This window comes from Physella acuta, unplaced genomic scaffold (genome assembly GCF_028476545.2).
Source record: "Physella acuta isolate Inbredline_101_S28 unplaced genomic scaffold, ASM2847654v3 ptg000355l, whole genome shotgun sequence".
NCBI lineage: Eukaryota > Metazoa > Mollusca > Gastropoda > Physidae > Physella > Physella acuta.
The window spans coordinates 33,550-105,638 of record NW_026731874.1 but is presented as its reverse complement, the minus strand read 5'-3'; the positions used below and the strand labels follow the sequence as shown (position 1 = coordinate 105,638).

Here is a 72,089-nt window from a genome sequence, read left to right as displayed (position 1 = left end):
GTGGGTGGACTGGGTGGGGCGGTGGGTGGACTGGGTGGGGCGGTGGGTGGACTGGGTGGGGCGGTGGGTGGACTGGGTGGGGCGGTGGGTGGACTGGGTGGGGCGGCGTCTAGACTGGGCGGGGCGATGGATGGACTGGGTGGGGCGGTGGGTGGACTGGGTGGGGCGGTGGGTGGACTGGGTGGGGCGGTGGGTGGACTGGGTGGGGCGGCGTCTAGACTGGGCGGGGCGATGGATGGACTGGGTGGGGCGGTGGGTGGACTGGGTGGGGCGGTGGGTGGACTGGGTGGGGCGGTGGGTGGACTGGGTGGGGCGGTGGGTGGACTGGGTGGGGCGGTGGGTGGACTGGGTGGGGCGGTGGGTGGACTGGGTGGGGCGGTGGGTGGACTGGGTGGGGCGGTGGGTGGACTGGGTGGGGCGGCGTCTAGACTGGGCGGGGCGATGGATGGACTGGGTGGGGTGGTGGGTGGACTGGGTGGGGTGGTGTCTATGGCCGACACCTCAAGGCGTTCTGTCGAAGATGTGATGAACAGTGCAGACTGTGACGTGCGTGTCGCGTCAGTCAGAAGCTGACCTTTGACCCCGTCAGTCAGAAGCTGACCCTTGACCCCAGAGATAGAAAACTCGGGTGATGGAAGGTGTCCATGATAAATATCCGTACTTTGTTCTTTTGCTTGTGGTGTGACGTCATCACTGGCCTCAGTGTGGCCATTAAGTAGACTGGCCTGACTCGAACTTTGAACTGGTATCAAATCCAAGCTACCGTCTGTTGGGCGCCCCGATACCAGGGACCAGCCGGACACGTGGTCAGTCTGAGAACTGGTCAAGTTCTGTGCAGCCGGGTGCCAGCTGACGGTTAGACCAATCAGGTAAAAGTAGGTCACACTAAGACCAATCAGGTACAAGATGTCGATCAGGTAACACAATGAATTATTTTGGGCCATCTAATGACACAGAATGTTAAGGTTTAGGCCAACTATTCCAAAATCGTAAATTTCATACGGCAACGCTGTCTTTAAAAACTCTTAACTTTGATTTTGAGCTCATCGGTAGTGACACAAGAGGTTTAAGTAGTGGTGACACATGATTCAATAGTGGTGACACATAATTCTTTAGTGGTGACACATGACTCAATAGCGTTGACACATGATTCAATAATGGTGACACATTCTGTAGTGGTGACACATGATTCTGTAGTGGTGACACATGATTCTGTAGTGGTGACACATGATTCATTAGTAATTTACATTTGTCTGACACTGAAAACCAAGCTATGATGACCAGCGCTTGTATGACAGAGGAGAATCACTTGTATGACAGAGGAGAATCCCTTGTATGACAGACGAGAATCCCTTGTATGACAGACGAGAATCCCTTGTATGACAGACGAGAATCCCTTGTATGACAGACGAGCACGTTTGCTACTGTGTGTTGCTCCCCTTGACACAGACGCCATCGAGTGATGAAAAGATAGACCTACATCACTCGCGGCAAATCAGATCATTTACCTGTCAACTGGACGGGGGGGGGGGGGGGGGGCTTCTACCTGTCAATAAAGGTAATTCGTCAGCTATGTCTGGGGTGGGGCTGTGAGGGGGGGGGGGACACAGGAAGCAATAATCCGAGATTTTTTTCATTGTTTGAAATAAATATGGCCGCCAGGCTGGGATTAATAAATATCCCAAGAAGTCACGGTCATTTAAGCCTCTCTCTCTCTCTCTCTCTCTCTCTCTCTCTATCTATCTATCTATCTATCTATCTATCTATCTATCTATCTATCTATCTATCTATCTATCTATCTATCTATCTATCTATCTATCTATCTATCTATCTATCTATCTATCTATCTATCTATCTATCTATCTATCTATCTATCTATCTATCTATCTATCTATCTATCTATCTATCTATCTCTATCTCTCTCCCTATCTATTTCACCATTTAGCGAAAAATTGCAAAATACATAGCATAGAAATAATTCAAGTTCAATTAATGATCCCGACAATGTGTGTGAGGGGGTGGGCAGGGGGACTGGCGACACCATGACCTAGGTTAGCTAACTATAAAGAAAACAATGCTACATCCAGCTAAGTTAGTAATCTACGATAGATAAAAGTTACTATTAAAGCTATCACCCGAGGGAAGGAGGTGACACCAATCTAGAGAGGAAGACATTTGTGTTCAGTATTTTCAATAACAGATCCATCAATCAACGGCCAAAGTGGTGATAACACCACATTTAATAACGAAATATGAAGACTTTATTTTCTTGTTTTTCGCTTGAATTATTAGGTCGATTAAATATCATGTGTGCATTCATTAACGCCGCTAGACAAATGGGAGGGGATGACACAAAATACAACTTTCACTGAACAAATAATGTACTGATCAGAAAGAAATACAGTTATTTAAATAGTAGTCTATAATTTATTTTCTCCTTTTTAGTGCATTATTACCTAAAAGCTTGTTATTAAAACGTTTTTTGTGACATTTTTTACAAACTTGTATTAAACTCACTTCCTCGTCAGTCTGCCGCGAGTCAATCTGACTAGATCAAAACGCCCGAGCAAAAATTCGGGCACTTCATAATGATAGATTTGGCTCATAGTTGGCACACGGGGTCAAGAGATGAAGCCAATGCAACATGACATTGAAGTTGACTTATTTGGATGCCTAGATAATTTTGTATGAATTAAAATGTGTCCAAATTAGTAGGCTGTTTCATCAAACTATTCAGCACTATTAGACACGCGTAATAACGTTCATTAGGAGCGCAATGGTTTTTAGTCATGCAAATTTATTGCATTAAAAATTTAAAGTAAGGAATTTTTTTCATAAAATTGTTATAATAACAAGCTTTTATATACTAATGCACTAAAAAGTAGAAAATAAATGATTATCTTAAAATATATAGTAATACACTACTATTTAAATAACTATAAAGAAAAGCGTGGGTCTCGTAAATATTAGTAAAGGTATCAAATAGATAATAAAGTGACCCATGCTGTTCTTTATAGTTATTTAAATAGTAGAGTATTACTATATATTTAAAGAAACTCATTTATTTTCTACTTTTTAGTGCGTTAGTACAAAAAAAAGCTTTTATTAAAACGTTTTGTGTGATTTTTTTTTTTTTCTCTCTCTAAGAACATTGAAACTGTTACATTGGAATTTTTATATTTGTTTTATTTAAATAATTTTTAAAAATGGAAATCCAGCTGCTTTTTTATTATAGAAATAATCAAAATTTTCAAAAAGGCCCCCAGCCCTTTCTTACTGTACAGGCAGTGGCATTCAGTTGGGGTGGTAGGGGTGGAGTTTGAACAGTCCTTGTTTTCTAACTAGATCTAGATAATTTTATCTAGATCTAGATAATTTCAAACCTTCATTAGTTTATATAAATATTGTTTGGCTAATTAAAGATAAAATTTAATTTGAAAGTTACTACTACTAGATCTAGACTTAGATCTAGATCAATGCGCGTAAATCAAGTTGCATAAGGAGACTCAAAGTATTAAATTAGGATAAAAAGTTAATAGCTAAGTTGTTAGTGTACTCGGCTTGCATGCGGGTGGCACAGGTTCTAGACCACTAAGTCAATGATAATTTTTTTTCAATTTTTAATTTATTTTTTAGTGGGGGGGGGGTGGGGGGGGCATATGTCCCCGGGCGCCGACCTTAGGGGGCGCCAAAATGGGTTGGAAAAATAAATTGAATGGTTGAGGGGGGTGCAAATCGATAGTTTGAGGGGGTTGTGCAATTCGAAATCTTGAGATGGGGAGGGAGTGTACATCAAAAGTTTGAAAGGGGGGGTTGCAAATCGAAATCTTGCGGGGGGGGGGGGGGGTTCAAATCGAAAAGTTTGTCCTCGGGCACCGGGAAGGGTCGCTACGCCTCTGAGTGACAGACGTGATGTTTTTTATGGATGTCCCCCGAAACCCACAGTTATCCAACGGATGACGGATAGTCTAGTAATGCACTAAAAAGGAGAAAATAAATTATACACTACTATTTAAATAACTATAAAGAAAAGCGTGGGTCTCTTCCTAAATATTAGTAAAGGTATCCAATAGATACTAAAGTGACCCACTAGTAGTGTATTATTTATTTTCTCTTTTTTTAGTGCATTATTACATAAAAGCTTGTTATTAAAACGTTTTTTGTGAATTTTTTTTTAACTTTACATGTTTTGTTTTTTTTAAAACTACGGCGTTGTAGGCCTACATAATAATATAGTATAAATACACAATCAGGACGGATAAAATACAAAATGTACAGAATACTTATATTATTTGAAACCCTCCATTGTAAATAGCAGTTTATTTCTTCGCTGCCCTTAAATGTTAAACTTCGTTGTAGCCTAACGGCTGACAAAAGGGCCCACTGATAATTTTTACATTGGGGCCCGAAAAACCTAGCTACGCCACCGGCGATCACCCTAACAGTCTGGTGAGCTTTGGTTCAAGGGGATATTTACAATCGTAGAGCCGGTCGATTTAGTTGAGGCTATTATGGTATTAGGGGCAGATCATAAAGTTTTTAAACTGTTTCAAACTTAAGGGAGGTAAAAAGATTAAGAACATGCTGTAGTCTGTAAAATATAGTCATGGACGGCAGATTTCACGGGGCAGATAAACGTTTTTTTTTTCAGATATCGCGAGCTACCGATGGTGTTTTAAGGCAAATAGTTTAGTCGTGTCGTCTTCATAAATCAGGAATTACTAAAAAGTAGAAAATAAAATAAATATTTTTTTTTAAGTGTATAGCAATAAGCTTTTAAATGCAATGAAAATAAGGAAATAAAACTAATTTCCTTTTTTTTCATAAAGCTTTGATCGCTGAAATATGTAAAAGATCTCATAAACGACCAAAGCTTTTATGAAAGAAAGAAAATTAGTTGTATTTCCTTATTTTCGATTATTTTAAAAGCTTCTTGCTATAAAAGTTTTTTTTTTTTTGTATTAGTTGCCTACAAAAGGGAGTTAAATGTAAACATAATTACTAAACGTTTTAATTGGATTATCGAACTTTTGACCTGCTTAATTAAACTTGTAAATGTTTATAGTAAAAAGCAGAACCGGCGTTAGGGGTTGGCAAACGGGGCGGTCGCCCCAGGCCCCGCGCTTAAAGGGGCCCCGCGCTTCAGCACCGCCATTGTTGTCTGAATTAGTTTGTTAACATGGACTGCCACAGATCGTTATTCTAAAGAAAGACATTAGTGTCACACATCGCTGGCACTTGTCCTGAGGTGACTGGAGATGGCGGTCGACCTGACATGGGAGGTAAAATAGGGAAAACGCGGCCCGTTGAAGACGTTTTTTTTTAGTGAGCAGGCGGGGGTGCCTGTAGTAAACAGTCAGTGACCTGATGATGGCTTGCAGAGGAGGGGGGGGGGAGAGCGGATGGTGACATGCCCCGGACATCCAGAGTATGTATCCCTAAAATCATAATTTATACACTGTATGGGCATCTTTTGTGTAATTATGCTTATTCACCACGATACGTTTGATAGGCATCCAAACAGAAATTATGTTCATATTCATTTTATATATTGTCAGGTCATCTTTAAATACATTATACTTGTATTTATTTTTTATATTTTTGAAGGGCATTTATACAGTAATTATGTCCATATTCATTTTGGTAAACTTTAACAGTGATTAAGCACATGTTTATTTTAATTAATTGTAGGGATATTCAGTATAATCGTTAAGGCCATAGTGATTCTTGTTTTAAAATAGTGTAGGCATACTAAACAAATTATAAAGTCTATACTGTTTGATACATCGGGCCGAGACTGTTTTATGGTAAAGTTCTCCTGATTTCTCAAACGTCTAAATTATCGGCAGTCCGAGCATGCCGTCGCGAAACTCATAAATAAGGTGAAGCTGGCTGTCACATGGTTCACTTTATAATTATAGATATTTACCTTCTCTTGTGAGAACGCGGTCTTAACCTGTAATGTAATACGCTCTATAAACACGCAATTTCTCTTGAATGGCTGCGATCAGAGATCCAGTAACGTAGTACCCGAACTGATTTTTTTTAGGCTTTGGCATCCCATAGATTTAAATGTACAGTTATCCTTTACCTCACCCCACCAACTGTCACCCACCCCAATGTTCCACCCTACTGAGCGTCCGTGATTACATTTGAGAGTCATTTCATTTGGATATCTATAGCAGTAAACAGTGTTTTTCACGATTCGAGCTTATTCCGAAATCTATCAATGTTTTGCTATTTTCCCCGGCATCCACACACTTTGAATGCAACTGTTAACACTCGATAAATTGAGAAAATATCGATACTATCGCCCGCCACTGTGGACCGATTTAACGTTGCTACAAAGTGATTTCACCATTTTTCCTCAACACCATGGCTACAAGAGACAGAGATAGATTTCACAAGTATAAATCAGGTGCATCAAAAGCGAGGAAACGCAATTTAAGAGAATTTGATAAAGCACAAGCAGGCGCTTTGGACAAGTACATACACTATCCAAAAAAAGTCGTTAAACAACAAAAACTTTTTGATTTGGTTGTGGATTCCAATGTCGCAAATGAAGAACGTAACAAGTAGGAATACAATGAGTACTAACATTTGTGGTGGTGACGGTAATAATGAATCATCGAGTCATTTATTGTCAGCTGCAAACCCCACGAACTTCGACAGTAGGGACAAATCAAGCGGCCATTCTGAAAATGATTCTGACGAAAATAGTTCATTCCCATTTATCGTAAACGATATATACGATCCGGGAAATGTGGAACATGTATCAACGATGTCCCAAGACATGCTCTGCGGCCTGTCGATTCTGTCGATAGAAAAAGGCATTGCCTCCAATTAGGACTATGATGCTATAATCAAAGAATTTTTCTCACGAAATGCAAGAAAAGTAGATCTTCGTTTGTGTCGGCCAGTGGCGTTGGCAAGATGTGGAGTTGGAGATAATACCCTCCCCTCCTCACCCCGCCCTGATGCCTCTGTTAAAATGTTTTTACTGTCATAACACAACTGTAACTTACTAAAATATATTTCTGAATCAGTACATATGTATATTTATGTCTAGATATTATTACAGCCATCTAAAAACTGACGCCATGTTCACACTGAGCCCCCCCCCCCTACACACACACACACATACACACACACACCGTACTGACCTGTGAATTAAATTAAGGAAGAAGTACCGAGAAGCCTAAAGACAGAACCATTAGTTTCTGAGATTAGGTTCAAACGGTTGGGAGAGGGCAAGATGGAACAGTGTAGATGAGACAGAAAACAGTGTCGATGAGACGGTAGTATAGTAGCTCAGTGATCCGCCCTTCCTTTAACCCCTGGATCTTGGGACATCATAGTCAATTTTCTGATTATTTTCTGCCCTCTTTCTCGGTCTTCTGCTCGGTCTTCTGCTCGGTCGTCTGCTGCTTGAAGTAATTCTACAACGGGAAGCCCAATTCACGCCTAGGTGTCATCCAGTCCACAGCTCGGTGTCTTCCATTTTGTCTTTACGTGTCTTCTGCCTTCTGGCACCGTGTCCCGCATTCAAGTTTTTGATTTACCCTTGGCTTGTGTGGCACGCCCTTACCATCTCGGTTGTTTTGTTTTTACTCAAACAAGTATCAAATGGACCATACCCATTGTTGATCAAGAACCTCTTCATGTGTCATGTGACCTCTGTATTGTATATCTTGCAGTCTGTGTAAACATCAGATTTTCAGGGCGCCTACATGGAGGGTCCGTGCCTCACATCCATACAGGAAGACATGACCAGCAACCACACAAGTTTTGTGCCAAGAGAGATCTTTTTGCCACGCCAAAATGCTCATTAACTTACTGAATGCTGCGGTTGTTTGGGCAGTTCTTGCAAGTACTTCTTGCTTTGTTCCCTGATAGGATGGCGACACGGTACTTGAAGGTGTAAATCTCCTCCAAACTTTTGCAATTTACCCTTATGTCCGCACTGTACCATATAGGTTGTTGGTAATGAACTCCGTCTTCTCTGCATTAACTTCCATGTCATAAGTTGTCGATGTACTCTCTGTCTACTAGTTCTATCAACTCGCTTGCACTGCATGCTATGGCATGTGTACTATTAGCGATGTGTAGCTTGGTAAATAACAGTCCGCTGATGCTCACCGAGACTTTAGGTTGAAATTCACGGAAACACACATATCCTGACCTAGTATCCCCTCCCCCCCCCCCCCCCCAAACCAAATGGTTGTCTCACCTTACCTTTATATTGCCCCTCTATGATTACATTTCAGACGTTTCTTTGGAATGGCATAGCTGTGAAGTGTGTTCACAACTCCAACATTTGATTTTGTATTTGGTGTGTAATTGAAACGTATCTTTTCTTGTCGGACTATTAACACAGTGCAATCTATGTGTATACATTCAAAGTATGTTTATTTGTGGGTTTGTCCTTTATGCATTACTAAACCTTTCATCCGATCGCCATTAAACTTTCGGGAGCTAATGAAAATATACCAGGGCAGGTTTCTGCGAAAACAAACAATTCAATTTCGGAAGGGCCAATTAAAGGCAAAAACTCTTGCAGCTGTCAACACTGAATATCAGTATGTTATTTGTTATGGCATATCCAGCCCCCCCCCCCCCCCCCTTACCCCCAAGAGATGCCAAGAAAATAAAAACACAATCCCTCTAATAAGTATAAAACTATTGGCTTTAAATTTTATTTGTCGTACAGCACACATTAAAAAACCTTGAAAGTGTAACAAATTATATCTTATTTGTAGTTTTCTTTCAACTTGAAGCAATTTTCGTTAAATCTGAAGTGGTACTTATTCTATTTCCGATTTCTCAAAAACCTTCAGAATTGGATAATTTTTTTCATCATATTCTCATGAAGCGTGTTATTTTTTCCTCGAAAAAAAAAATAGCGGTTTTGTCAGAAACTTGAACACTTCTATTCCCGGATTGCACCTTTATTGTTGTTTAAAATTATACGAGAAAGTTAAGTGGAACCCATTATATATATATATATATATATATATATATATATATATATATATATATATATATATATATATATATATATATATATATATATATATATATATAATTAAATTATTATTAACGTCTCATGACTTGTGACTTGGCCTATTTTTCCTGACTTGTGACTTGATATTTCAAGTTGATGCTCCTATTAAACAACTCAACTTGTCGCTTCCGGAAACACTTACACTTACATCTGACTAATTGGTCACTACTTGACCTCAACACTTACTAATGACAAGTACCCGTCATATGCCAAATCTTTGTTTTCTTCTCGGCGCAAATCTCAATACAAATATTGCCGGCACAAATCTCAATACAAATATTGCCGGCACAAATCTCAATACAAATATTGCCGGCACAAATCTCAATACAAATATTGCCGGCACAAATCCCCAAGGCTTGTCCTCACCGGCACAAATCCCAATGAGTAATGTAGCTGGCACAAACAGGATGTGACGTCAGCTCTGCTCAGCCGGAGATTACAAGTTGTAAACAGGATGTGACGTCGCTTGTTAAAGAGCTGGAAATTTTGGGGGATTTATAGTCGGGAACTCCCAGTTAAGAATGTCATTAAGGCAATGTGACGTGAAGAGGCCTAAGTCGGGAGCTGAGTGCAGATGTTCCGCCCAAGTTTTGTGAGCTAACAGCTCAGTTTGACCAACGCCTCTGTGTTTAGTCAAAAGTATCTAACTTAAACTTGAACAAAAAAAAGCAAACTAGAAAATCGAAGTCAGTGTTTTTAAAAAAGCTTGTACTTTAAAACTAAACACCCACAATCGGGCACACACTTAAAACCACACAATCACACACAGACACTTAAACACACTTAAACACAAACACACACTTAAACCCTACAATCACACACAGGTAGACATACGCCCAGACCCCCATAGACAATACCCCCCCCCCCCATAGACACACACCCTGACACCTAGATTGGCTCCAGACATCTCCGAATGCTCTGCTTCTGCTCGTAGTTCAAGGGTCTGTTGACGTCATCAAGTATAACGATCTTGGTGTCGTCCAGCACGTCCAACAGAAAACTTGGGACCTTTGGGATCTGGGACCGTTCCAGCAGGACAAAGACACGCCCCTGGTTCACAACACTCACCGAGAGGCTCGCGTACTGGAACATTCGACACGAGAGATAAAATGGTAGCGGACAAGAGAAATACAATGGTAGCGTACTGAAACATTTGACATGAGAAATACAATGGTAGCGTACTGAAACATTTGACATGAGAAATACAATGGTAGCGTACTGGAACATTCGACACGAGAGATAAAATGGTAGCGTACTGGAACATTCGACACGAGAGATAAAATGGTAGCGTACTGGAACATTCGACACGAGAGATAAAATGGTAGCGTACTGGAACATTCGACACGAGAGATAAAATGGTAGCGTACTGGAACATTCGACACGAGAGATAAAATGGTAGCGTACTGGAACATTCGACACGAGAGATAAAATGGTAGCGGACAAGAGAAATACAATGGTAGCGTACTGAAACATTTGACATGAGAAATACAATGGTAGCGTACTGAAACATTTGACATGAGAAATACAATGGTAGCGTACTGGAACATTCGACACGAGAGATAAAATGGTAGCGTACTGGAACATTCGACACGAGAGATAAAATGGTAGCGTACTGGAACATTCGACACGAGAGATAAAATGGTAGCGGACAAGAGAAATACAATGGTAGCGTACTGAAACATTTGACATGAGAAATACAATGGTAGCGTACTGAAACATTTGACATGAGAAATACAATGGTAGCGAACTGAAACATTGGACATGAGAAATACAATGGTAGCGACACGAGAAATACAATGGTAGCGTACATTTGACATGAGAAATACAATGGTAGCGTACTGAAACATTGGACATGAGAAATACAATGGTAGCGACACGAGAAATACAATGGTAGCGTACATTTGACATGAGAAATACAATGGTAGCGTACTGGAACATTTGACATGAGAAATACAATGGTAGCGAACTGAAACATTGGACATGAGAAATACAATGGTAGCGACACGAGAAATACAATGGTAGCGTACATTTGACATGAGAAATACAATGGTAGCGTACTGAAACATTGGACATGAGAAATACAATGGTAGCGTACTGAAACATTGGACATGAGAAATACAATGGTAGCGACACGAGAAATACAATGGTAGCGTACTGAAGCATTCGACACGAGAAATACAATGGTAGCGACATGAGAAATACAATGGTAGCGACAAGAGAAATACAATGGTAGCGTACTGAAGCATTCGACAAGAGTGATACAATGCTAGCGTCACGAGAAATACAATGGTAGGGTACTGAAGCATTCGACACGAGAAATACAATGGTAGCGTACTGAAGCATTCGACAAGAGAAATACAATGGTAGCGAACTGAAACATTGGACATGAGAGATACAATGGTAGCGACACGAGAAATACAATGGTAGCGTACTGAAGCATTCGACACGAGAAATACAATGGTAGCGTACTGAAGCATTCGACACGAGAAATACAATGGTAGCGTACTGAAGCATTCGACACGAGAAATACAATGGTAGCGAACTGAAACATTGGACATGAGAAATACAATGGTAGCGTACTCCCATGCTCCTGGCCCCTCATTGGCCTGACCCAGTTTGATCAAACCCCATCAGAAATTGGCCTGACCCAATTTGATCTAACCCCATCAGAAATTGACCTGACCCAATTTGATCTAACCCCATCAGAAATTGGCCTGACCCATTTTGATCTAACCCCATCAGAAATTGGCCTGACCCAATTTGATCTAACCCCATCAGAAATTGGCCTGACCCAATTTGATCTAACCCCATCAGAAATTGGCCTGATCCAATTTGATCTAACCCCATCAGAAATTGGCCTGACCCAATTTGATCTAACCCCATCAGAAATTGGCCTGACCCAATTTGATCTAACCCCATCAGAAATTGGCCTGACCCAATTTGATCTAACCCAATCAGAAGTTAAACTCAATAATTTGACTCCCACTGACCTGTTTCCATTGACCTGAACCACCACCACCCCCATTAACATGACCCTTACTCACTTAACTTGATCCCCACTAAATTAAACCCCACTGCCCTGACCCCACTAACTTAACCCCACTAACTTGACCCAATTGACTTAAGCCCACTGACCTGACCCCCGCTAACTTGACCCCACTGACCTGACCCCCACTAACTTGACCCCACTGACCTGACCCCACTGACCTGATCCCACTAACCTGACCCCCACTAACCTGACCCCACTAACCTGACCCCACTGACCTGATCCCACTGACATGACCCCCACTAACCTGACCCTCCCACTGACCTGACCCCACTGACCTGATCCCATTAACCTGACCCCACTTACCTGACCCCACTGACATGACCCCCACTGACCTGACCCTCCTACTGACCTGATCCCCACTAACTTGACCCCACTGACCCTCCCACTGACCAGACCCTCCCACTGACCTGACCCCACTGATCTGACCCCACTGATCTGACCCCACTGACCTGACCCCACTGACCTGACCCCACTGACCTGACCCCACTGACCTGACCCCACTGACCTGACCCCACTGATCTGACCCCACTGACCTGACCCCACTGACCAGACCCTCCCACTGACCTGACCCCACTGACCAGACCCTCCCACTGACCTGACCCCACTGACCAGACCCTCCCACTGACCTGACCCCACTGACCAGACCCTCCCACTGACCTGACCCCACTGAACTGACCCTCCCACTGACCTGACCCTCCCACTGACCTGACCCCACTGACCTGACCCCACTGACCTGACCCTCCCACTGACCTGACCCCACTGATCTGACCCCACTGACCTGACCCCACTGATCTGACCCCACTGACCTGACCCCACTGACCTGACCCCACTGACCTGACCCTCCCACTGACCTGACCCCACTGATCTGACCCCACTGACCTGACCCCACTGATCTGACCCCACTGACCTGACCCCACTGACCTGACCCCACTGACCTGACCCTCCCACTGACCTGACCCCACTGACCTGACCCTACTGACCTGACCCCACTGACCTGACCCCACTGACCTGACCCTCCCACTGACCTGACCCCACTGACCAGACCCTCCCACTGACCTGACCCCACTGACCTGACCCCACTGACCTGACCCCACTGACCTGACCCTCCCACTGACCTGACCCCACTGACCAGACCCTCCCACTGACCTGACCCCACTGACCAGACCCTCCCACTGACCTGACCCCACTGACCAGACCCTCCCACTGACCTGACCCCACTGACCTGACCCCGCTGATCTGACCCCACTGAACTGACCCTCCTACTGACCTGACCCTCCCACTGACCTGACCCCACTGATCTGACCCCACTGACCTGACCCCACTGACCTGACCCCACTGATCTGACCCCACTGACCTGACCCCACTGATCTGACCCCACTGACCTGACCCCACTGACCTGACCCCACTGACCTGACCCTCCCACTGACCTGACCCCACTGACCTGACCCCACTGACCAGACCCTCCCACTGACCTGACCCCACTGACCAGACCCTCCCACTGACCTGACCCCACTGACCTGACCCCACTGACCTGACCCCACTGACCAGACCCTCCCACTGACCTGACCCCACTGACCAGACCCTCCCACTGACCTGACCCCACTGACCTGACCCCGCTGATCTGACCCCACTGAACTGACCCTCCTACTGACCTGACCCTCCCACTGACCTGACCCCACTGATCTGACCCCACTGACCTGACCCCACTGACCTGACCCCACTGATCTGACCCCACTGACCTGACCCCACTGATCTGACCCCACTGACCTGACCCCACTGATCTGACCCCACTGACCTGACCCCACTGACCTGACCCCACTGACCTGACCCCACTGACCTGACCCCACTGACCTGACCCCACTGACCTGACCCTCCCACTGACCTGACCCTCCCACTGACCAGACCCTCCTACTGACCTACCTTCATCAAGATATTGGCCATATCGTATCTCCGGAGAAATGTATCGGTCAGGACAAGCAAAACTCGCCAGCTCGCCTGAATGGCGTCGTAGAACAACTGGTCAGCGTAGCCAATGCCAAGGTCACGTTGGTGGAGGAACGTCTTCACCTGCATATCATCCTCCAGAAACCTGCGGAATGACGTCACATCCTCACAGTGTGCCCAACTTAATTTTATCTGGCCAGTTTGCCAAAACTTAATCTTACCTGGCCAGTGTGTCACAACTTAATCTTACCTGGCCAGTGTGTCCAAACTTAATCTTACCTGGCTAGTGTGTCCCAACTTAATCTTACCTGGCCAGTGTGTCCCAACTTAATCTTACCTGGCCAGTGTGTCCCAACTTAATCTTACCTGGCCAGTGTGTCCCAACTTAATCTTACCTGGCTAGTGTGTCCCAACTTAATCTTACCTGGCCAGTGTGTCCCAACTTAATCTTACCTGACTAGTGTGTCCCAACTTAATCTTACCTGGCCAGTGTGTCAAAACTTAATCTTACCTGGCCAGTGTGTCAAAACTTAATCTTACCTGGCTAGTGTGTCCCAACTTAATCTTACCTGGCCAGTGTGTCCCAACTTAATCTTACCTGGCCAGTGTGTCCCAACTTAATCTTACCTGGCTAGTGTGTCCCAACTTAATCTTACCTGGCCAGTGTGTCCCAACTTAATCTTACCTGGCTAGTGTGTCCCAACTTAATCTTACCTGGCCAGTGTGTCCCAATTTAATCTTACCTGGCCAGTGTGTCCCAACTTAATCTTACCTGGCTAGTGTGTCCCAACTTAATCTTACCTGGCCAGTGTGTCCCAATTTAATCTTACCTGGCCAGTGTGTCCCAACTTAATCTTACCTGGCTAGTGTGTCCCAACTTAATCTTACCTGGCCAGTGTGTCCCAATTTAATCTTACCTGGCTAGTGTGTCCCAACTTAATCTTACCTGGCCAGTGTGTTCCAACTTAATCTTACCTGGCTAGTGTGTCCCAACTTAATCTAACCTGGCCAGTGTGTCCCAACCTAATCTTACCTGGCTAGTGTGTCCCAACTTAATCTTACCTGGCCAGTGTGTCCCAACTTAATCTTACCTGGCTAGTGTGTCCTTGACAAAGTTAAAGTCATCGTCAGCGTAGCCTACAAAGACCTGGTACTCGTAGTCTCCAGGCCTCATCTGTCTAAACTGAGGCGCCACCAGTTGCAGAAAGTAGGCCATCAAAGAGGTTTTAAACCTCCAGCCCAGGTACATCGATAAGAAGGTCAAAGCCACGGTGGATGCGAGGCCTATGGCTGTTGTTAGTGATAAGCTGTAAAACAAAATTGAAAGCTAAAATTAGACCAAAATTCCTCGTCAGCAACCACCGCTCCTCCATCAAACACTGACAGTTACAGCCTCTTGTTCACCAGCACTGACAATTACAGCCCCTGTTGACTAACTCTAACAGTCGTCTCTTTCCCCCCCCCCCTTTATTGACCACATTTATGGCCCAGTGTCAGACACGCTGTATAAAAATTACGTCTGGCATGTACAAATGCTGATAGACAATTTTAAGAGATGCAGCCGAACATGTCCTATACCATACGCCCCCAACCCTCCTCACCCGTCTCTAATTAAAAATATTAATCTAATATATAAAATTGTATGTCTTCTTTTAGTTTGGTGCAGGTGTCTATAAAAGAGCTTTCTGGTGCGACCGACCAAAACGAATTCCCCTTCGTGCGCAAAAAAAAAAGGCAGACAAAAACGAATGCGCAAAGAAAAGCACAAATAATAACCTGCGGGAATTCCCGTTCCCGAATAAAGATGTTTTTTTTACGTCAAATGTCTTTGATTGAAACAATAATTAGTAAACAGTACGTTCAGTGTATGAAATAAATAAAAATGCAGAATTAAAAATACCTACCATATGCGTTTGATTAATCCGTGCTAATTATGTAATTCTTTTTTTTTTCCCAACGCCAAAACAAAGTAATAAAAAGTAAATTCTTTTCCACCCGATTTAATGCCTTTAAAGGGAAGTAATTGTGTTTTCCTAATTTATCAAAGGGAAGTAAGTGCTACAGGACTAAATATAAATAATTTTCAGACATAATTAGAATTTTTGTAAAAGATGTTTTTTTTTTAATGTTGCTTTATGAGCATGCCGACAATTATTACTATCAGTTTGAAAAATGAAAATTATTTCACAACACCATGCATTCAGACCATGAGTACTTTAATTATCTAACTTTTGAATCCATGGACCTATCGTATTTTCTTATATTCCTTTGTAATCCACAACAAACATAATTACATACATACAGAATTTTCAACTTTATATATTAGATTATTCTAGTCCAACGCTTTTATTTATAGTGATATAAATAGTGCATTAATATATTTAAAGAAAGTAAACTTTTTTTTATATTTAAAGTAACCGCAGATTTAATATATTTTTAAAAGTTATTTTATATTTCATACAAATTGTATTATTTTCTTCTTTTTAGTGCATTTATAAAAGCTTGTAATTATAAATGTTTTTATGTATTTATTATTAATTTGTTGTTATGTAGTTGTGACAGCTGTCATTGTTAGGGTTCAAAGTTTGCTACCTGCCCACACACGGCCTCCATAGGGCCATGACGTCATGCATCTCGGCCACCGCCTTGATCTTCCCGCTCTGTGATGTGCAGGTGTAGTTCCCACCCCTGTCCAGCCGGACATTGGTCAGCTGCAACCAGGCTGGCGATAGAAAGGTCAAGGGCGAGTCAGATGGAACATGGTGTACGTGTGTTGATCTGCTGGTCGTTGCTAATGTACCTACAGACGCGTTCAACGGTTTGTGTGATGATGGTTTGGTGTTTGCTGATGTTGAAGTTGTGATGTTTGCTGATGTTGAAGTTGTGATGTTTGCTGATGTTGAAGTTGTGATGTTTGCTGATGTTGAAGTTGTGATGTTTGCTGATGTTGAAGTTGTGATGTTTGCTGATGTTGAAGTTGTGATGTTTGCTGATGTTGAAGTTGTGATGTTTGCTGATGTTGAAGTTGTGATGTTTGCTGATGTTGAAGTTGTGATGTTTGCTGATGTTGAAGTTGTGATGTTTGCTGATGTTGAAGTTGTGATGTTTGCTGATGTTGAAGTTGTGATGTTTCCTGATGTTGAAGTTGTGATGTTTGCTGATGTTGAAGTTGTTATGTTTGCTGATGTTGAAGTTGTGATGTTTGCTGATGTTGAAGTTGTGATGTTTGCTGATGTTGAAGTTGTGATGTTTGCTGATGTTGAGGTTGTGATGTTTGCTGATGTTGAAGTTGTGATGTTTGCTGATGTTGAAGTTGTGATGTTTGCTGATGTTGAGGTTGTGATGTTTGCTGATGTTGAAGTTGTGATGTTTGCTGATGTTGAAGTTGTGATGTTTGCTGATGTTGAAGTTGTGATGTTTGCTGATGTTGAAGTTGTGATGTTTGCTGATGTTGAAGTTGTGATGTTTGCTGATGTTGAAGTTGTGATGTTTGCTGAAGTACCTACCGACAAATTTGATGGTTGAACACAAGCAGACGATGCCGTTGCCCGACAGCCTGAGTGTAAACTGCCCGACACGGTCCAACTGCCGCTCCAGGACCCACATCTCCCGCTCCGTCAGATGCAAGATGGCGTTGTCGGACAGGTCCAGCAGGGTGAGGTGAGGTGAGTCCTGGACATCAAATGGAATGGACGAGAAGCGATTTTTGCTCAGGATCAGGTACCTGAGCTCCGCGTTAGCTCGGAAGGCGTGTCTGGGTATGGAGTTGAGCTGGTTGTTCGAGAGGTCAAGGTAACGCAGCTTGCTCATGTTCCGTAGCAGTCGCTCAAGCGGAACCACGGTGTTGAAGTAGTCAACTGGCAGGATAGCGCTCATCACCAAAACTTCAATGCCTGGAAAATCGTCGTAAAAATATTCCTCGACGTCCATCATCGAGCCTGTGACGTCAAAGATCTGCAGGTTCTCCAGGCCCAGCAGACGGCCCCGGCTGTAGAGGAAGAAGGGGATGTTGACGGCGTAAATGGCTCGCACGTGGCCAGCGTCCACCAGACGCCATGTGCACCGGAACTGGATGAAGGACTGCACCGTCAGGTAAGAGATGCGGACGTAGCGCACCTTTGGTGGGAAGCGGATCCAAGCGATGGGGCGAGGTGATGGAGTGGCTGTCTCGGGTGATATGACACCGTTAGCAATCGAGTTGATCTGCTCGCTTGTTTCATTGGTTATAGAAGAAAAATCGTGATGCACCATGTCGTAGGTCGATGGTGGGGAGGTCAAGGTTATGTCTTCCATGGAGCTCAAGAGATGCAGCTGAAAGAGGATGGCGCGCCAGGAGGACAGGCCCAGCTGGTTGCCCGACAGGTCAAGAGTCTGTAGGCAGCGCTCCCACGTCTCGCTGATGAAAGCCTCGGGCTCGATGGCGAAGATCTTGTTGTTGGACAGCGCAACTGTGTGCAGGCAGATGTTAACCAGCGCCTCCGTGGCCCGCCTGGTCAGGATGCCGTCCTTTAGCGTGACGGCGGGGGACTCACTGTAGCGCGAATATTTCGTATCGTTCAGTTTGAGGACTCGAAGCGTACCGTTAACAAATGGCCAGAGAGTTTTCAGTGTGTTGTGGTTACCCACCTGACACTTGTTGATGACCAGCTCCTCTAGTGACTGGACGGGCTGGAAGATGTTTTCTGGCAGGAAGGAGAAGATGATGTTGGAGAACTGGACCAGCTCTAGGCGCCTGAGGCTAACTTTCTGCAGACCGACGAGGCTGGAGTTGAAAGCCTGCTCCACTGAGGCGCAGTAAAGCGTGAGATTCGTCAGGGCGGGAAGCTTGGCGAACTCCGCGCCCAGACACAGCTGTGGGAGGGAGTCCAGCGAGAGGGCCTCCAGTCTAGGGGTCGCCTCGAAGATGTCCAGATACTCAGGGTACTGTGATGACGTCTCGTTGCAGTACTCCATCGTCTTGACGTCAGTGCAAGTTTTCTCCCAGTCGCCATATTTGTTTCTCGTGTTGAAGGCAATGTACAGTCGTCTGAGACTAGGGGTGTTGCGGAACAGGTCGCGAGGGAATGCGCACTGGTGCAAGGGAAGAGAGTTCCCCTCCAAGTCCAGGTGCTCAAGCTGGCTGAGTCCAAAGAGGAAATCTACCTGTCAACATATATGTGAAAACCCAGGTCAACATACACAAGCTAAGACATAGACAGCTGTTCAACTTGCAGGGTCAAGTATCAGGATCACGCATCAGGTGACAGGATCACGCATCAGGTGACAGGCACCAGCATCAGGTGAAAGGATCCCACATCAGGTGACAGGATCACGCATCAGGTGACAGGATCACGCATCAGGTGACAGGATCACGCATCAGGTGACAGGATCACGCATCAGGTGACAGGATCACGCATCAGGTGACAGGCACCAGCATCAGGTGAAAGGATCCCACATCAGGTGACAGGATCCCGCATCAGGTGACAGGATCACGCATCAGGTGACAGGATCCCGCATCAGGTGACAGGATCACGCATCAGGTGACAGGATCACGCATCAGGTGACAGGATCCCGCATCAGGTGACAGGATCACGCATCAGGTGACAGGATCACGCATCAGGTGACAGGATCACGCATCAGGTGACAGGATCACACATCAGGTGACAGGATCCCGCATCAGGTGACAGGATCACGCATCAGGTGACAGGATCCCGCATCAGGTGACAGGATCCCACATCAGGTGACAGGATCCCACATCAGGTGACAGGATCCCACATCAGGTGACAGGATCCCACATCTGGTGACAGGATCACGCATCTGGTGACAGGATCCCACATCAGGTGAAAGGATCCCACTTCAAGTGACAGGATCCCGCATCTGGTGACAGGGTCACCGCGGTTCATAAGTTTAAGAGGTCGTAGACATATGCCCCGGGGTGCCCGATAAAACCAGTGTCGCTTCCGGAACACCTGTATGCATGACCTACTCACCATTATGACTGACCTACTTTCCTCTAAACCTGACCTACTGACCTGTATGTCTGACCTCTTAACCTGTATGTCTGACCTACTGACCTGTATACCTGACCTACTGACCTGGTCGCCTGACCTACTGACCTGTATGTCTGACCTCCTAACCTGTATGCCTGACTTAATGACATGTATGCCTGACCTACCTACCCTGTATGCCTGACCTACTGACCTGTATGCCTGACCTACTGAACTGTATGCCTGACCTACCTACCCTGTATGCCTGACCTACTGACCTGTATACCTGACCTACCTACCCTGTATGCCTGACCTACTGACCTGTATGCCTGACCTACTGACCTGGTCGCCTGACCTACTGACCTGTATACCTGACCTACTGACCTGGTCGCCTGACCTACTGACCTGTATGCCTGACCTACTGACCTGTATACCTGACCTATTGACCTGTATGTCTGACCTACTGACCTGTATGCCTGACCTACTGACCTGGTCGCCTGACCTACTGACCTGTATGCCTGACCTACTGACCTGTATACCTGACCTACTGACCTGTATGTCTGACCTACTGACCTGTATACCCTGGACGTTGCTGTACCTGATGCTCAGAAAGCGTAGCCTGGTCAGCCTGGACAAGCTGCTGTTGTGGAGGGCTGTGAGGTTGTTGCCGTCTAGGATCAGACTGGTTGTGTCCGGGGCAAACATCGACTGGTCAACCCTGGTTAGTCCCCGGCCCGTGCAGTTGATCAGGCGGCCATTGTAGGTGGTGTCAGGCACCTCTTGGCACAAGCCAGAGTCACGTGTCATCGGGAAAGGGGGTGGGGCAGTAGGTGGGGCTGGAGGAATGGTGTGGTTTGTTGTGGTAACGGATGGTGGATTATTGTGAGATGTAGTAAGTTGGGTTATTATGTTGGACCCGTGTGATGTGGTTATGTTGGACCCGTGTGATGTGGTTGTTAGGTTGGACCCGTGTGATGTGGTTGTTAGGTTGGACCCGTGTGGTGTGGTTGTTAGGTTGGACCCGTGTGATGTGGTTGTTAGGTTAGACCCGTGTGATGTGGTGGCTTGGGTTGTAAGGTTTGCCCAGTACAAGACCAAAGCCAGACGGAAGAATTTGGGTTGCATAGTAGCGCTGTGCGAAGACATCATCTGTACTGCTATATTTAGAAATAATCAAATTATCAGTTTTAGTTTTTACTTTCGTATACGGAGTATAGAGGAAATATTGTAATCGTGCAAAAATTTAAAATCAAAAGGTTCATATACCTCGATAATCCGTCAGTCCGTCCGTCCGTCCGTCCGTCCGTCTGTTTGTCTGTCTGTTTGTCTGTCTCTCTCTGTCTGTGAACAAGGTAACTTGTGTACCGTTTCAGCTAGGTATGTATGTAAGAATATATATATATATATATATATATATATATATATATATATATATATATATGTAAGAATTATATCAAATATGTATTTTTCTATCAATTTCAGCGATTTCCGGTAACCGGAAGTGGCACTTTTTCTACTTTTGGTTTCTCAAAGAACCTATAATTTGATTACTGTTTCGGTTAGGTAGACGAAGTTTCATATGGAAGTAAAATATCTTATTCTCTGGATTCAATGAAATTTTTATTGAATTTCCGGTGACTGCATGTAGTACTTAACGCTATTTCTTATTTCTCCAAAAACCATTACTTAATTAGATGATTCATTAACTTTCAAAAATTAATCAACGTTTACTTTATAAAGTACTAATGTACACACATTATTTTATTAGCTGTTCATTTGGTGCGCAATTCTTTTTTCTACGCGTTTTGTTTTCTATTTAAAAATTAAAATATTTTAAAATCGATTTACAACATGTCTATGGCCCAATTGAACTGGATTTGCAATCCCCTTTAGTGTTTATACGAATATTCGAAAAGTGTAAGGAAATTACTCCTGATTTATTAGTATATTTAGAAATTGACACAAATATAAATACCACCTGTCATTACCTCCTACCCATATAATATAACGCTGGTGGTGGTGTGTCAGTCCTTCCTTTCGTCATCGCTATAGATTTTAGAGCAATAAAAGTGAACACACCCCATGTGCTTTTTACTTGCATCGCGATGACATATTATTATAAATAAATAAATAGGGTTTATTTACATAACGACTAAAAAAATTGTATAGTTGTCACTGTTTTTAACTCTTTCGCATAACGTAAATAAAATATTAAACAAACGCATATTGCTAACAAATATTAAATGGATCAATGTCAAATAATACTTTCGCTTAGACTACTAGAAAAATTGGATACATTTTAATAACAGTAGGGTAAAAAAACAGCTAATTAATTAAAATCTTTTATAATTTTGCCAAGGGAGGTAATTTAAAAAGAAATTCAACTCACGCTAATAAAAAAAATGTGAATGCAAATTCTGCGGACGTAAAAGAGGACATTATTGTTATAATTATTATAACTAGCATGGATTGATAAAATGCTCTGTGGTAGGTAAAACACGAATCTATTAAATACTGCCTTTTGTTTATTTTATGGAAAGGTTGGGCTATTATAGTCGTTTACTGAGTTGAATCAGGCGGTTCCGCCGGCGCCCAGGCCGATGAATTTAGATTTGTTTATTTTTCGCATGTTTATGCGTATATCCAAGCTTCAGTGGCTTAGATAATACTGACAGAGCCACCTAATACAAAGGCTAACGTGTATAAATTCTTTTGCTAAATCCCCATCAGTTGACTTTTTTTTTGGTCCTAATAGTCCTATCTTGGAATACTATCGTATTTTTATTAGCATTTGTTTACTTATAGTTTTTGTTTAATTTCACATATATATATATATATATATATATATATATATATATATATATATATACATCAGCCGGGTGCTCCACTCAGCCTTAATCCGCCCCTGTTAACAATCCATTTATAATTATGCATTTATTTAGATTAGGGTAATCTGCCCATATACATTTTAATAAACTAATTATATTGACGTTGACAATTGACTTAATAAATGTTGGTAATTGATCAAGTGACATGGGCCTATATTATTCAAGTCGCACTTACCTAACTATAAAGTTGAACTCTTCAGAGCCGGCGTACAAGTCTACTAACTCAACTTAACTACCAAACACAAGGCAAATAAGCCCCACCCCTGGGGCGGAGTGACGGGCTTCTGATAATCTCGACCCGGACGAGAAAATCCTGTTGTGGCCCTACATAAAGCAGACGACACTGGCAGCCCGCTGTACGGCTGCCATGCTCGTCAATGGTTGAGGCGAGCTTTCAACCCTAGCCCCAAATTGCGTTAAATAATACCGTAAACCAGCACACCTGATTAAAACTACGAAGCCTCAGTATAGTAAAAACTGATTAGGATTTTAGAAAACAATGAAAGTCGGCGTCTATTTAGCCAACAGAAAGAAAGTTGACATCAGCCAGTCAGCTTATTTATCCAACCTCGAGCAATCAATAACAAACAAACAAACAAACAAACAAACAAACAAAATGTTTTAAGGCAAACTTGGCCCTCAAGTGTTATGTAATATGTACACATGCTATACAATATGTACACATGATATACAATATGTACACATGATATACAATATGTACACATGATATACAATATGTACACATGCTATACAATATGTACACGATATAAAATATGTACACATGATATAAAATATGTACACATGCTATACAATATGTACACATGCTATACAATATGTACACGTTTCATATGTACACTGTACCTAGATTTATTGGTATGGACAAAAATGTTTCCGGTGAAATCTATATTTAGAGCGTGTTATCCATAAAATCATTTAGGACGGAAGTTGCCTTATCTTAACAACGTTTCTCAACGGGCGATATCTAAAGTTTTTCCTTTTTGAGGGCTAGGGTGTGCAGGTTTCGCACGTTCAGGTGACTGCTTGTTGCAGTTTTACCGCTGAATATAGTAGTATCCCTTACCCGCCTTGCAGGACGCTCGATTAACGGATGGCAAGTGCTAAGATAGCTGCGCTGGCATTCTGGGCGCCGAACCGTGTATTGACATCGCACCCTCTCGGGCGCCGCCCATAAAAATTTGTAATTCTTTTTGTGCAGAAACCTTCTCGGGAGTATTCTCTTCGACTCCATAAAGTTTCATGGCACTCGAAACAACGGTGTCGAACTTCATACAACTTATATTTTTTATAACGTATATAAAGAAAACTCGCACCTCTCGGAGCACCGGCGAAATTAAAAAAGATTTTTTTTTCAGAAACCTACTCTGTAGTGTTCTTATCAACACCGCAAAGTCTCATGGCGATTGGATGAACGGTGGTCGCAATCGACTTTTATCTTTATATACCGCATAAAAAGAAGAATCAAATCGCCGGAGAGCCACCCTTTCGAATTTGATTTTTTTTCTCTCGCAGAAACCTCCCCGGGAGTATTCTCAACAACTTCCAAAGTTTCTTTGTAGACAGTGCTGAGTCACCCAGTTACAAACTTCAAACATGTGCCAATCAGCTTGCTACTTGGACAAAATTTAACAAAATGAAACTTCACCCCGATAAAACGAAATGAGGTACCATAGTGCCATGCCGCCAGAATCATAGCTTTTGAAGCAGGTAAAACTCTGAGAATATTGCTTTTGCAAAAAGAGTTATGTGATCAATACCATATCGTTTTGTTAAAAATTGATCTTTAAATAAAGGACAAAAAAAATGGTTTCTCGGAACTGCAAGACCAATAATTTAGTAATGTGTAAGCTATTATTCAGCATGTTCCAGCTATTAGATTTAATTTTACTATTAGAAAAGTTTGATTTTATACCAACTCTGATTTTTTAAAATTTCGTTGTGCTGTAATATTTTAGCATTTATGATGACAATATGTTTAATTCTGATTGTAGACAACATATTTTTTTATAAAAACAAACAGTGTTAAGCTACTAAATTATATACTATAGTAGTTATTGATCTGTTTTTATATTTACAATTAAATTTGTAGAAATATATATAGTTCTATTAAGAGAGTGATTATTTCCCCTAGTTCGCTTGTCTTAATATATATATATATATATATATATATATATATATATAAATATATATATATATATATAGAGAGAGAGAGAGAGAGAGAGTGATAATTTGTTTTGTCGGCCTACATTGTTTTTTCTTATTTCTACAGAGTAGTACTTTCAACTTATGTTACACCATAGCGAAGCAATGACATACCGCTAGTATATATATATTATAATATATATATATAGGCCCTATATATTATAGGCTAATATATATAATATATATATAATATATATATATAATATATATATTATATATATATATATATATAAAATGCTGGAAAAAACTGTACCCCCCCCCCCCCTCCATGAGACGATCCTGGCATCGCCACTGATAAATACATACATAGAGAGATTTTCGTCAAAACCTATTACAGAGTATGCACAAAGAAAAGGGAAGCAACTCAATGTTTCCATAAAATGAAACACGCATGGTTATATCCCTTTAATTTAAAAAAATGAGTACCGGAGGGGGCGAGTTTGGAGGTGGGGGGGGGGGGCGCGCCTGGTTATAATAGGGGCTGGGGGGGTGATGCTTTTAAAAAAGATTATTTGGTAGAAATTTTGATGTGTAAAATTATTCAGAAAATTCGCTTTATACTTCCTCAGCAATGGAAAAGAAAATGTAAAATATTTAGAACACCTTAAATTCGGCTTTACTTACTTGCAATGGAATAGAGAAGCCACAATGCTTACTGTACAAAATGGTATCAAGAGTAAATGAAACCTTCAAAACTAAAACGTCATTTTGAGACTAGTCATTCGGAACACACCAAAAATATATGGAGTTCTTCCATCCGCATGAAACTAGTTGCAAATGTCAGACTTGATTGAACAGAAAATTTTTACCATGGAAACAGCATTAGTGCAAGCATCATTCACCAGTATTCCCTTGCCAGCAAGACTATATTCAGACGACTCCTTTGGAGGAGCTAATTTAATTTGATAATAAATGCAAATTATATTAAATCCGGAGCCCAAAACATCCGTCTGTTTAAAGAACTGTTCAAAGACATTAATTCTGATCACAAGGTTCCCATTTTCTGCATTGCAGTTTGCAGTGCGCTGGTAGTCAAAGGGAAATATGAAGTTTTTTTATTTCAAGATGAAATCAAATTGTTCTTGGAAGTGCAAAAAAAACAAGATGTTTTGGTATGATTTTACAAAGAGTGCTTTGAGAGAGTAGCATACCTAGCAGATGAACAACAAGGTGGGCTTAACCTGAAGCTTCAGGGAAAAGAATCGAATATTATTTCTTTCCATGATAATCTCGAAGCATTTAATTCAAATCTTTATATCACATTTGACTCAAATCTTGGAAGCCATTTTTAAAAAACTGCAGTGTGGTAGATGAATCTGATTGTGAGATAAATAAAAATTTAAACGAGGATTCTGGGCATCTTGAACCTCTTGAAAACGGACTGCAGCGTTCCTTCCCTCTGCTGAAAGAGGAAGAAAATTCTTGGCGAGTAACCATTTCTCTACTTCCCTTGATGTGGCCAACATTCCTGGTCAATTCTTGGATTTGCGGAATGACTCCCAACACTAGCAAGTAAGCCACCCTACAATTAACAAGCACGCCCACCTACAACTAACAAATGAACCTAGACAAATTAAATACTCAAACATGACAATAAGTCTATAAATAACTTGTAAATAAGTCAATTTGGGTCAATGAATTTTTCACTCAAACGAGTATCTTTGATTCAATTTAAATATAACTCTAGCATTTATGGTACAAAATATTGCACATAGTTTAGTATATACAACAACAAATATCATTTCATTAATGACCATTGATTCAAATGTATAATTAACATGCAACACCATGATGTACCACCAGACAGACACTCCATGGTGTACCACCAGACAGACAGACACTCCATGGTGTACCACCAGATAGACAGACACTCCATGGTGTACCACCAGACAGACAGACACTCCATAGTGTACCACCAGACAGACAGACACTCCATGGTGTACCACCAGACAGACAGACACTCCATGGTGTACCACCAGACAGACAGACACTCCATGGTGTACCACCAGACAGACAGACACTCCATGGTGTACCACCAGACAGACAGACACTCCATGGTGTACCACCAGACAGACACTCCATGGTGTACCACCAGACAGACACTTCATGGTGTACCACCAGACAGACACTCCATGGTGTACCACCAGACAGACACTCCATGGTGTACCACCAGACAGACAGACACTCCATGGTGTACCACCAGACAGACACTCCATGGTGTACCACCAGACAGACAGACACTCCATGGTGTACCACCAGACAGACACTCCATGGTGTACCACCAGACAGACAGACACTCCATGGTGTACCACCAGACAGACACTCCATGGTGTACCACCAGACAGACACTCCATGGTGTACCACCAGACAGACACTCCATGGTGTACCACCAGACAGACACTCCATGGTGTACCACCAGACAGACACTCCATGGTGTACCACCAGACAGACACTCCATGGTGTACCACCAGACAGACAGACACTCCATGGTCAGGGCATATAACTGATGACTTCTGTCAGGCCATATGACTGATGACTTCTGTCAGGGCATATAACTGATGACTTCTGTAAGGCCATATGACTTGTGACTTCTGTCAGGGCATATGACTGATGACTTCTGTCATGGCATATGACTGATGACTTCTGTCAGGGCATATGACTGATGACTTCTGTCGGGGCATATGACTGATGACTTATGTCAGGGCATATGACTGATGACTTGTCAGGGCATATGACTGATGACTTCTGTAAGGCCATATGACTTGTGACTTCTGTCAGGGCATATGACTGATGACTTCTGTCAGGGCATATGACTGACGACTTTTGTCAGGGCATATGACTGATGACTTCTGTCGGGGCATATGACTGATGACTTCTGTCAGGGCATATGACTGATGACTTCTGTCGGGACATATGACTGATGACGTCTGTCGGGGTATATGACTGACGACTTTTGTTGGGACATATGACTGATTAATCCTAGAGCATGTTAGGCTATTCTCTTAATGTCTCACTTAAGACGTGGAAAGATTATGGCCTTTATCTTACAGCTATTATGGCCTCAATCTTACAGCTATTATGGCCTCAATCTTACAGCTATTATGGCCTCAATCTTACAGCTATTATGGCCTCAATCTTACAGCTATTATGGCCTCATCCATACAGCTATTATGGCCTCATCCATACAGCTATTATGGCTAGTAGCAAGGTGCACTTATTGGCTTCCCTTTGTTCAGCATGGAGCTGACACAACAATTATCCATAGCCCATGAGATCAGGGTACCACCATTCAATTCTAGAAGGCAGTCAATAGACAGCTAGTTAAAAATCCTAGTTTGTCATTGATTCATATGGCTGCCACTATGATGTGTCCATTACTGTTTTCTTCATATGGCTGCCACTATGATATGTGTCAATTGCTGTTTTCTTCATATGGCTGCCACTATGATATGTGTCCATTACTGCTTTCTTCATATGGCTGCCACTATGATGTGTCATTGCTGTTTTCTTCATATGGCTGCCCCTATGATATGTGTCATTGCTGTTTTCTTCATATGGCTGCCACTATATGTGTCCATTACTGCTTTCTTCATATGGCTGCCACTATGATATGTGTCCATTACTGCTTTCTTCATATGGCTGCCACTATGATATGTGTCCATTGCTGTTTTCTTCATGCCTTGACTTGTCTAAATTTTGAGGTGAATGCTCACTGTCAGCTTCCTGAAAAGACAATGTTGGTCAAAGTTATTATGGTACACTTAAAATCTATTCAAACAGCTTCCTAAAAAGACAATGTTGGTCAAAGTTATTATGGTACACTTCAAATCTACTCAAACAAAGTTATTGGTGGAAAAAAAAACAAATGCTTAAAATGTGGCAAATTGAAAACTTTTTCACTACATTTAAAGAATACTGGCCAAACATTAGTAGAGGAATTGACTCTCATTGAACTAATGATATCAGACAAAATGTGTCACAACATGTCAGCAGCTTCAACACAGGTTTGTATCTTTCTACTAATGTGTCATTTGCCTTCATTTGTTGCCTTCTCTGGTTCTTACCTTGTTTTCTATTCATCCCTTTCAAGCTAATTACCTTTCAAACTTTCTCATTTCAGAAAAAAAAAAGAAATTAATTTACCCAATTACACTTCAAAACATTGCTTTATTTCAGAAAATATAAAGGAATTAATTCAAACTAAAAGAATAACAAATAATGATCTTGAGTCAAGAAACTAGTGCAAAAAACATGATTTGTAATATTTTCTTCTAATCGCATGTTCAAACTGATTAAATGACACTTTCATAATGGATACAGCTGTATGTTAGTGTAACTCAGTGGGCAACCCACTAAACAAAAGCCTTTTATTTTGGTTAGCTTGTGTAAAATGTTTAGTAATAAAATCAAATTCCATATTATTTTAACCTTTAAGCCCCCCGATGATGCCTCCACTGCTAAATGCCTGATGTTGCCTAAACAGCTTTTTTAAAGTGTGGCATTGGGTGCTAATTCTAGTTTTTTTTAGCTATTTATTACAAAGAAAAGAATCCAGTTAAAAGGAACGGAAATCAAACTTCCTTTCAGTATATTTAGCATTCGAAATCGGGCATGGATTAGACAGATTTTTTTTTAATAACATGCCAAAATTTCATAGTTTTGGTGTAGCTGCATGGTTATTGTTTGAGTGCGGATGCCTTTGGACAAAGTTATAATGGGACCACATATAATTTTGATTATAAATAAATAATAGTAGTGATACTCTACTAATCAATTTAGTAAATATTAGGGTGGTATGCAGACATATTTCTAAAGATGGGAATTGCTAGTATTACTGCCCTGCTGTATGATAGAGCACATCTGCCGTTACTTTTGCTTTTAAAAATGTTTTTTTGTTGTTTATGAGATTTTTATTTATTGTAATACCCACTCTATAATTAGATTATATTTTATATAGTAGTGCCCCTTTCATTACAATCTGGGAAAGGAGAAATGTGACTTTATGTATGAGTTTTAAGGTTAAATCAGTCCAAAAACTAGTGATTCTATAAACAACTTGCAATCACCAATAGGTTAAATCAGTCCAAAAACTAAGTGATTCTATAAACAACTTGCAATCACCAATAGGTTAAATCAGTCCAAAAACTAAGTGATTCTATAAACAACTTGCAATCACCAATAGGTTAAATCAGTCCAAAAACTAAGTGATTCTATAAACAACTTGCAATCACCAATAGGTTAAATCAGTCCAAAAACTAAGTGATTCTATAAACAACTTGCAATCACCAATAGGTTAAATCAGTCCAAAAACTAGTGATTCTATAAACAACTTGCAATCACCAATAGGTTAAATCAGTCCAAAAACTAGTGATTCTATAAACAACTTGCAATCACCAATAGAATTTCATGAGTACATGTAGACAAAAGTACTATATATAAGCAAACGCACAGCTGATTGCCCAGTTAGCTGATGTCTACTTTATCCTTTACAAGCCGGTGCACCTGCGGTCGCCTCAACTATTTATAGAACGTTTATTTAATCGCAGTGAACAAAATCTCGTAGGTAAAGATTTTCTAAAGTTACATTTTTTAAAAATTACTGGCAATATAATTAGTGAGATTAAATCTAATTAAAATGCCACTGGTCTATTTAATTTCAAATCAGAATATTTATAATGTAACTAATACAGTGATATTGAAAATAAAATAGCTACAGTGACTACGATAAAAGTAGCATTTAAATTATTTTATAAAAACGATAAAAGTAGCATTTTGTTTACATTTTTCTGGGATTAAGGTTACTTTTATGTATTATTAGTAAAATATTGTGCTATTAAATTAATTAAATTAGACCAATTTTATGTAGTAGTAAAGATATCTTTTCAAACCTCACGGTCCATGGGCAAGTCAAGTTTACCTGTTTCTATAACCTCAACATATAAAGGGATAGTGTGGTTAGCAGTATACCCAGCCACCTTTACTTTCATAAATGCGAGTTAGATACTTATCTGAGCTGGGAGGAGTAAGGGGAGCTCTATTGAATTAAACCCGGATTTGAACTTATAACTTTCAGGTTAGCAACATAGCATGCTAACATTTTTGTGTTTAATGCTTTTTTTTTAAAAAGTATTTATTTTTTTAAATAATGCCTTTTTTTTTTTTGCTTGGCCACAGGTGAAGTAAAATATTTTTGATGCCCCCAACCATAAAGGGTTAACCCTCTAACCAGATGTCAGACAATTAGGTGGCTTTAGTTTGACCCTGCTGGTCTATTTAATGTTAAATCACCTAGCCAACACTTACATCTTTTAAACCAAACTCTGCTTCATTTTCCACTTTGATTGAGAAAAATCTACCTCCTGTGCCTCGTATTCGTTGACATGCGTGTTTGTGACGTGACTCGTGAAGATACTTCTGAAAATGGGAAGTGAACAAAGATGGACTTAAAGTTAAAAGACGAGACCACCAAATTACAAATGAATCCAATGAAAAACTCAGAGATTAGAAAGGCAACAAAATCTAAATGCTCCATACTTGGTGGGCCAACAACAGCTGTACAAACCGTGAAAAGGTTTAGAACAGTGATTCTCATCACTGACCTTACGTTTCCGAACAACTTTTCCAGTGCTCTCTAGTTTAGCCCTGGCAGCTCGCCTCTTTAATATTCTGTTGTACTGCTTGGCATTGACATACAGGGGCTGGGTTGTTTCATCTTCTGGGTCCTCAGCTGCTATCTGGATCCTCCCCACTGGCTGGGGGGTGCTGCTGCTGGTGACCCCAGGGACAGAACACTGTGGACAGTGGCATCACTCTAGTTCTTACATTATAGACTTGAGACTAATTGTTATCACTCTAGTTCTTACATTATAGACTTGAGACTAATTTTATCACTCTAGTTCTTACATTATAGACTTGAGACTAATTTTATCACTTTAGTTCTTACATTATAGACTTGAGACTAATTTTATCACTCTAGTTCTTACATTATAGACTTGAGACTAATTTTATCACTTTAGTTCTTACATTATAGACTTGAGACTAATTTTATCACTCTAGTTCTTACATTATAGACTTGGGACTAATTTTATCACTCTAGTTCTTACATTATAGACTTGAGACTAATTTTATCACTCTAGTTCTTACATTATAGACTTGAGACTAATTTTATCACTCTAGTTCTTACATTATAGACTTGGGACTAATTTTATCACTCTAGTTCTTACATTATAGACTTGAGACTAATTTTATCACTTTAGTTCTTACATTGCACTTGTTTTTTTAACATATAACTACAGAGCCTGTGATGAATACCCCAGTGAGGTATTTGTTTTAAACATGAGCTGTCATATGAATGTGTATTTTTTGTTGTGCTGGGATTGTAGGCAGAAGATAAAAGTCTGGTGAAAAAAATTCAACGTGTGGATGTCCACAAGTGTGAAATAAAACTCATCATGTTGATAAAGGAAGCTCAAGTTACCAAAGGATCCCCATTGACCCCAGCTGACTGCAGGGGTTCACTGGCCTCTGTCTGGCTCTCTATGTGGCTCTCTATGGCTCCATTTAGTTCTGCTGGGTTGCTGCTCTCACCTGGCTGGCCCACAACTACAAATAGAGCACACTTGTTACACACTGGCCAATAGCACACTTGTTACACACTGGCCAATAGCACACTTGTTACACACTGGCCAATAGCACACTTGTTACACACTGGCCAATAGCACACTTGTTACACACTGGCCAATAGCACACTGTTACACACTGGCCAATAGCACAATCGTTACACACTGGCCTACAAGTAGAGCACATTTGATACTTGAATGAGTCAAGACAAAAAGTTGTCCCATCTTACCAGCAGGCTGTGCAAACTGTAGAGAGGTTGTCATGTTATTCTCCATGCCAGCATACATGCCTGTGGGCTGCCAAACCAGGCCACTCTCTGTCTGGACAAACTGGCCAACTAAAGGGTTCTGTGCTTGGACAAACATCTGAGACCAAAATCACAGCAATATTCAACAAACTGACCAACTAAAGGGTTCTGTGCTTGGACAAACATCTGAGACAAAAATCACAGCAATATTCAACAAACTGACCAACTAAAGGGTTCTGTGCTTGGACAAACATCTGAGACAAAAATCACAGCAATATTCAACAAACTGACCAACTAAAGGGTTCTGTGCTTGGACAAACATCTGAGACAAAATCACAGCAATATTCAACAAACTGACCAACTAAAGGGTTCTGTGCTTGGACAAACATCTGAGACAAAATCACAGCAATATTCAACAAACTGACCAACTAAAGGGTTCTGTGCTTGGACAAACATCTGAGACAAAATCACAGCAATATTCAACAAACTGACCAACTAAAGGGTTCTGTGCTTGGACAAACATCTGAGACAAAAATCACAGCAATATTCAACAAACTGACCAACTAAAGGGTTCTGTGCTTGGACAAACATCTGAGACAAAATCACAGCAATATTCAACAAACTGACCAACTAAAGGGTTCTGTGCTTGGACAAACATCTGAGACAAAAATCACAGCAATATTCAACAAACTGACCAACTAAAGGGTTCTGTGCTTGGACAAACATCTGAGACAAAATCACAGCAATATTCAACAAACTGACCAACTAAAGGGTTCTGTGCTTGGACAAACATCTGAGACAAAATCACAGCAATATTCAACAAACTGACCAACTAAAGGGTTCTGTGCTTGGACAAACATCTGAGACAAAAATCACAGCAATATTCAACAAACTGACCAACTAAAGGGTTCTGTGCTTGGACAAACATCTGAGACAAAAATCACAGCAATATTCAAGGACTTTACAAATGATAAAAAGAGCTACCATTTAAATGAGTTATAGTCAAAACTTAAAGCTACCATTTTGTGTGTAAATTAAACATTTGTAGAATGTGTTACTGTGTTGCTGAATGTACAGATTTTAGGGAGATTTAAACAAAGGAAAAACTAAAACCTGGCTATCAAGTAATGGAAGTTGAATTACCTGCTGCAGGGGATTTAAAAGTCCACCAAGCTGGTCAGATCCTAGCATCAAAGGTACCTGGAAAACAATTATTGGAATAGTAACAACGCACAGCATTCAATCTAAGGCTTTTTGTACATCACAATGTATGTTTAAATATGCTGGTACATAACAATCTACGTTTAAATATGTTGTTACATCACAATGTGCGTTTAAATATGTTGGTACATCACAATGTACGCTTAAATATGTCTGTGCTAACAAACTGGACCCTGCAAAAACTCACCACCTGCTGCACAATCTGACCATTTGGACCCTGCAAAAACTCACCACCTGCTGCACAATCTGACCATTTGGACCCTGCAAAAACTCACCACCTGCTGCACAATCTGACCATTTGGACCCTGCAAAAACTCACCACCTGCTGCACAATCTGACCATTTGGACCCTGAAAAAACTCACCACCTGCTGCACAATCTGACCATTTGGACCCTGAAAAAACTCACCACTTGCTGCACAATCTGACCATTTGGACCCTGCAAAAACTCACCACCTGCTGCACAATCTGACCATTTGGACCCTGCAAAAACTCACCACTTGCTGCACAATCTGACCATTTGGACCCTGCAAAAACTCACCACCTGCTGCACAATCTGACCATTTGGACCCTGAAAAAACTCACCACTTGCTGCACAATCTGACCATTTGGACCCTGCAAAAACTCACCACCTGCTGCACAATCTGACCATTTGGACCCTGCAAAAACTCACCACTTGCTGCACAATCTGACCATTTGGACCCTGCACATGGAGCACCTGACAGGGCTGTCCCTGCAGTGACATCATCTGCAGCTGCTGGTGTTGGCCAGGAAGCTGGAAGCCCTGGAGCTGCTGGCCCTGGAGCTGGAGCATCTGACTCAACTGGTTGGGCAACTGAAAAGACTGCGCTTGGTTCTGTACATGAAGGCCTTGATGACCCTGAATCTGGATCTGTTGGCCATTGGGCAGTTGCATTATTTGGCTGCTGGACCCAGGAAGCTGTATGGTTTGACCATTTTGCGTTTGAATTTGAATAGGTTGACCATTTTGCCCCTGAAGTTGAATTTGTTGACCACTTTGACCTTGACCCTGCAAATGCTGTGAGTGCTGCCCTTGAATGTGGATTGGCTGGCCATTTTGATGATGTAACTGAATAGCTTGTCCACCCTGGGTTTGCAACTGGATTTGTTGACCATTTTGTCCTTGCAATTGTATTGTCTGACCATTTTGTCCTTGCAATTGTATTGTCTGACCATTTTGTCCTTGCAATTGTATTGTCTGGCCATTTTGTCCTTGCAATTGTATTGTCTGACCATTTTGTCCTTGCAATTGTATTGTCTGACCATTTTGTCCTTGCAATTGTATTGTCTGACCATTTTGTCCTTGCAATTGTATTGTCTGACCATTTTGTCCTTGCAATTGTATTGTCTGACCATTTTGACTTTGAATTTGAATTGGCTGACCTTGCTGGTTATGTAATTGTAAATGTTGCAAGTTTTGAGGCAACTGAATAGATTGTCCTTGTTGCCCTGGAAGTTGAATGGCCTGACCTTGGCTCAACTGCTGCAGAAGTTGCTGCTGGTTGAGAAGAAATTGTCCGTTCTGACCAAGTTGTAGTAGTGGTAGCTGAGGATTAAAAAAAACATTTTCTACACAACTAAACTTCAACAAATAAATAAACCAAGAGGTCATGTATGAGGTAGAAAAATGAACTTACTTGACCCTGCAGCTGGATCTGACCTTGACCTTGCAGCTGCTGAAGGGGAATTTGAAAATTTTGCATTGCATTCTGGGCTTGAACATACTGACCCATAGCTTGATTAGATGGGTCAAAGTTCATAACTGATGTTTGCAGCTCCATAGATGCAGCATTGGCACATCCAATAAGATTGAAGTAAGCCGTTGAGACCTACAAGTGGGATACATCAAAAAGATTGAAGTAAGCCGTTGAGACCTACAAGTGGGATACATCAAAAAGATTAAGTAAGGTGTCGAGACTTACAAGTGGGATACCTTTGTCAACAAAAAGATTAAGTAAGGTGTCGAGACTTACAAGTGGGATACATTTGTCAACAAAAAGATTAAGTAAGGTGTCGAGACTTACAAGTGGGATACATTTGTCAACAGTTCATCTGGTGAAAAAAAATAGGGTTGGTTGAAAGGAGGGTGGGGTCCTTAACCAGCTACTGATAGTGTTTTAAAGCAAATATTTTCAGTGGCAGCATTGATACTGTCGAATTCACAAATTATGAATTACTGAAAAGTAGAAAATAAAAAACTAAAAACAGCTGCATATGATACGCCGCGGGTCAGCTTGTGTTAACTAATTACTGTAATTAGTAATTACAGTAGGCCTACAATTGAGAAATTACATAAGCCTACATTGCTATATGGATACAGTGGTTAGTTAGACTAGTATTTGTATAGAACTGTTACGCCTAAGTTTAGGATTGATTAGGGTATTAATAGATAATAGATCTATATTACACCAGTATTTAGTGGGGTGTTGTCTAGATCTATCAATCTTAATCTAGATTCTAGGATTACAAAATCAAATATTAATAATTAGGCCTAGGTAATAAGAAATATGAATTGCCTACGGTTACAATATTGAGTGTACACACGCTGATGTTTAGGCCTAAAATCTAGACTAGCTACAGCTAGATCTAGTAGGCCCAATAAATTAATAATTTTCTTATAGGGCCTAAGTAAGTAGATTCTAGATCTAGATTCTACTTGTAGATCTAAATAAAACAACATCACACTGCTTAGGCCTATTTAATTCTTTATTGATTTTCTAGAATCTAGATCTATATTTATAGTAATTATAGTCTGGTCAAGAAACGTGATTTTGGACCTTCACTACGCTGTCGTAGACTAGCAGTGAGGTACGCTATGAATGTGGATTTTTTTTTAAAGTTTGTGGCTGCGTCGGTGTTTGAGGTGGAATCGAAGACTCGAGTTATAAAGGAGGCTCTTATTTTAGTAATTCAGTATGAAGGCTACAACACTATTTAATAATCTATGTTAACATATAGACTATATATACATCATCATATACACGTGGGGCTAAATTAGTGACTATTAAAATCTTACTGGTTGCCTAGAACAATCAAAATGCCTGGGAAAAGCAGGGAGGTGCTTTACGAAGCGGGTAAAGGTCCGACAAATGTACGGCCATTGCTGCTTGTAATCTGCATAAATTACTGCGCAAACTTCCACCAACCAGCGAACAAAGAAACAACGCCAAAAATATGGTGGCTAAACCGTAAATAGGGTAGTGCGAGCAATAACTCAAGTTACAAAGCAATACCCAAATGTATGTGAAATATTTATTAAAAACATGCTCATATACTGCCCATGTGTCAGTTGAGGCACATTACTCGATAATAGCAATTAGTTATTGACTTACTTTGGGGTGTCTCAGATACTTTAGAAGTGATTGGCTGTGGTTGGCTTTCGGTACACGGCGGCGAATCACGGAATGCTTGTTCAAAGAGGGAAATAGTGTGCAAGCCCACTATTGGCTCTGTTCTGACCTAGTAAAAAAACTGACAATGAATAGTCGAAATGTTATGATAGCTATCATTATGCACAATTTGCAAACAGGGGCAAATGAGAAAAGTAGTTTTCAAATATTTAACTGTTTCAAAACTATTATCGCATGTACTCCGTAATGTAATATACATTCTTTTACTTACTACCGGCTTTTACAATTGATAGAACAGCCTACACAGTGGGCCAGCAGAATACGCCAAGGAGTTGTCAATAAACTACACGTGACGTATGAAAGCAAGGCTGACGAGACGCATCCTAGTCTTGAGTCTAGGATTACAAATGCGAGCGCTCGACAGGAAAACACTGTGGTCGTGGGTAGGCGCAGTGTTTTAAAGGGTTATTTTTTAATTTATTGTTTTAATAAACGTAGCCCTACTAGATTTTTCTACATGAAGAACAAATTAGTAAATCCATAACTCAACACAGTAACATTCATTCTTTTTTAACTATCTAGCACACATCAATGGTTTTTTAAAAATAAACTTTCGGTAAATATCAACATCTAGATCTAGATCTAGGCTATCTTTTATTTAGCTTTGAAATACGGTTTTGCAGGCGGAGTTTTTAAAAGTGCAGGCTTATTACAGGCTTAAATGATTCATTCAATTAAACTTTAATAGATGGTGTTGTGGAAGTGTTAAATAACTTCATCTTGGCAAATAGTTCGCCATTTCTAAAGAAATTGATTATGTAGGATTAAATATTTAAATTATAGGAGAAATAAAAAGATCTAGACCACCTTTGGATTTAAATCTAGGCTCAGCCTTTATAAATAATGAATGATTGCTCAGGACTTGCTCATTTTATTGTTAGCTGCCGTTTCAATGAATGTGTGTAGTGGAATTGTCGTCTCAACCCCCCCCCCCCCCCCCCCCCCCCCCCCACCTTGTTGTGATCGTCATTATGTACTTAATTATACTTAATATACTTTTTAACCATTCATTGTAGCCTACGTACTGTCAAAAACATTTATTTAATATATCATTTTTTTTGTCTTGGTGTCACCCCCTTAAATGGTGTTACCCGGTGCGGTCCAAATCCCCGACTTCTGCCCTGTGTACAACTAGATCTATCATTTGTGTACAACTAGAGGTACAACTAGATCTATCATTTGTGTACAACTAGATCTATCATTTTATTAAGAATCTGGCATCTCTTTCTATAGGCCCTATATAAGCAGTGTTTCTTCAAGACTTTTTTCTCCAGGGAGAGGGGGAGGGGTGACACTTGTAAAAGTATATATTTTCTATAGGGGCCTATAAATTTCCATTTTGTTCTGGGAGACAAGCCCCCCCCCCCAGACATGCCTGGAAGAAACACTGTATATAGCTAATAAATAATATGTATACTTACATAAAGGCCTATATACAGGCATATTAAATACTATGTATACTTACATAAAGGCCTATATACAGGCAAATTAAATACTGTATACTTATATACAGGCATATTAAATACTATGTATACTTACATAAAGGCCTATATACAGGCATATTAAATACTATGTATACTTACATAAAGGCCTATATACAGGCATATTAAATACTATGTATACTTACATAAAGGCCTATATACAGGCATATTAAATAATATGTATACTTACATAAAGGCCTATATACAGGCATATTAAATAATATGTATACTTACATAAAGGCCTATATACTTACATAAAGGCCTATATACTTACATAAAGGCCTATATACAGGCATATTTGACACCATCTGATTTCGACAGGGCTCTAACAGCTGTGGCCAGCTGGGACTGGGAACGCTGGGAGATGAGATGGTTCCGGTTAAGACCTCACCAAGAGATGAGATGGTTCAGGTTAAGACCTCACCAAGAGATGAGATGGTTCAGGTGAAGACCTCACCAAGAGATGAGATGGTTCAGGTGAAGACCTCACCAAGAGATGAGATGGTTCAGATGAAGACCTCACCAGGGGATGAGATGGTTCAGGTGAAGACCTCACCAAGAGATGAGGTGGTTCAGGTGAAGACCTCACCAAGAGATGAGATGGTTCAGGTGAAGACCTCACCAAGAGATGAGATGGTTCCAGTAAAGACCTCACCTTCAGACAGCTCAAGTGCTACAGCAGCTGACATCACAGGTCTGGGAGGAGGCGGGGCTTTTTCCTATCTCTTGACAGGTACAAGCATTTTACGTCTGCCAACATGACCCTCCATGACCTATGTGTCACCTTCTGATCACATGACACCCTATATGACCTGTGTGCCACCTTCTGATCACATGACACCCTATATGACCTGTGTGCCACCATGACACCCTATATGACCTGTGTGCCACCATGACACCCTATATGACCTGTGTGCCACCATAACACCCTATATGACCTGTGTGCCACCTTCTGATCACATGACACCCTATATGACCTGTGTGCCACCATGACACCCTATATTACCTGTGTGCCACCATGACACCCTATATGACCTGTGTGCCACCATGACACCCTATATTACCTGTGTGCCACCATGACACCCTATATGACCTGTGTGCCACCATGACACCCTATATGACCTGTGTGCCACCATGACACCCTATATGACCTGTGTGCCACCTTCTGATCACATGACACCCTATATGACCTGTGTGCCACCATGACACCCTATATGACCTGTGTGCCACCTTCTGATCACATGACACCCTCTATGACCTGTGTGCCACCTTGACACCCTATATGACCTGTGTGCCACCATAACACCCTATATGACCTGTGTGCCACCTTCTGATCACATGACACCCTATATGACCTGTGTGCCACCATGACACCCTATATGACCTGTGTGCCACCTTCTGATCACATGACAGCATCTGGTGACCTGCTGACCTGTGGTAACAACGCTCAAGGTCAGACAGCTCAAGCTAGCAGGACAAGGAGTTGTGTCTTCTCTCTGTCTTCACAGCTGTCCAACTTCAGACTAGTCAAGGTATCAGCTGGCTGGGACTATATGCTGGCCCTTACAGGTGAGGGGGGGTCACACTTACAGGCTGGCTGGGACTATATGCTGGCCCTTACAGGTGAGGGGGGTCACACTTACAGGCTGGCTGGGACTATATGCTGGCCCTTACAGGTGAGGGGGGGTCACACTTACAGGTGAGGGGGGTCACACTTACAGGCTGGCTGGGACTATATGCTGGCCCTTACAGGTGAGGGGGGGTCACACTTACAGGCTGGCTGGGACTATATGCTGGCCCTTACAGGTGAGGGGGGTCACACTTACAGGTGAGGGGGGTCACACTTACAGGTGAGGGGGGGTCACACTTACAGGTGAGGGGGGTCACACTTACAGGTGAGGGGGGTCACACTTACAGGTGAGGGGGGGTCACACTTACTGGTGAGGGGGGTCACACTTACAGGCTGGCTGGGACTATATGCTGGCCCTTACAGGTGAGGGGGGGGTCACACTTACAGGTGAGGGGGGGTCACACTTACTGGTGAGGGGGGTCACACTTACAGGTGAGGGGGGGTCACACTTACTGGTGAGGGGGGTCACACTTACAGGCTGGCTGGGACTATATGCTGGCCCTTACAGGTGAGGGGGGGTCACACTTACAGGCTGGCTGGGACTATATGCTGGCCCTTACAGGTGAGGGGGTCACACTTACAGGCTGGCTGGGACTATATGCTGGCCCTTACAGGTGAGGGGGGTCACACTTACAGGTGAGGGGGGTCACACTTACAGGCTGGCTGGGACTATATGCTGGCCCTTACAGGTGAGGGGGTCACACTTACAGGTGAGGGGGGTCACACTTACAGGTGAGGGGGTCACACTTACAGGTGAGGGGGTCACACTTACTGGTAAGGGGGGTGTGTCACTCTTGCTGGTGAGTTGTATCAGGTGGGTCCCATTTTGTTTTTGCTTGACATATTTTAACTTGTATTTTTCTAACAGATCAAGGTCTCATTTTATCCTGGGGTTCAAACACATTTGGCCAGCTAGGTCGACCTGCTGGAGGATCTGATATGCCAGTGAGTACTACAATTGACCAGGTGGATATGATGGTTCAAGCTTGGATTAGCTGTGGGAGTGCTTTTTGCAGCCCCCTTCTCATGGACCCAGAATGAAAGTTGTCTAGCATTTAGGCATACATATACATACACAAACACACATATATATATATATATATATAATTTTGTTTTCTTTGGGGGGGGGTGGGAGGTGAAGGGTGACACCAGACTTAGCGACACAATATGTATAATTATATATGTGTGTATATGTATATACATATATATGTATGTATATATATATACAGAGAGATGTATAGATTTATATATGTGTGTATATATGTAAATACACAGAGATATATCCCCATATATGCCCATCCCAAAGCATTGCCACAGTCTCAGAAGGGGCATGGGCAGATGCGCATGATTCAACTTAGTGAACACCTATACTACATTTTATCCATATTCTATTGTACTCTTTAAAATGAACGTATGTACTATATCGCTCACGTGAAAGCACAGGGCCCCAAATCACCCCTGCCTGAGGACGCACCTGATTTGATAAAGTCAACGACTATTGTTGCCTATCAATTCTTTAGTGTATAGCCTTTTATTTAAATCAATGTAGGCGACAGTGCTCACAGGGGAGCCAGGGGGCTTCAGTTGTGCTCACAGGGGAGCCAGGGGGCTTCAGGTGTGCTCACAGGGGAGCCAGGGGGCTTCAGGTGTGCTCACAGGGGAGCCAGGGGGCTTCAGGTGTGCTCACAGGGGAGCCAGGGGTCTTCAGGTGTGCTCACAGGGGAGCCAGGGGGCTTCAGGTGTGCTCACAGGGGAGCCAGGGGGCTTCAGGTGTGCTCACAGGGGAGCCAGGGGGCTTCAGGTGTGCTCACAGGGGAGCCAGGGGTCTTCAGGTGTGCTCACAGGGGAGCCAGGGGGCTTCAGGTGTGCAATTGACGGGACGGCTGCAATTGCGTCTGTTGCAGTTTTACAGCTGAATATAGTAGTACCTTTTATACGCTATGCCAAGTTTGAACTTAGCCGCTCTAGAACTCTGGGCGCCAAACTTCAGCCTCCCGGGCCACGGCCATAAGAAATTTAAATAAGTTTCTGCAGAAAACTCCTTGTTTGTATTGATAATGGTTATTTAACTTTCAGGAAAAAATCCAAGATTTAGCTGATGAGCGCCATGTTGATATTGCTGCTGGCTTAAGGCATGCACTGTCTCTTACAGGTCAGGAAAAGGATGTGTACAAGTGTGTGTACAAGATTGTGTAAAGGTAGATGTGTACAAGTGTGTGTACAAGATTGTGTAAAGGTAAATGTGTATAAGCGTGTGTTTAGGTAGATGTGTACAAGTTTGTGTTAAGGTAGATGTGTACAAGTGTGTGTTTAGGTAGATGTGTACAAGTGTGTGTTTAGGTAGATGTGTACAAGTGTGTGTTTAGGTAGATGTGTACAAGCATGTGTTTAGGTAGATGTGTACAAGTGTGTGTTTAAGTAGATGTGTACAAGTGTGTGTTTAGGTAGATCTGTACAAAGGTGTGTTTAGGTAGATGTGTACAAGGGTGTGTATAGGTAGATGTGTACAAGGGTGTGTTTAGGTAGATGTGTACAAGTGTGTGTTTAGGTAGATGTGTACAAGTGTGTGATTAGGTTGATGTGTACAAGTGTGTGTTTAGGTAGATGTGTGCAGGCATGTGTTTAGGTAGATGTGTACAAGTGTGTGTTTAGGTAGATGTGTACAAGTGTGTGATTAGGTTGATGTGTACAAGTGTGTGTTTAGGTAGATGTGTACAAGTGTGTGATTAGGTTGATGTGTACAAGTGTGTGTTTAGGTAGATGTGTGCAGGCATGTGTTTAGGTAGATGTGTACAAGTGTGTGTTTAGGTAGATGTGTACAAGTGTGTGATTAGGTTGATGTGTACAAGTGTGTGTTTAGGTAGATGTGTACAAGTGTGTGATTAGGTTGATGTGTACAAGTGTGTGTTTAGGTAGATGTGTGCAGGCATGTGTTTAGGTAGATGTGTACAAGTGTGTGTTTAGGTAGATGTGTACAAGTGTGTGATTAGGTTGATGTGTACAAGTGTGTGTTTAGGTAGATGTGTACAAGTGTGTGATTAGGTTGATGTGTACAAGTGTGTGTTTAGGTAGATGTGTGCAGGCATGTGTTTAGGTAGATGTGTACAAGTGTGTGTTTAGGTAGATGTGTACAAGTGTGTGATTAGGTTGATGTGTACAAGTGTGTGTTTAGGTAGATGTGTACAAGTGTGTGTTTAGGTAGATGTGTACAAAAATGATTTATTGGTTGGATTTTTCTAGTGTGTATTTTTCTCTCCACAGACACAGGTCATGTTTACACATGGGGTCATGGGAGGAGAGGTCAACTGGGGTTAGGTTTGGACAACAAACTTATTCTGTCATCACACAAGCCCATAGCTGGTGAGTAAAGTAAATCCTTTGTGTGACTGGGCAACTTTTGACTGATGCATTCATGACTGGTCAACTTTTGACTGATGCATTCATGACTGAACCACTTTTGACTGATGCACTCATGACTGGGCAACTTTTGACTGATGCACTCATGACTGGGCAACTTTTGACTGATGCACTCATGACTGAACCACTTTTGACTGATGCATTCATGACTGGGCAACTTTTGACTGATGCACTCATGACTGAACCACTTTTGACTGATGCATTCATGACTGGGCAACTTTTGACTGATGCACTCATGACTGAACCACTTCTGACTGATGCACTCATGACTGAACCACTTCTGACTAAATCTTTAATGATTGCTCCACTTCTCATTCAGTCAAGTTCCCACAAGGTCAAATCCCCACACATGTGTCTGCAGGACAGTACTGCTCTGGATTTTGTACAGGTAAAGTTATGATATGGTCTGGTCAAATTTTGTACAGGTAAAGTTATGTTATGGTCTGGTCAAATTTTGTACAGGTAAAGTTATGTTATGGTCTGGTCAAATTTTGTACAGGTAAAGTTATGGTCTGGTCAAATTTTGTACAGGTAAAGTTATGATATGGTCTGGTCAAATTTTGTACAGGTAAAGTTATGATATGGTCTGGTCAAATTTTGTACAGGTAAAGTTATGATATGGTCTGGTCAAATTTTGTACAGGTAAAGTTATGATATGGTCTGGTCAAATTTTGTACAGGTAAAGTTATGATATGGTCTGGTCAAATTTTGTACAGGTAAAGTTATGATATGGTCTGGTCAAATTTTGTACAGGTAAAGTTATGATATGGTCTGGTCAAATTTTGTACAGGTAAAGTTATGTTATGGTCTGGTCAAATTTTGTACAGGTAAAGTTATGATATGGTCTGGTCAAATTTTGTACAGGTAAAGTTATGATATGGTCTGGTCAAATTTTGTACAGGTAAATTTATGATATGGTCTGGTCAAATTTTGTACAGGTAAAGTTATGATATGGTCTGGTCAAATTTTGTACAGGTAAAGTTATGATATGGTCTGGTCAAATTTTGTACAGGTAAAGTTATGATATGGTCTGGTCAAATTTTGTACAGGTAAAGTTATGATATGGTCTGGTCAAATTTTGTACAGGTAAAGTTATGATATGGTCTGGTCAAATTTTGTACAGGTAAAGTTATGATATGGTCTGGTCAAATTTTGTACAGGTAAAGTTATGATATGGTCTGGTCAAATTTTGTACAGGTAAAGTTATGTTATGGTCTGGTCAAATTTTGTACAGGTAAAGTTATGATATGGTCTGGTCAAATTTTGTACAGGTAAAGTTATGATATGGTCTGGTCAAATTTTGTACAGGTAAAGTTATGTTATGGTCTGGTCAAATTTTGTACAGGTAAAGTTATGATATGGTCTGGTCAAATTTTGTACAGGTAAAGTTATGATATGGTCTGGTCAAATTTTGTACAGGTAAAGTTATGATATGGTCTGGTCAAATTTTGTACAGGTAAAGTTATGTTATGGTCTGGTCAAATTTTGTACAGGTAAAGTTATGATATGGTCTGGTCAAATTTTGTACAGGTAAAGTTATGATATGGTCTGGTCAAATTTTGTACAGGTAAAGTTATGTTATGGTCTGGTCAAATTTTGTACAGGTAAAGTTATGTTATGGTCTGGTCAAATTTTGTACAGGTAGACTTATGGTATGGTCTGGTCAAATTTTGTACAGGTAAAGTTATGTTATGGTCTGGTCAAATTTTGTACAGGTAAAGTTATGATATGGTCTGGTCAAATTTTGTACAGGTAAAGTTATGTTATGGTCTGGTCAAATTTTGTACAGGTAAAGTTATGTTATGGTCTGGTCAAATTTTGTACAGGTAGACTTATGGTATGGTCTGGTCAAATTTTGTACAGGTAAAGTTATGATATGGTCTGGTCAAATTTTGTACAGGTAAAGTTATGATATGGTCTGGTCAAATTTTGTACAGGTAGACTTATGATATAGTCTGGTCAAATTTTGTACAGGTAGACTTATGATATGGTCTGGTCAAATTTTGTACAGGTAAAGTTATGATATGGTCTGGTCAAATTTTGTACAGGTAAAGTTATGATATGGTCTGGTCAAATTTTGTACAGGTAAAGTTATGATATGGTCTGGTCAAATTTTGTACAGGTAGACTTATGATATAGTCTGGTCAAATTTTGTACAGGTAGACTTATGATATGGTCTGGTCAAATTTTGTACAGGTAAAGTTATGATATGGTCTGGTCAAATTTTGTACAGGTAGACTTATGATATGGTCTGGTCAAATTTTGTACAGGTAGACTTATGATATGGTCTGGTCAAATTTTGTACAGGTAAAGTTATGATATGGTCTGGTCAAATTTTGTACAGGTAAAGTTATGATATGGTCTGGTCAAATTTTGTACAGGTAAAGTTATGATATGGTCTGGTCAAATTTTGTACAGGTAGACTTATGATATAGCCTGGTCAAATTTTGTACAAGTAGACTTATGATATGGTCTGGTCAAATTTTGTACAGGTAAAGTTATGATATGGTCTGGTCAAATTTTGTACAGGTAAAGTTATGATATGGTCTGGTCAAATTTTGTACAGGTAGACTTATGATATGGTCTGGTCAAATTTTGTACAGGTAAAGTTATGATATGGTCTGGTCAAATTTTGTACAGGTAAAGTTATGATATGGTCTAGTCAAATTTTGTACAGGTAAAGTTATGATATGGCCTGGTCAAATTTTGTACAGGTAGACTTATGATATGGTCTGGTCAAATTTTGTACAGGTAAAGTTATGATATGGTCTGGTCAAATTTTGTACAGGTAAAGTTATGATATGGTCTGGTCAAATTTTGTACAGGTAGACTTATGATATAGCCTGGTCAAATTTTGTACAAGTAGACTTATGATATGGTCTGGTCAAATTTTGTACAGGTAAAGTTATGATATGGTCTGGTCAAATTTTGTACAGGTAAAGTTATGATATGGTCTGGTCAAATTTTGTACAGGTAGACTTATGATATGGTCTGGTCAAATTTTGTACAGGTAGACTTATGATATGGTCTGGTCAAATTTTGTACAAGTAGACTTATTATATGGTCTGGTCAAATTTTGTACAGGTAAAGTTATGATATGGTCTGGTCAAATTTTGTACAGGTAGACTTATGATATGGTCTGGTCAAATTTTGTACAGGTAGACTTATGATATGGTCTGGTCAAATTTTGTACAGGTAAAGTTATGATATGGTCTGGTCAAATTTTGTACAGGTAAAGTTATGATATGGTCTGGTCAAATTTTGTAAGGTAGACTTATGATATAGTCTGGTCAAATTTTGTACAAGTAGACTTATTATATGGTCTGGTCAAATTTTGTATAGGTCAAATTATGGGATGGTCTGGTCAAATTTTGTAAAGGGTCAAATTATGGGATGGTGTGGTAAGAGGGCAGATGACTGCTACCCCAAAAGTTCAAATCCTGAAATTGACTCTTAAGGATGTCCCTTTTTCCCCACCATGGACCACCCCCCCCCCCTAAAATATCAAGTGCCCACACCCCCCCCCCCCCCCCCCTCCAAGAGAAAAGTCTGGAAGAAACACTGTTTGTTTGCTTGTAAGTTTGTGGCAAATCTTCTATTCAATTTCCACCCACTTCAATTTCATTCGGACTTTCCAGATACGTTCTTCCTTGATACACAAATATGTTTATTTAATAAGAGAGGCAATTTAAGTTACAATTTGCCATTATCAAATTAAAAAGGGAGATAAAATACTTTACAGGTAAAGATAGACTTGTAACTGTCAGTACAGGTAAAGATGGCATATGTTGATGTTGCAGGTAAAGATGGCATATGTTGATGTTGCAGGTAAAGATGGCATATGTTGATGTTGCAGGTAAAGATGGCATATGTTGATGTTGCAGGTAAAGATGGCATATGTTGATGCTGCAGGTAAAGATGGCATATGTTGATGCTGCAGGTAAAGATGGCATATGTTGATGTTGCAGGTAAAGATGGCATATGTTGATGTTGCAGGTAAAGATGGCATATGTTGATGTTGCAGGTAAAGATGGCATATGTTGATGTTACAGGTAAAGATGGCATATGTTGATGTTGCAGGTAAAGATGGCATATGTTGATGTTGCAGGTAAAGATGGCATATGTTGATGTTGCAGGTAAAGATGGCATATGTTGATGTTGCAGGTAAAGATGGCATATGTTGATGTTGCAGGTAAAGATGGCATATGTTGATGTTGCAGGTAAAGATGGCATATGTTGATGTTGCAGGTAAAGATGGCATATGTTGATGTTGCAGGTAAAGATGGCATATGTTGATGTTGCAGGTAAAGATGGCATATGTTGATGTTGCAGGTACTGGTCAGGTGTACATGTGGGGATGTAACAAGTTTGGGCAGTGCCATGTCAGCCCAGCAGAACAAACACTTGTCGCCATGGCAACCAGAGTCAGCTGTACATTAGCAGAGCAGAAAAGATTTGTTGACATTTCTTGTGGGTGGAGTCACATTGTTGTCAAAACAGGTAACCACATGAGATGTGTGACCTTGAGGTAGTGAACATGAGATGTGTGACTTTGAGGTAGTGAATGTGTGTGACCTTGAGGTAGTGAACATGTGTGACCTTGAGGTAGCGAACATGAGATGTGTGACCTTGAGGTAGTGAACATGAGATGTGTGACCTTGAGGTAGTGAACATGAGATGCGTGACCTTGATGTAGTGAATATGAGATGTGTGAACATGAGATGTGTGACCTTGAGGTAGTGAACATGAGATGTGTGACCTTGAGGTAGTGAACGTGAGATGTGTGACCTTGAGGTAGTGAACATGAGATGTGTGACCTTGAGGTAGTGAACATGAGATGTGTGACCTTGAGGTAGTGAACATGAGGTGTGTGACCTTGAGGTAGTGAACATGAGATGTGTGACCTTGAGGTAGTGAACATGAGATGTGTGACCTTGAGGTAGTGAATATGAGATGCGTGACCTTGATGTAGTGAATATGAGATGTGTGAACATGAGATGTGTGACCTTGAGGTAGTGAACATGAGATGTGTGACCTTGAGGTAGTGAATATGAGATGTGTGACCTTGAGGTAGTGAACATGAGATGTGTGACCTTGAGGTAGTGAACGTGAGATGTGTGACCTTGAGGTAGTAAACATGAGATGTGTGACCTTGAGGTAGTGGTAATGTGTGATCTTGAGGTAGTGAACATGAGATGTGTGACCTTGAGGTAGTGAACATGTGTGACTTTGAGGTAGTGAACATGTGTGACCTTGAGGTAGTGAACATGATATGTGTGGCCTTGGGGTAGTGAACATGAGATGTGTGACCTTGAGGTAGTGAACATGTGTGACCTTGAGGTAGTGAACAAGAGATGTGTTACAGTTTGTGGAGGTAAAAGCGAGATTACTGCCCCCTTGGATTAATTGAATGAAAGTTTTTCAGATGAAGGAGATCTGTACAGTTGGGGTCGTGGTGACCTTGGTCAGCTAGGCAGAGCATGTGATCAAATGTATGAGCACATTTTGGCGAAGATTGATGGCATACCTAGCATCCGCTTTCACACGTGTGGTTCTGAGCACACACTAGCTGTAGCAGGTGGGTTCAGGCTAGCTGTAGCAGGTGGGTTGTTGACACAGGCTAGCTGTAGCAGGTGGGTTGTTGACACAGGCTAGCTGTAGCAGGTGGGTTGTTGACACAGGCTAGCTGTAGCAGGTGGGTTGTTGACACAGGCTAGCTGTAGCAGGTGGGTTGTTGACACAGGCTAGCTGTAGCAGGTGGGTTGACAGGCTAGCTGTAGCAGGTGGGTTGCCAGGCTAGCTGTAGCAGGTGGGTTGTTGACACAGGCTAGCTGTAGCAGGTGGGTTGTTGACACAGGCTAGCTGTAGCAGGTGGGTTGTTGACACAGGCTAGCTGTAGCAGGTGGGTTGTTGACACAGGCTAGCTGTAGCAGGTGGGTTGACAGGCTAGCTGTAGCAGGTGGGTTGTTGACACAGGCTAGCTGTAGCAGGTGGGTTGACAGGCTAGCTGTAGCAGGTGGGTTCAGGCTAGCTGTAGCAGGTGGGTTGTTGACACAGGCTAGCTGTAGCAGGTGGGTTGTTGACACAGGCTAGCTGTAGCAGGTGGGTTGACAGGCTAGCTGTAGCAGGTGGGTTGTTGACACAGGCTAGCTGTAGCAGGTGGGTTGTTGGCACAGGCTAGCTGTAGCGAGTGGGTTGTTGACACAGGCTAGCTGTAGCAGGTGGGTTCAGGCTAGCTGTAGCAGGTGGGTTGCCAGGCTAGCTGTAGCAGGTGGGTTGCCAGGCTAGCTGTAGCAGGTGGTTTGTTGACACGGGCTAGCTGTAGCAGGTGGGTTGTTGACACAGGCTAGCTGTAGCAGGTGGGTTGTTGACACAGGCTAGCTGTAGCAGGTGGGTTGTTGACACAGGCTAGCTGTAGCAGGTGGGTTCAGGCTAGCTGTAGCAGGTGGGTTGTTGACACAGGCTAGCTGTAGCAGGTGGGTTGTTGACACGGGCTAGCTGTAGCAGGTGGGTTCAGGCTAGCTGTAGCAGGTGGGTTGTTGACACAGGCTAGCTGTAGCAGGTGGGTTGTTGACACAGGCTAGCTGTAGCAGGTGGGTTGTTGACACAGGCTAGCTGTAGCAGGTGGGTTGTTGACACAGGCTAGCTGTAGCAGGTGGGTTGTTGACACAGGCTAGCTGTAGCAGGTGGGTTGTTGACACAGGCTAGCTGTAGCAGGTGGGTTGTTTACACAGGCTAGCTGTAGCAGGTGGGTTGTTGACACAGGCTAGCTGTAGCAGGTGGGTTCAGGCTAGCTGTAGCAGGTGGGTTGTTGACACGGGCTAGCTGTAGCAGGTGGGTTGTTGACACAGGCTAGCTGTAGCAGGTGGGTTGTTGACACAGGCTAGCTGTAGCAGGTGGGTTGTTGACACAGGCTAGCTGTAGCAGGTGGGTTCAGGCTAGCTGTAGCAGGTGGGTTGTTGACACAGGCTAGCTGTAGCAGGTGGGTTCAGGCTAGCTGTAGCAGGTGGGTTGTTGACACAGGCTAGCTGTAGCAGGTGGGTTGTTGACACAGGCTAGCTGTAGCAGGTGGGTTGTTGACACAGGCTAGCTGTAGCAGGTGGGTTCAGGCTAGCTGTAGCAGGTGGGTTGTTGACACGGGCTAGCTGTAGCAGGTGGGTTGTTTACACAGGCTAGCTGTAGCAGGTGGGTTGTTGACACAGGCTAGCTGTAGCAGGTGGGTTCAGGCTAGCTGTAGCAGGTGGGTTGTTGACACGGGCTAGCTGTAGCAGGTGGGTTGTTGACACAGGCTAGCTGTAGCAGGTGGGTTGTTGACACAGGCTAGCTGTAGCAGGTGGGTTGTTGACACAGGCTAGCTGTAGCAGGTGGGTTCAGGCTAGCTGTAGCAGGTGGGTTGTTGACACAGGCTAGCTGTAGCAGGTGGGTTCAGGCTAGCTGTAGCAGGTGGGTTGTTGACACAGGCTAGCTGTAGCAGGTGGGTTGTTGACACAGGCTAGCTGTAGCAGGTGGGTTCAGGCTAGCTGTAGCAGGTGGGTTGTTGACACGGGCTAGCTGTAGCAGGTGGGTTGTTGACACGGGCTAGCTGTAGCAGGTGGGTTGTTGACACAGGCTAGCTGTAGCAGGTGGGTTCAGGCTAGCTGTAGCAGGTGGGTTGTTGACACAGGCTAGCTGTAGCAGGTGGGTTGTTGACACAGGCTAGCTGTAGCAGGTGGGTTCAGGCTAGCTGTAGCAGGTGGGTTGTTGACACGGGCTAGCTGTAGCAGGTGGGTTGTTGACACGGGCTAGCTGTAGCAGGTGGGTTGACAGGCTAGCTGTAGCAGGTGGGTTGTTGACACGGGCTAGCTGTAGCAGGTGGGTTGTTGACACAGGCTAGCTGTAGCAGGTGGGTTGACAGGCTAGCTGTAGCAGGTGGGTTGTTGACACAGGCTAGCTGTAGCAGGTGGGTTGTTGACACAGGCTAGCTGTAGCAGGTGGGTTGTTGACACGGGCTAGCTGTAGCAGGTGGGTTGTTGACACGGGCTAGCTGTAGCAGGTGGGTTGACAGGCTAGCTGTAGCAGGTGGGTTGTTGACACGGGCTAGCTGTAGCAGGTGGGTTGACAGGCTAGCTGTAGCAGGTGGGTTGTTGACACGGGCTAGCTGTAGCAGGTGGGTTGTTGACACAGGCTAGCTGTAGCAGGTGGGTTGTTGACACAGGCTAGCTGTAGCAGGTGGGTTGTTGACACAGGCTAGCTGTAGCAGGTGGGTTGTTGACACAGGCTAGCTGTAGCAGGTGGGTTGACAGGCTAGCTGTAGCAGGTGGGTTGTTGACACGGGCTAGCTGTAGCAGGTGGGTTGTTGACACGGGCTAGCTGTAGCAGGTGGGTTGTTGACACAGGCTAGCTGTAGCAGGTGGGTTGTTGACACAGGCTAGCTGTAGCAGGTGGGTTGACAGGCTAGCTGTAGCAGGTGGGTTGTTGACACGGGCTAGCTGTAGCAGGTGGGTTGTTGACACAGGCTAGCTGTAGCAGGTGGGTTGTTGACACAGGCTAGCTGTAGCAGGTGGGTTGACAGGCTAGCTGTAGCAGGTGGGTTGTTGACACAGGCTAGCTGTAGCAGGTGGGTTGACAGGCTAGCTGTAGCAGGTGGGTTGTTGACACGGGCTAGCTGTAGCAGGTGGGTTGTTGACACAGGCTAGCTGTAGCAGGTGGGTTGTTGACACAGGCTAGCTGTAGCAGGTGGGTTGTTGACACGGGCTAGCTGTAGCAGGTGGGTTGTTGACACAGGCTAGCTGTAGCAGGTGGGTTGTTGACACAGGCTAGCTGTAGCAGGTGGGTTGTTGACACAGGCTAGCTGTAGCAGGTGGGTTGTTGACACAGGCTAGCTGTAGCAGGTGGGTTGTTGACACGGGCTAGCTGTAGCAGGTGGGTTGTTGACACGGGCTAGCTGTAGCAGGTGGGTTGTTGACACAGGCTAGCTGTAGCAGGTGGGTTGTTGACACAGGCTAGCTGTAGCAGGTGGGTTGCCAGGCTAGCTGTAGCAGGTGGGTTGACAGGCTAGCTGTAGCAGGTGGGTTGTTGACACAGGCTAGCTGTAGCAGGTGGGTTGTTGACACAGGCTAGCTGTAGCGAGTGGGTTGTTGACACAGGCTAGCTGTAGCAGGTGGGTTGACAGGCTAACTGTAGCAGGTGGGTTGTTGACACAGGCTAGCTGTAGCAGGTGGGTTGTTGACACGGGCTAGCTGTAGCAGGTGGGTTGTTGACACAGGCTAGCTGTAGCAGGTGGGTTGTTGACACAGGCTAGCTGTAGCAGGTGGGTTGTTGACACGGGCTAGCTGTAGCAGGTGGGTTGTTGACACAGGCTAGCTGTAGCGAGTGGGTTGTTGACACAGGCTAGCTGTAGCAGGTGGGTTGACAGGCTAATTGTAGCAGGTGGGTTGTTGACACAGGCTAGCTGTAGCAGGTGGGTTGTTGACACAGGCTAGCTGTAGCGAGTGGGTTGTTGACACAGGCTAGCTGTAGCAGGTGGGTTGACAGGCTAACTGTAGCAGGTGGGTTGTTGACACAGGCTAGCTGTAGCAGGTGGGTTGTTGACACAGGCTAGCTGTAGCAGGTGGGTTGTTGAAACAGGCTAGCTGTAGCGGGTGGGTTGTTTACACAGGCTAGCTGTAGCAGGTGGGTTGACACAGGCTAGCTGTAGCAGGTGGGTTGTTGACACAGGCTAGCTCTAATGTATGTTTTCCATTGCCAGCAAATGGTGCGGCTTACTCCTGGGGCTGGAACGAGCATGGGATATGTGGAACAGGAAATGAGCACAATGTTTTCTATCCTTACAAATTGCCTTTCTCAAACAAGGTAACGCAGGTAGGCTGCGGGGCTGGACATTCATTCTGTCTTGTCATGGAAAGCTGAGACACAAACTACACTCATCTTAAATGTTTAAATTATATTGAATTAATTGTATGCTGATTTGCACTTATTGAAAACAAAAGTATTAATGAATTCCATGCTAATGCACATTTGTGACTTTTTATCCTGTGACCTTTCCTACAATAAAAAAACAGGGTCTATCATTTTTTTAATACGTGTTTTTTGTTAGGCCATTTTAAAAAACTAATATATTTGCCGTTGAGTATAATGACCATAGGTCCAAAACATCCTAAAGATCTATTCCTTGGAGGGTGGTGTGACACCGATCTATTCCTTGGAGGGTGGTGTGACACCATCAAGTGGGGCACCATCTGATACTCCACCTAGTGTGCAGAGAAATGAGGAGGTCTCATTCTTGTACCCAACTTTATTGGCACATTTGGCTTGACTACACCCCTCATGGTAGTGCTGTCATTTGGCTTGACTACACCCCTCATGGTAGTGCTGTCACATTTGGCTTGACTACACTCCTCATGGTAGCGCTGTCACAATTGGCTTGACTACACCACTCATGGTAGCGCTGTCACATTTGGCTTGACTACACCCCCCATGGTAGCGCTGTCACATTTGGCTTGACTACACCCCTCATGGTAGCGCTGTCACAATTGGCTTGACTACACCCCCCATGGTAGCGCTGTCACATTTGGCTTGACTACACCCCTCATGGTAGCGCTGACGTTGACCATGTGCTGACCACAGCTTCACTGGCTGGCAACACAAAGTGACACTCTAATCTCTGGGCCAAGGAACTCAATTGCCCTGCCGCATGGTTTATGATGTTGCGCAGCTTGAAATTGATGACAGATTTATCAGACAGTTCAAGAAACATGTCAAACAACTAAGACATACAGTTTGGTTTATGATGTTGCGCAGCTTGAAATTGATGACAGATTTATCAGACAGCTCAAGAAACATGTCAAACAAACTTAAGACATACAGTTGTAAAAGTCAGGAGACCAAAAAATGCTTGCATGATGACCAAAACATTTTATTGTTCCGTAATATAATACACAAGTTGTACTGCAGTAACATGAATATGATAATGGAAAAGCAAATCTTCCCCCACACATACATTGTCTCCAGCCTATGTGGACAAACTTTGCATATACCAGTTATACAGAGAAAACATTTCAAACGCCCACCCACCCTACCCATCTAGCATCAAAGTAGTTTCTTCCTTTCATCTATAATCTTGTAAAGGTCATCAGCTTCCTCCTGCGTCTTGACCCTGAGCAGCATGGGGACGGGAGTTTTCTCCTCCTCCCCCTTGCTGTCTATGGCTGGGTTGGGAACACACACAACAACGACATTGTTTTTACCCTGCCTGGTCACAGGCATGCTGGAGCTAAGCATTACATTCAGCAGGATGTTGCCTGGGGAAAGTCAGTGGAAGAATAGAAAGAAAATTACTCTCAACTTAAATACCCCACCCACCCATGGTGTAAAATCCCCTAGGTCCCCCCCCCCCCCCACAAGATGTAAAAATAATGTCCACTGACCTAAGTTTGTGTCTGCCCTGACCAACACCTGGGTTTTCCTCTCAGCTACAGGCTTAAGGTGCAGGTGTCCAACTCCCCTGTCCACCCACTTGCCATCCTTCTGGTGATACAGCTTACATCTAAACAGACAAGATTCCATTGGACTGTCTACTACACATACAAGATTTCATTGGACTGTCTACTACACATACAAGATTTCATTGGACTGTCTACTACACATACAAGATTTCATTGGACTGTCTACTACACATACAAGATTCCATTGGACTGTCTACTACACAGACAAGATTCCATTTGGACTGCTGTCTACTACACAGACAAGATTCCATTTGGACTGCTGTCTACTACACAGACAAGATTCCATTTGGACTGCTGTCTACTACACAGACAAGATTCCATTGGACTGTCTACTACACAGACGAGATTTACCAACAAGGGTAAACATTAGGCTGTCTCATAACTTTGTTTCAAATACATGACAAACATTTAGCATTCATTTTTTTCAAAGTATCCAAGCAGATTTCACAAAATGAAACTAATTTAAGCAAATATATTTGAAATGACGACAAAAGGCTTAAAAATGACAATGTGACATCATTACAGTGGCAGTGATTTTAACAAGTAAGTAATGTGACAACCCAGAGAAAGTGAATGTTATGTCACCTTATTGATTTTAAAAAGTAAGTAATGTGACAACCCAGAGAAAGTGAATGTTATGTCACCTTATTGATTTTAACAAGTAAGTAATGTGACAACCCAGAGAAAGTGAATGTTATGTCACCTTATGGAATGGAGCGCTCCCTCTTCCACAATTTCTTTGACCTCTGGTTTGGGGGGAACATACTCGTCATCGTCTGCGGACAAAAATAAAATCCTAGAGCTCATTAGCGTTATTGAAAGCTAGTGTTTTAATTTTTTTTAAATATGATCCACCCCACCTAACAAAACAAACCTTTGGTGTCACCATCCTGTGATGAGCCTGCTCCCTAACAAAACAAACCTTTGGTGTCACCATCCTGTGATGAGCCTGCCCCCTAACAAAACAAACCTTTGGTGTCACCATCCTGTGATGAGCCTGCCCCCTAACAAAACAAACCTTTGGTGTCACCATCCTGTGATGAGCCTGCCCCCTAACAAAACAAACCTTTGGTGTCACCATCCTGTGATGAGCCTGCCCCCCAACAAAACAAACCTTTGGTGTCACCATCCTGTGATGAGCCTGCCCCCTAACAAAACAAACCTTTGGTGTCACCATCCTGTGATGAGCCTGCCCCTAATGAAGCTGTAGCGCCAGAGCTTGCTGTAGATGTGAAAGAAAATCCTGAAGACTGAGATGACAGCCCAAAAGAAAATGCTGGTTTGTTATTGGGAACTGTTTCTGTTTTCTGGCCAGATTTCAAATCATTCTGGGCCGCTTGGCCACTTGCTGGTGATAAAACAAGAACATGGTTGAAGAGTACAAGCAGTCATGCTAGGCCTCAATTTTTTTCAACAACAGTAGGCAGGGAGGCCTTTAAAAAAAAAATAATAGAAGCAATTAAGTAGTAGATATATAGCAGTAATAAGGCATTAAAAAATTTGGAAAAAAGAAAACTTACCTGGAGCAAAAGAAAAACCTTTACAAGCCTCTGATGCAGCCAAACCAAAAGAGAACTTAGCTCCTTTCTCTTCTGAGGATGCTGAGCCAAAAGAGAATTTAGCTCCTTTCTCTTCTGAGGACGCTGAGCCAAAAGAGAATTTAGCTCCTTTCTCTTCTGGTTGGCTGGTGCCACTGCCAGTGGGATCTCTTGTTACCTCCTTCCTGCCAACTGCACTGGGCGACTTCTCAATGCTAGACAAATAAACCTCATAGTCTTTAAAAATTGGACTGAGAATAATGTACGGGTTCTCTTCCACGTGCTGTTTAATCCAAGCCAGGACACTTTCATTGAGTGACTTGAGAAAGCTGAGATAGGAGGAAGATTCCTTAGAGTCTACACTTTGAGTGCCATTGATGGAGGAAGCAGCAGCAAAAGATGGGACTTGACCAGCAACATTTGGGGCAGACTTGCCTCCCAGACCAGCAAAGCCTGAAAAGGCAGCAGGCTTCTGGAACAGACATGTCACGACATGGAACAAAATGTGACAATAATCAATACTTTTTTAAACTTATTTTACTCTTGTCATGGTAATTATGGCCGCAGAAAAAGAAGATACCTGGTATTCCATTTTTTACCAATGATTCAACATGTTATTTCAACAACACAAACTTGTTATTTTTGCATTTTATTCAAGGAGAACTATCTACTTTTAACAATGGATGATTTGTGTGAGATGTAAACTTGCCTTTTGTTTTGCCCTAATCACTGAGAATATTGAGCAGAACATATGTTTAGAAAAACTTTATATACTATTGTGTCAACACTCAAACTTGTTATGTCTTAAAGAAAATTATAGTCTTACTAAACTCATTTCACTGATTTGAAAAAAATTATAGTTATAGTCTTAAACTAATTTCACTGATTTTTAAAAATTCATCAGGGGAAAAAAATCCTTAAAAAAATAACTTGATCGAGAAAAACAGCCAACTAAGCCCGCCCATTTTGCCAGCAGTGTATTTGAATGGGAAGAAATCTAGCAGACGACACATTTCTGCTGAATGTTCAATCTTGTCAAAACAACACTCCTAAAAAACTAACCCTTTGTATCAGTCTTAACATCCTAGCGTTTTAAAACCAAATACATTTTTTCAAAAATCATTTTCTAGGCTATCGATTAATTTTGATAATCAAATGTTATCAAACTAAAGGTGAATAAGTGCAACTTTTAACTGTTTAAGTGATCTACTTCAACAATAATGACAATTACTTGTGGCTGGATACTTTCTAACATTTTACATAACTGCCATTGGTCAAGACTTACGGAGCCATCATCTGCTACAGTCCTGCGCTTTGCTTTCTTCATGACCCTCTGCTGTAGAACATCTTCTGTTGCCTGCTTAAACACGCCAGCCTGTTATGGATACAGACATGACATATACAATAGTGTACATCCTGTTGTGGATACAGACAACATGACATATACAATAGTGTACATCCTGTTGTGGATACAGACAACATGACATATACAATAGTGTACATCCTGTTGTGGATACAGGCAACATGACATATACAATAGTGTACATCCTGTTGTGGATACAGACAACATGACATATACAATAGTGTACATCCTGTTGTGGATACAGGCAACATGACATATACAATAGTGTACATCCTGTTGTGGATACAGGCAACATGACATATACAATAGTGTACATCCTGTTGTGGATACAGACAACATGACATATACAATAGTGTACATCCTGTTGTGGATACAGACATGACATATACAATAGTGTACATCCTGTTGTGGATACAGGCAACATGACATATACAATAGTGTACATCCTGTTGTGGATACAGACAACATGACATATACAATAGTGTACATCCTGTTGTGGATACAGGCAACATGACATACAATAGTGTACATCCTGTTGTGGATACAGACAACATGACATATACAATAGTGTACATCCTGTTGTGGATACAGACAACATGACATATACAATAGTGTACATCCTGTTGTGGATACAGGCAACATGACATATACAATAGTGTACATCCTGTTGTGGATACAGGCAACATGACATATACAATAGTGTACATCCTGTTGTGGATACAGGCAACGTGACATACAATAGTGTACATCCTGTTGTGGATACAGGCAACATGACATATACAATAGTGTACATCCTGTTGTGGATACAGGCAACATGACATACAATAGTGTACATCCTGTTGTGGATACAGGCAACATGACATATACATTAGTGTACATCCTGTTGTGGATACAGACAACATGACATATACAATAGTGTACATCCTGTTGTGGATACAGACAACATGACCTATACAATAGTGTACATCTTGTTGTGGATAGAGAAATGACCTTTGCAATAGTGTACATCTTGTTGTGGATACAGAAATGACCTTTGCAATAGTGTACATCCTGTTATGGATACAGGCAACACAGAAAAATGTGCAAATTAGAAAAATTACAGAAAATAACACACAGATCTCTCGGCAGTTATGAGCTTCACAATGTGTGTGTGTTTATGCTTGCATGTTTAAGTTGGTCTGTGTGTGTATACACAGACATATATATTTTATTCTAATTTATTTTAATTGTTTTCTTTAATTTTCTATAATGCATTGAAACATAAACTGCTACATAAATTGCTAAGTTTTTCCAATCATACATTCAATGATGTTGTTGACTGGAGTTGTATCGACCATAGATGAAGGGTTGTACACAGCAGTTTGTCAAAAAGGGCTGTGTAATCACAGATGATATGACAAAACATGGTTTGCATGACTACGCTTACGCCTACACCCACCCCACTGTCCTCTATAATCGGAGAACCATAGCAGTTTATCATTCTATTTATTTTAGAAAGTGAGGCCACATTATTATTCTATTAAAAAATATACACACATTGAAATAAAATACATCTGCCTGTAAATACATAGGCGCATGCAAAATCAAACCTGCACACAAAAACACACATTACCGTAATTCTCATTGGTGAGCAATCTGTGTGTCATTTTTGTGCACAATTTTTTCATTTGCATGTTTTTCTGTGTACGCACATTTCTCTTTTTGACATTTTCTGTGTGCGCATTTTTCTGTCGCACGTATTTCCGTTGCACTTCTTTCTGGGAACCGGACTTTACTATAGTAAAAAAAGCATTTACCAACCTCTTCTGGCTCCTCTTCCTCATCCCAGTTTCTGTCATTTAAATCTGAGATGGCTCCACGTTTTGACATCTTCAACACTGTATCTGACAGCAGCTAAATGTTACACTGTAAGACCTACTGCAAACATGAAACAATTTGAATGTAAGTCCTACTGCAAACATTAAACAATGTAAGACCTACTGCAAACATTAAACAATGTAAGACCTACTGCAAACATTAAACAATGTAAGACCTAATACAAACATTAAACAATGTCAATGTAAGACCTACTGCAAACATTAAACAATGTAAGACCTACTGCAAACATTAAACAATGTAAGACCTACTGCAAACATTAAACAATGTAAGACCTACTACAAACATTAAACAATGTAAGACCTACTGCAAACATTAAACAATGTAAGACCTACTGCAAACATTAAACAATGTAAGACCTAATACAAACATTAAACAATGTCAATGTAAGACCTACTGCAAACATTAAACAATGTAAGACCTACTGCAAACATTAAACAATGTAAGACCTACTGCAAACATTAAACAATGTAAGACCTAATACAAACATTAAACAATGTAAGACCTACTGCAAACATTAAACAATGTAAGACCTAATACAAACATTAAACAATGTAAGACCTACTGCAAACATTAAACAATGTAAGACCTAATACAAACATTAAACAATGTAAGACCTACTGCAAACATTAAACAATGTAAGACCTAATACAAACATTAAACAATGTAAGACTACTGCAAACATTAAACAATGTAAGACCTACTGCAAACATGAAACAATGTCAATGTAAGACCTACTGCAAACATTAAACAATGTAAGACCTAATACAAACATTAAACAATGTCAATGTAAGACCTACTGCAAACATTAAACAATGTAAGACCTACTGCAAACATTAAACAATGTAAGACCTACTGCAAACATTAAACAACGTAAGACCTACTGCAAACATTAAACAATGTAAGACCTACTGCAAACATTAAACAATGTCAGACCTAATACAAACATTAAACAATGTCAATGTAAGACCTACTGCAAACATTAAACAATGTAAGACCTACTGCAAACATTAAACAATGTAAGACCTAATACAAACATTAAACAATGTAAGACCTACTGCAAACATTAAACAATGTAAGACCTAATACAAACATTAAACAATGTAAGACCTACTGCAAACATTTAACAATGTAAGACCTAATACAAACATTAAACAATGTAAGACCTAATACAAACATTAAACAATGTAAGACCTAATACAAACATTAAACAATGTAAGACCTAATACAAACATTAAACAATGTAAGACCTAATACAAACATTAAACAATGTAAGACCTACTGCAAACATTTAACAATGTAAGACCTAATACAAACATTAAACAATGTAAGACCTAATACAAACATTAAACAATGTAAGACCTAATACAAACATTAAACAATGTAAGACCTAATACAAACATTAAACAATGTAAGACCTAATACAAACATTAAACAATGTAAGACCTAATACAAACATTAAACAATGTCAATGTAGCTTAGACCTAATGATGGTAGCTGCTTACTTTATAAAAACTTCTCTACATCACAATTATAACCTAAAGTAGAAATACATGTGGCTTTAATTCTAAACTTAACTCAAGCCCAGGCTACATGAAAATATAATGGTATTTATCTAGATAGTGTTTATCACATAAATATGTCTCTAAATTTTACGATGTTTTTTTAAACCAAATTTTGTTGTTGTTTTACCTTTTTTATGGCTAGATTTTATCAAAATCGGCCTATTGTTAATATGCTCATTTATAATAAAACTAGCCGTCCCGGCCAGGCCCTGCTCTGGCCTCTGTGAAAAACCTTTCTGTTAAAGACCATCACCTGTGTGTTTAGTAATCATCATAAACCCGGCATTGCCCACCCAAACCACAACCAACCAAAACAACAAAACACAAACATAACGCTAACACAATTACAAATACAAACGAAAACAAAAACCTAACAACAAACCCAACCACAACCACAAACACCAATACAAACACAAAGAAAAAACAAACAAAAAAGCAAACGAAAACAAAAACCTAACAACAAACCCAACCACAAACACCAATACCAACAAAAAAAAATAAACAACGAAAAAGCAAACGAAAACAAACCAAATCCAAACGCAAAACCAACCAAAAACACAAATACAAACCCAAACAAAAAAATCACAAACAAAAACGAAAAAAGAAAGAACAAAAACGAACCAAATCAAAACGAAACCACTAACGCAAACCCACCTAAACACAAAGAAAACACTAACGCGAACATAAACGCCCGGGGCGGAATCACCTGTTTTAGCTTAATGAACAACTATAGTACCCCAACTTATTCATAGTCTTTTGCACTAACTTAAACTAACGCGCCTGTTTCAATTTAATGAACAATTTTAATACTCCAAGCTTATCCGTAAAATACCTACAACATTTGCACTTGATCAATCCCCGCTAATTATGTAATTATTTTTTTTTCCCAACACCAAAACAAAGTAATTAAAAAGTAAATTATTTTCCACAAAATGCAATGGTTTTATAAAGGGGAGTAATTTTGTTTTCCTAATTTATCAAAGGGAAGTAAGTGCTATAGGACTAAATAAAGACATAATTAGAATTTTTGTAAAAGATGATATATTTTTTAAACTTGTGTTTAATGAACATGCCGACAATTATTACTATAATTTGAAAAATGAAAATTATTTCCCAACACTTTCAATAATAATTTTTTAGCTCATAAATTTAGACAAATGCGCACGATAATTTTCTAACACTTAAATTCATCCATGACCAACGACAAACATATGCATTACATACAGAACTGAGCTTTATATATTAGATATAACATTTTAAATAAAATAAGTAATTAAACACAAAAATACTTAAGGAAAAATCAAAAAGGGTAACTGGATTTTTTTTATTTTCAATGTGGATTTTTGTTTCATAGGTACTATTAAAATTGGCTACAGGACATTACCACCCCCTCCCCCCTCCTGACATTTCCCCTCCTGTCAATTACCCCCCTGGGGAATAACCCCCCCCCCCCTTCTAACTCCAACTCTATACCAATATATTACCTTAATCCTAACCTTAAGGCAAAGATGAAAAACCTAAGAATTCACCTCACCCTAAAATAAACCAAAAACCAAACCCAACTCTAGACATTGATTTAAGCCTAACCCTGATCCTAACACTAACCCTAGCCCAAACTCAATCCCTAGCTGAACCTTAAGCTATGACTGAGGGTAATTACTCCGTGGGGTAATGACGGGGGATAATTGACGGGGGGGGGGGGGGGTTAATGCCCTGTTTCCATTAAAACTATCTGTTTTTGAAAATATTTTTAAGAACAGTTTATGGAATCAACAAGGAATGACAATTATAAATATAATATTTTCTGCTGGCCGCTTTAACCTGTAACCTTTAATAACTTTTACAAGAATTTAAGGTTTTTCTATTGATTAGTTGTACCAAAATATCAATAGGGTCTGATAAAGACCCTAGTATATATTAAAGTAGTTTTCCTTTTGGACCTGTCAATCCATCATCCATAGAGCAGCTGAAGTAGAGTTTATCTGTTTCTTGACCACTGCACATGAAGTGATGGTGTGGTTAGCTCTATGCCAAGCTATCTTTACTTTCCCTTGGGTCAGGTACTCATCTGAGCTTGGTGGATGCTGCACGCTGCACAGACAGACTCGTCTGAGATCTGAGCTTAATAATTTGGGGAAAGACGTAATGGGATACCCTATTGTATTTGAGGTTAAGCCGTGGCATAGACCCCAAGCTGGGTGGTTAAAGGGCCAGAGAGATAGGACAGATGAACTTTAGCTTTGCTAGGAAATATTTTTCTTTTACACTACCAAAAATAATGTTAGATTTAATGTGTGGACGTCCACATTGGGCCAACCTCCCCCCCCTCCCCCTGCGTCCGCAAAAGTCAATTTTTTTTTTACACCCCCCCCCCCTAAATCGGTCAACTCCATTTTAGCGTATTTTACTATTTTATTCTCCACTTCTTGTTTACCTCCAGTTGAGCGTATTTTATTATAATAACCGTAACACACCAAAACATTAGGAAAGCACGATTTAGGCCGATTTATTTGTATTGTATTTTTGTTTAAACAAATGAATAAAAATGAATAAAAAAACAAAGAGACTGACTTTGTTTTAGATTTTGATAATTTACTTTTGTCAAAACTTGAGAAAAATCCACCAAATTTAGAATATTGAATGTGCTATGTTCGTATGTCAGTAAGAATTTTCATGGCAATGGGTGAAGTAGGTAAACGGTAAACTAGCTAGGCCAATGCAAAAATTTAATTTCAGTAAAACAATATAATAGTTACATATTTGGATAGGGGCTGTCAATCTGATTACAGATCAGTTTAAATTTTCAAAATCTGACCATAAACAAAAAAGTTATGAATTTTTTTGTCATTAAAAAATAGCAGTTTTTTCAGACAACCGGGGTAGACCCTGAAAGAGGAAAAATACTGGGAGGGTATGGACCAAATTTTAAAGAGTTTTTCACTAAAAGTGGTATTAAAGCAAGCATACTTCATCAATTGATGTCATGTTATGGTATTTTATAGATTTTTGTATGCCGAATCCAATGATGCTATTTTAAAAAGTGTCCTTCGATTACATAATCAACTAATCTCATAGATTATGTAATACCCCCCTTTCTATTTTTTTAAAACATCTAATAATCAATGTGATAAGAAGTCATTGTTTAAATGTAACACTGTTTTAATCTATAATATGACATTTATATATGCTGAAGCTAATGGTAGTATTTAAAATGGTCCAACATTGTTACATAACTATCAAATGTTAAGGTTATGTAATACCACCCTTTGCTCAAAATATACAATTAATTAGTTTTGAAATCACTTTTGCTCATTGTCAGTTAACTTCAAGTTAATAGCCTACTAAAAGAAAATATAACTAATCAAGTTTTACAATACAAAGAGAAGAATGCTATTACAATAGTAAATTTGTGATTATGTAACTTGTTAAAAGATGTTATGTAATCTATGTCCAATACTTTAGGCCTACTCTATTCCAAAATTTAGGCCTATTTCATTATAATTATATTTCTTGTTATTTTGCTATAAAATTAGTCTAGTCACAAATGTGTCTGATCAGAATCAGAGTGTGCTTTATGATAATTACGTAATATTATTACCCATATTAAAACTATTCCTTTTTACAATTTCAATAAAATATTTTTTGGAGGAAATTTTTTTTTTAAAAACTTGCACAAGGTATAGATCTAGTGTAAGTTATAGGTCTATAACATAAATTATATTTAAGCCCAATGTTTATGCTAGTAGTAAGTAGGCTTATGTATTTTTGTAGGTCTACCAGTAGGCCTTTTACAACTAAAAACTTTCTTAAGAAAAAAGCATGTGTTTGAGTGCTTGACTGTGTAGATCTTGTAGATTCTAGAAATTGTGTAAGATTACGGTGTGTGCCTATACAGAGACAGGTGTACCACCACAAGCTTTTGCCTAGATTTTGTTTAATCTGACTAGCCAGATCTTCTGACCAACGAATTTTATTGCCCTATTACATAAACACGACCGCTGGATAGGCTAGTCGGCCAACCCGATGAACGTGTCAGACGAATATTATGTACTTTCAGAGACAAAAGTCTGGCAAGATTTCTTGATCTATGCCCGAGGGTTAGTAACATCAACTCCACAAAGTGAAGGGGGAGGTAGGTGGGGTATGAATCCACCACGAACTGAGTAGGTACCGTACGGGTGTTGTACAACATCAAAGGCGACGACCGTCGGCTCGTCGCGTCACGGACTAGTGGGGGCGGGGTGAGGCTTACGTAGGCTATGGGTGTTACGTTGGGTGTTATACAGAATGCCCACCCACACCCACCCCATCCCTTTTTGGTCAATTTGGCAGGCTAGTATCCTCCACGTTGTTAAGCGTATGTAAGTGTGTAGTGAAAAATAGGGGGACCGGGAAAAAAATTAAAGCCGTTTTTATGAAAAAGAAATGCTCTAATTTTAAATGAAATTAGGGTGCGCGAAACGCAGAATTGTTATAATCGGACAGTAACTTACTCAGTAACCATCTAGATTAATTTTAAAAACAAGATAAATTTGAAACCTGAGCCGTAAATATTAATAACACTTTTTCCCCTTTAAATGGGTAAGGACAAAATTATGAAACATGCCTGTCGGCTTATAGATCTAATCTATATAAAATAGAAATAGCCGTCGAGTCTAACACGGGAACACATGTAGGCCTATCTATCTTTAGAAATTGTTTACAGTATCATCCAATCGGATCGACCGCCTAGCGTCACGTGACCAGGCATTCGGATGTGCCACACGGTGTGTAGATCGACACAGCAGAGCACGCAGTCGGACAGCGGTCGGCGCGTTAATTTTAATTTTTGCTCCATTTTAAAATGTATGGGCGGCTTTATTTGGGGGTATTGTAGAGAAAATCATACATATAAATAAACGTCCAGATTTCAGCAATACAGCGCAGGGTTCAAATTAAAAATCGGTCTATAAATAACCCGGGAAACTTGGTTCAACTTTGCTTTACGATATCTCCGAAAGTATTTAATATATTTTGACGACGAACCCTGCGCTGTATACGTATATATCTAATCTGTATTTCTGCCAAGTTTCACTGTTGTAGTACGTAAACTCGATTCGTGTATAAAAATTTTGTAACGCGTCGTCTTTGTAAAGAGGGCGATTCGAAGCACAGCCGAGCGGTTCAGTCGGCCAGCTGTCGGCGCGTTATGTTTTGATTTTCGGTCCACTTCAAAGTCTATAGACGTCTCTATCTTAGGGCATTATAGTACATATCATACATATTAATAAACGTCCAGATTTCAGCAATACAGCGCAGGGTTCAAATTAAAAATCGGTCTATAAATAACCCTGGAAACTTGGTTCAACTTTGCTGTACGATATCTCCGAAAATATTTAATATATTTTGACGACGAACCCTGCGCTGTATACGTCTACATCTAATCTGTATTTCTGCCAAGTTTCACTGTTGAATGGCGAAAACTCGAAGAGTCTATAGACTCAAAGTAGCACCCCTGTTTTAAAAAGGCGAAAAAGCCTCCCCCCTAATCGGCACGTCGCCGCGGAGGGTAAAAAATGCGATTTAAACGGCGATTTCTTCAACGTTTGAAATCATATTAAAATCAAAATTATACAGTTTAAAAGGTTATTCAATTACGAACAGAATGGTGTATAACATGTTAATATAAACACAATAAAATCATGCAAAAAACAGACTTAAACATGCAGGGGGTAGGGAAAAGCCGATTTGTCCGATTTTCTCGGCAGCGGCATTGGCCTAGCTAGGTAAACATAACTCACAATTGCAAGGCGGTTAAGTTTGTATTGTTACAAGTATTTCCCGGGCCACCAAGATACTATAAATAAACATTTATGAACTTATAATGTCGTTAATGACCCCAAAACTGAGGCCAACACAGTAACTCTAGATCTAGATTTAGATCTAGAGAGTCTAGTTGAATAGATCTAGATCTAGATCCAGTTCTAGATTTCTAGATCTAGAATTCTAGATCTAATCTAGATCTAGATATCTAGATTCTAGATCTAGAATCTAGTCTAGACCTAGTCTAGATCTCTAGTCTCTAGACAGACTAAATCTAGATCTAGACTAGATTAGTCATTAGATCTAGATTCTAGATCTAGACTCTAGATTATTTTAATTTTTTTAGAGTGAATTTTAGAGTCTATGACTAGATCTAGATTCTATAAGTAGATCTATATGATATGAGTATATGACTAGTAGATCTATATGTCTATATTTATATGACTATATGAGTATGAAAGTATGAATGATGATGGCTAGATTAAGTAGATTTAGATCTAGAAAATCGAGAATCTAGAGATCTAGAATCTACATTCTAGATCTACATTATTGTATTTCGAATGAAACTGTTCTATCCAAGAATCTTTAAAGCTTTAATGTCAAATGAAACAACTTTATAAAGATAAAGTGAATATTAGCCTATAAAGTAATAACATGAGTATGAGCATCAAGGTAAAAGAAACTCACCATGGGCAGCGCCATTTTATGACACTCTTCCTTGTGAAGAAAAATTCATGCGCAGTGGCGCACATTCAGGTCTGTAGTAAGATAGGGTCTAGGCCAGACTATGCCGGTAATTTTGAATGCCCAAGGCCTATGAATCTTCTAGATCGGAATCAGTGGCGGATTACGCCGGGGTGGGACTTAGAAGACAGCGACCAGAGCCCCTATTTTTGGGGGCCCCAAATTTGTCTTTACCAATAATAGGCCAAGTACATTTAATTTTCCCATAATTTTGATTCTGTTAGCTCAAAAGAATCAGTGTTTCTTCCAGACTTTTTTCTCCGGGGGGGGGGGGGCACTTGAAATTGTCGGGGGGGGGGGGCGCGGTGGACTTTCTTCGGGGGGGGGGGGGCGGACACTGTTAAAAGTATATATTTTCTATATAAATTATATAAATTTCGTTCGGGGGGGGGGGGGGTAGAGATGCCTGGAGGAAACTCTGAAAAGAATTGTTAAAATGCAAGTTATTTTATTTACACAGGTCAGACAAAATTAGTTGTTCCACACGAAAAAAAAAAAGGCCCCTCCCCCACCTCCTGCGTTAATTGCTGATGTCGTCGCTTTCTCCTCGGACATTGTTTACCTAAAGCGTCACTCCTAAAATAATAGAAATTTTATTTCTAGCACACAAATCGGTGATCAACAGTGTCATATAAAATACAAGTGCGTTAAATTAATGACTATTCCGTCTGATTGATTACACAAAAAAATAGCATAATAGAAAAATGTATGCACCTACTGGTCCGCCTGCACCGTTCGAAAACACTGCGTTTTTAAAAGGTAAGAAGTGTGTTTTGAATGTGTGCTGTGTGTTATTTGAAGCGATCAAGTGCAGTGTTTCTTCCAGGGACCCCCCCCCCCCCGAAGAGAGTCGACTACCCCCCCCCCCCCCCCCCGAAAATTTCAAGTTAACAGTAACGGAATAAGGATGGGTGCCTGATCGCAGAGGCGTCGAGAGGCGGGGCGGGATGTGTGGACACCATTTAGGGGGTTAATACTATGACCAGTCCATGAATGGTTAATTTGAGCTAAGGGTGTAGGCTCCTAAAAAAGCAAACTTCTTAATTAAAACGTTTTATTTATTTATTTGTGTATATCTAAGTTCGGTTACTTAAAGGTAAATTATTGCAAGCATCGTGGACTTTTTTGAAAATATTGTTGCCTTGGCGGCCACCTTGAAAAAAAAAACCTTTTGTGGAGTTCTAAAATTTCATAAACTAACATATATATCAGCAATATAACCATTGATCCTTCTTGTACTAACACTAATAGAGACAGCTGGTTAGTTTTTGTAACAGAAAACACTCTAGAAATTTATTTATTTTTGAATTTTCTAAATTTGTATTGACGAAATTCCATTGAAATAAATGTTAAATTGAATGGTATTTCACCATAAAAAATCTTTGAAAATTTGAAAATAAGTATTTTAAGTTCAATGTGACAATGCCGATAAGAGGGGGTGGGGGACAGGGGTTACACCATGGATTCCCAGAAAAATACGCAATAGAAAAATACGCAAACAACTGGGCAACAGAAAATGCGCAAACATAAAAGCGCGCACACATAATGAAATGAAATTTATATAATTTATATAGAAAATATATACTTTTAACAGTGTCCGCCCCTCCCCCGAAGAAAGTCTACCGCCCCCCCCCCCCCCCCTCCCCGAAAATTTCTAGTGCCCCCCGAAGAAAAAAGTTTGGAAGAAACACTGCATGCCAAGAGTTAAACGACGTTTGACTGGTCATTGAATTATTATGTCTCATCTAACCCTACACTTTCTATCTCTGGCCCTCCAAGCCGTTTGGGCCTAAGCTAAATAAATAAAGGCTCTGTCTTTTTGTTAAGTCGCGGAACTAGACAAAAAAATAAAGGTCACCCGTAAGCCGTTTGGGCCTAAGCTAAATAAATAAAGGCCCTGTCTTTTTGTTTAGTCGCGGAACTAGACAAAAAAAAAAGGTCACCCGTAAAAAAAAAGTTCGGCCCTCGTATTCATATATATATATAGGCCTATATATATATATATATATATATATATATATATATATATATATATATATATATATATATATATATATATATATATATATATATATATATTAGGCCTATTTATTTATTTATTTATTTTATTTTATTCTTTTTTTATTTTTTAGTTTTTTAATTAATTAATTAACTTATTTATTTACTTATTTATATGTGTTATGTCTGCGCTTGTTTTTTGTCTTTATGTTTTGTTTCGAAAAGTAATATATTTCCTAAACCCGACAATGCCGTGTATATGCTGCTTACTAAACAAAAGTCACGGTCTTTACAGATCGGTTTTTACAGAGGCCAGTGCAGGGCCTGGTTGGGACGGCCAATATATATATATATATATATATATATATATATATATATATATATATATATATATATATATATATATATATATATATATATATATATAAAATTACATTATTTAGTAATTTAACATGATAATAATATTTCACTGCAAAGCATATCAAATATCATGATACAACAAATCACACAAAAATTTGCTCTAACTCATTTCGGGCGAGATAATCGTGTTTTAAAACGTTTTCATCTCATATATACTTTTGTATATGGGTGACGCCATTTAGGCATAACACCATGATGAAGAATTAATATTTACTGTTAAAACTGTGTTTTTCCATGTGACGTACAAAACGTTAATGTGTTCTTGTGCAACGTACCAGGCTGACCATGTATTTTGTAAGGGTTTCATCAACGCGTCACCGTGTTTTTAGAATTTTAGACGCGGGAGTTTATTTTCTAAAACTGACAATTAAAAGGTAAACGACAGCGGTGCTATATTTCTCGGATCTTTGTTGCTGGGGCGCGGGTTTGTCCACACTATCACCTAATACACCCTAGGGCTTGCTGCATGAAAGTCTTAAGTGTACGTTAATCACCGTAATTTTGAGGTTGAAAACTTCTCGGCAACCGCCCAGGTGTAAGGGGCGTCGCGGGGGTAACCGGTTACACTACCGCAGGTAACAGGTAGCAACCCCTGATTAGGTTTAATCATCGAATGTAGAGGCCCACTATGTCCCTAGTGTAGTTTAATCATCGAATGTAGAGGCCCACTATGTCCCTAGTGTAGTTTAATCATCGAATGTAGAGGCCCACTATGTCCCTAGTGTAGTTTAATCATCGAATGTAGAGGCCCACTATGTCCCTAGTGTAGTTTAATCATCAAATGTAGAGGCCCACTATGTCCCTAGTGTAGTTTAATCATCGAATGTAGAGGCCCACTATGTCCCTAGTGTAGTTTAATCATCGAATGTAGAGGCCCACTATGTCCCTAGTGTAGTTTAATCATCGAATGTAGAGGCCCACTATGTCCCTAGTGTAGTTTAATCATCGAATGTAGAGGCCCACTATGTCCCTAGTGTAGGGTGCTCTTGTGTTTGGGTAGAGGCCCACTATGTCCCTAGTGTAGTTTAATCATCGAATGTAGAGGCCCACTATGTCCCTAGTGTAGGGTGCTCTTGTGTTTGGGTAGAGGCCCATTATGTCCCTAGTGTAGTTTAATCATCGAAT

General features: G+C 41.0%; 4 protein-coding genes across 8 annotated transcripts; 1 reads left to right on the top strand and 3 right to left on the bottom strand.

Annotated features, from left to right (window-relative positions):
- Positions 1–9,732: 9,732 nt before the first annotated feature.
- LOC131941290 (protein slit) lies at positions 9,733–21,321 on the bottom strand. Its single transcript, XM_059300469.1, has 7 exons — positions 21,290–21,321; positions 20,597–21,180; positions 17,564–19,199; positions 16,650–16,779; positions 15,149–15,364; positions 14,034–14,202; positions 9,733–10,147 (listed from the first exon to the last, which is right to left on the bottom strand). The coding sequence occupies exons 2-7, from the start codon at positions 21,170–21,172 to the stop codon at positions 9,953–9,955; spliced, it is 2,922 nt and encodes a 973-aa protein (XP_059156452.1). The 5' UTR covers positions 21,173–21,180; positions 21,290–21,321; the 3' UTR covers positions 9,733–9,952.
- A 5,369-nt stretch (positions 21,322–26,690) lies between these two features.
- Positions 26,691–37,945, bottom strand: LOC131941285 (nuclear transcription factor Y subunit alpha). Of its 3 annotated transcripts, XM_059300462.1 has the most exons (10): positions 37,860–37,945; positions 37,571–37,697; positions 35,876–36,067; positions 34,891–35,784; positions 34,142–34,198; positions 32,981–33,116; positions 32,609–32,733; positions 31,731–31,922; positions 31,435–31,545; positions 26,691–28,854 (listed from the first exon to the last, which is right to left on the bottom strand). In XM_059300462.1, the coding sequence occupies exons 3-10, from the start codon at positions 36,017–36,019 to the stop codon at positions 28,777–28,779; spliced, it is 1,737 nt and encodes a 578-aa protein (XP_059156445.1). In that variant the 5' UTR covers positions 36,020–36,067; positions 37,571–37,697; positions 37,860–37,945; the 3' UTR covers positions 26,691–28,776. The 3 variants fall into 3 exon arrangements, with proteins under 3 accessions (XP_059156445.1, XP_059156446.1, XP_059156444.1); XM_059300463.1 differs by lacking the exons at positions 37,571–37,697; positions 37,860–37,945 and adding an exon at positions 37,255–37,463 and having other exon boundaries at positions 31,736–31,922; XM_059300461.1 differs by lacking the exons at positions 37,571–37,697; positions 37,860–37,945 and adding an exon at positions 37,255–37,461.
- An 803-nt stretch (positions 37,946–38,748) lies between these two features.
- Positions 38,749–54,234, top strand: LOC131941286 (secretion-regulating guanine nucleotide exchange factor). Its single transcript, XM_059300464.1, has 10 exons — positions 38,749–38,808; positions 39,451–39,862; positions 40,543–40,698; positions 41,628–41,704; positions 42,836–42,911; positions 44,021–44,119; positions 44,496–44,564; positions 48,509–48,676; positions 49,602–49,754; positions 53,904–54,234. The coding sequence occupies exons 2-10, from the start codon at positions 39,499–39,501 to the stop codon at positions 54,062–54,064; spliced, it is 1,323 nt and encodes a 440-aa protein (XP_059156447.1). The 5' UTR covers positions 38,749–38,808; positions 39,451–39,498; the 3' UTR covers positions 54,065–54,234.
- Positions 54,235–55,049: 815 nt separating this feature from the next.
- Positions 55,050–68,583, bottom strand: LOC131941288 (nuclear pore complex protein Nup50). Of its 3 annotated transcripts, none has more exons than XM_059300466.1 (8): positions 68,490–68,583; positions 60,361–60,477; positions 58,483–58,572; positions 57,180–57,669; positions 56,822–57,007; positions 56,363–56,435; positions 55,582–55,700; positions 55,050–55,455 (listed from the first exon to the last, which is right to left on the bottom strand). In XM_059300466.1, exons 2-8 carry the CDS (start codon positions 60,427–60,429, stop codon positions 55,244–55,246), a joined length of 1,239 nt encoding a protein of 412 aa, XP_059156449.1. In that variant the 5' UTR covers positions 60,430–60,477; positions 68,490–68,583; the 3' UTR covers positions 55,050–55,243. The 3 variants fall into 3 exon arrangements, with proteins under 3 accessions (XP_059156449.1, XP_059156451.1, XP_059156450.1); XM_059300468.1 differs by lacking the exon at positions 68,490–68,583 and adding an exon at positions 61,157–61,172 and having other exon boundaries at positions 60,361–60,469; XM_059300467.1 differs by lacking the exon at positions 68,490–68,583 and adding an exon at positions 60,614–60,637 and having other exon boundaries at positions 60,361–60,469.
- Between the last annotated feature and the right edge of the window lie 3,506 nt (positions 68,584–72,089).

Coding starts and splice junctions, on each gene's coding strand:
- LOC131941290 (XM_059300469.1), bottom strand. CDS start 21,172: ATGATGTCTTCGCACAGCGCTACTATGCAACCCAAATTCTTCCGTCTG. Junction 19,200..20,596: donor GCAACGTCCAGGGTATACAG/GTCAGTAGGTCA, acceptor ATATGTTGACAG/GTAGATTTCCTCTTTGGACT. Junction 16,780..17,563: donor TTCAACCATCAAATTTGTCG/GTAGGTACTTCA, acceptor TTCTATCGCCAG/CCTGGTTGCAGCTGACCAAT.
- LOC131941286 (XM_059300464.1), top strand. CDS start 39,499: ATGGTTCCGGTTAAGACCTCACCAAGAGATGAGATGGTTCAGGTTAAG. Junction 44,120..44,495: donor ATCACACAAGCCCATAGCTG/GTGAGTAAAGTA, acceptor CTTCTCATTCAG/TCAAGTTCCCACAAGGTCAA. Junction 49,755..53,903: donor GCACACACTAGCTGTAGCAG/GTGGGTTCAGGC, acceptor TTCCATTGCCAG/CAAATGGTGCGGCTTACTCC.
- LOC131941288 (XM_059300466.1), bottom strand. CDS start 60,429: ATGTCAAAACGTGGAGCCATCTCAGATTTAAATGACAGAAACTGGGAT. Junction 58,573..60,360: donor AGGAAGAGGAGCCAGAAGAG/GTTGGTAAATGC, acceptor TATCCATAACAG/GCTGGCGTGTTTAAGCAGGC. Junction 57,670..58,482: donor CTGTAGCAGATGATGGCTCC/GTAAGTCTTGAC, acceptor TGTCTGTTCCAG/AAGCCTGCTGCCTTTTCAGG.
- LOC131941285 (XM_059300462.1), bottom strand. CDS start 36,019: ATGGAGCTGCAAACATCAGTTATGAACTTTGACCCATCTAATCAAGCT. Junction 31,923..32,608: donor GGGTCAATGGGGATCCTTTG/GTAACTTGAGCT, acceptor CACTGTCCACAG/TGTTCTGTCCCTGGGGTCAC. Junction 31,546..31,730: donor AAGTTGTTCGGAAACGTAAG/GTCAGTGATGAG, acceptor TCCCATTTTCAG/AAGTATCTTCACGAGTCACG.